We start from the raw sequence: 72,089 nt of genomic DNA on the forward strand, positions 1-72,089 counted from the left end.
GAGAGATTATGGAGAGATTTGGTAGAGACTTCACATTCTTGGAGAGATTTCTCATACAAAGAGCGATTTGGGAGAGATTTCACATTCTTGGAGAGATTTCTCATACAAAGAGAGATTTGGGAGATATTTCATATTCTTGGAGAGATTTCTCATACAAAGAGAGTTTTGGGAGAGATTTCACATTCTTGGAGAGATTTGAGAGAGATTTCATATTCTTGGAGAGATTTCTCATACAAAGAGAGTTTTGGGAGAGATTTCACATACTTAGAGAGATTTGAGAGAGATTTCATATTCTTGGAGAGATTTCTCATACAAAGAGAGTTTTGGGAGAGATTTCACATACTTAGAGAGATTTGGGAGAAATTTGACATACGTGGGGAGGTTTGGGAGAGATTCTCGATAAAGAGAGATAGAGTGAAAATGATTGAGAGAGGGTTCGTGTGTGGCAAATGCGAGTGTCCGGCTTCGCATTGCAAGGTCCGTAAACCCTGTTAAGCCTTGTTTAAGGATCTTACACACTCCTGATGAGTATGCAACATTTTTTTATCGGTTTGGCTCGTCACTTACCACAATTTTTAGGTTAAGGAGATCTAGATGTACGCACTTTTCGATTCACGATCTCTCATTAGAATAGCGAGTTGTTTAGAAATTACATAACGTAAACTCTAGTACTCACGGGCAAATTGAGTCGAATGGTTTGACTTTTTAACTTCAGTTGACTTTGACTTGACCGGATATTAACGGTTGTTACATCATCCCCCCGTAAGAGGGAATTTTGTCCCGAAAGTTGAATTTAGGCAAGGGGTAGGCATGATAAATCAAGCCAAGACGTGGGGATACTTCCTAATCGACTGATTCTCACGCTCCTAAGTGACTCCAGGTCCTTGGTTAGTACCCCAACGGATTTTCACTAATGGGGAGCGGCGTTGCTTCGTCCGTTTGACCTCTCGGTCCATGGTCACTACGGTTCTTCCACGAAGGTGAGGCTCTTGTGGAACTCGATCACGTTGAGGGGGATTACAAGAGTCTCTTCGGATAGATACCTCTGCAAGTCCGAGACGTGTCGGGCAGAATGTACTTTACTAGCTCGTGGGAGTAGATTGAAGCTACGAGTTACAGGGCTGATTCTGACAAGAATCTCGAAGAGCATAATTATCTGGGGTTTTAGCTTTCCATGCTTTCCGATGCGTACTAAGTCTTCCTAGAGGAATTTGGTCTCTTATTCTGGCGTTCTAAAGGTTTCCCCCTCTTGCTTCTCTTCCCGTCAAGGGTTGCTCTCTTCAGGGTCAAGGTCGCAAGGGGGTTCCGTAATTTACGAGAAGTTCCAAAGGAACTAAGACGGTAGGTCAGCGAGACCCAGAATTTTGGCGTATTCCTGTTGACGCCTTTGGTGTTGACTGTTTCTCAACGGTTTTGATTAATTGAAAGGGTCCTTAAGAATTTCCACATTGATAATGATGTGTCTTAGGAAATTGACTCCTCAATTCCAAAACTCATATCTAGAGAACTTCAGGTAAGGTTTCTTTGATCATATTGTTTCCGCGGTTTGTTGCAGCTGTTCTCCTTGGTTTCCTTCTTACAACGAGGGTAGATAAACAAGTCATTTATAATGACAATGACGAGCTGATTTAGTAAGAATGGCATTTCCTATTCATTACATTCATGAATACTGCGAGCGGGCTGGTCCTATCCGAGGGGTATTACTACCGACTTGCAGTGTCCGTATCGAATTTGGAGGATTGTCCTTGGACATCCTTCCCCAATACTCGTGACTGGTGATATTCAGGTCTCGGGTCCAATTCCTGAAGGGTACCTCGTTCCTTGTGGTTGGTCGACCTATTCGTTTATGCGAGGCAGATAGTAAAGGTTTCTAATGGAGATATTGTCGGGGCCTCTAAAGTCGGTGGAACTACGAGCAATTTGCCTTTCTATTTGAAGAATAAGACCAGAGCTTTCCAGGGTGAGAAGCTTGGTTCTTCAATTTCATTGTTGAGTAGTTCGACAGGTTTGACCTGACAGTTCTTGTAGCTCGGTAGGAAGCATGTGGGTTTGGTTTACGCGACTAGGCCTTTTGGGATGGTAGGACATTTACTCGTCCTTCTAGGCAACCTTGGCCCGAAGCTCATGGTAGGACTCGTACCATATCTGTCCCAAGCTTCTGTGCTTGAGCCTTGTCTGCTACATGCATGACATTCCCGAAGGTCTCCTGTAAATACATGTGATAAGGTTTCGGGAAGTATAACACCCCTTTGGTGCGTGTTTCGGAGTTCCACGGTGAGAGATGATCCGGAGATCCGTGTTGGACGCGTTTATGGGAGACAAAGATTCCGATATTCGGTGGGTTAGGTGAAGGGTTCTTTTGTAGTTGTTAAATCAGGAAGATGAGGACTATATTATCAAAATTGGATGATGACAACAATATCTTTTTAGATAGCATGTGTTAAGCTGTATTCATAAGAAGAGATCACTAGAGTGATAGAGTATCTAGTGTTTCTTTTCAAGGTGCTTCGATTCGTTTGACGTTATTATTTACTGTAGATGATTCATACCACAATGTCTAGCACTGGTAGTGGGTGTGTTTTGATAGTCAGTAATGATACTTGATATCATGATCCCTGATAGGTTTCCCTACGATCGAGCGGTATATGAACGTCGTATGTAAGTTGATCTTGGTACAATCGTCGAGTGGGTGACCCCACTCAATTCGTACTACTAGACACGAAATAGGAGCCGGGATGGAATTATTTGTTTCAAGACTTCAGTATTTTGATTATAATTAACCCCGATGTATGAAAAAGTCATCACATCTTACATGTAATGATCCTAAGGTCATATATGAATGTCTTTGGTTTTATTTGAACAAGAGAGTATTTTAACTACTTTTTAGAAAGACGGCGACTTTAGCAAGCATACCCAATTCATTACAAACATATGGTACTTAAATGTTTTTGTCGTTGGTCACATTACAAATGTCCTAATATGGTTCCCTGCTGCTCCTGTTGGTGTGTTCATCATACTCCCCCTGATCCCCCGTCATTCTTCTCGGTTGGACACTCTCTCTTGAAGTGTCCCGTTTCACCGCATAAGTAGCATACTGGGTCTACCTTGGTGCTGGTGATTGAAGGGAGATGCTGGGTCGGGGCCTTACAGAAACGGACGGTGTGCCCTTTCATGTTGCAGTTTTTACAATGCATCTCCCGGCAAGCCCCATTGTGATGGAAGCCACATTGGTTACACTTTGGGAGTGATCCATTATATGGTCTGGTCGGCATTTGGATGGCAGACCTCGTGGCTAGTGTCGAGGCATGTGTCGTGACTACTGTTGTAATGGTAGGGGTGGCCATGGGTTATTGTCTTTAATGGATCTTTGAGATTGGTGGCGCTCTTTCATGTTCCAAAACTTTCTCTTCTTGTTCGTAGGTTTGTGGCCTGAGGTATTTTCGCTGGCAGATACCCGTTGGTGTTCTTGATTGTTACCACAATCTGTATTGTCAGTACCACTTCCATTTTTGTTGGCGTTGTTACCATTGAACTGTGCCATGACAGCTACCACGGCTGCCGTGACTGCAGCCTGAAAAGTAGCAGGATCTCTCTGCAGGGTTGGTGCCTTGCTAGTTGGTTGATTTCCCCTTGGTGAAGACATAGCTCTGTTCCACGATGAAAAATGACTTCGTTAGTGGGGATAATTATCTCAAGTGCATTCTTACAATTTATATTCATATATATAAATTTAGGCACATTGATGTACTATTCTTAGTGTTTCTGCTAATGTTCCCGAGACGGGGTTATGGCAGTGGGTAGGAGTAGGTTTCATACGGGCGTTATGCTTTACTCATCTTAGAATCATGCTTTTCCGAACACACTTGGCTGAGGAGTTTTGATGGGACTCGGTGTATTAGTTCCTGAACGATCGCACCCCATGGGTCTATGAAGAAAGCATCCCCTCAATCATAAGGGTTAAAGGGAGAGACGGTAACGAGTCTTTAGAATGGCTATACGTTGTGAGTTTTCTAACTAAGTTTATCGATCTCAGTTTAATTTATAACGTATTTCGGTTGTTAGGGTCGTTCTGAAAACTGTTCATAACGGGAGTCTTTATATGGTAAACCCATGAATTTTTAGTAGTTCAGTATCCAAGTGAAACCTTGTAACTTGACCCAAGCTAGGTCCTTATTATGACCAATTGATGTATGCTTAGTTATATAATTAAGGCTAAATAGACCTTCGAGTATGTTAGGTATGTCCTAAGCCCATCTTGTTAATATGACTATAGTAATTCTGGTTTTGGTGAAATTTTTTGACCTAGATGTAGGTTTACCTCACATCTGTGCATGGAAAAGTTTTGATAGCAACTAGATCTCTTGTTTAGTATGACCGCTTAAATCACAGTGCCGTGCTTACGACTAGAATAGAGTAGCACCAACGCATACTCACGAACCTAATTTACAAGGTCTTGTGAGCGGTATGAACTCTACTTACGATGATCCGTCCCTTGCGATGCTTGAGGCAAAGTCGATGCACCTTGCAGTTCTGTCAATCGATGCTTGGCTGCAATCCTCCTCTCTTTGAATGTCGTGTGTTTACCCCGTTACTCTCTTGCCTCTGTCCGAGTGGCGATAAGGTCCTAAACAGAGAGTTGGTCTCCGAAATATTAGTCTCTTTCTGAGTCTCAGGTACGTGAGACAGTAGGGCTTGTAGTAGCGCGCAGTTTCCAGACTCGGGTTGTAGTCTACCTGCTTTAGTCCCCGATGTTCGCGATCTGCCGGGTCTTCGCCGGGAGGGCTCTGTCAGTCGGTCCCCCGTGGTTGAGGTCATAGAACCCTCGTTGGTCTCCACATGGTGGTTGTTGTCATTGCTATCGACATTCAACCCTCGATCAAGATTGCCCAACGGGGCACAGGTTCGATGTAGTCGAAACGGTTCGCGGAAACCCTTTCTATGCATGGAGGATTGATTACCTCCGATTCCGCTTCTAATTCTCCTCATAACCATTCACCATTTATCGGGTTCGGATTGTGAAAGTAGGGGTCGTTCGGTAAGTAGGATCTTGCTATGTTGTACTTGCGAGAATAAGAGTGGAAGAGATAATTACTAGGCGTCTAACTCTATAATTAATTACTTATAGGGGGTGGTCCTTATTAGTTACTTCTATAATGACATAGTGCATACTAATTACATATAACAAGATATGATAGACCATCGAATAAGGGATCCTACCCTAGGTCCACATCCAAACAAGGAAAAGGAAGTGAGGCAATGACCACAAATTCTAAGTCTATGATTTCTAAGTTATATATAACCTTAGAGTATCCACTAAGGGACTATAGACCTATTATTAAGGATCTATTTAGTTTTCATATAAGATATGATATTACAAAATACTCCTATAGTATTTTAAACTCATGTTCTGTTCTAATGTTCTCATTGTGGTAGTGTCGGTAAGTTTTTAGACTTGTCGCCATATCACAAACATTCTTGGGCATGTGCTAATCACTCTTCGGACCAACATAGTTGATCAGGCTATGCCACTCCCAAGACTGATCATACATCCCCGAGCTTACCTGTGATATTCAACAATCATTACTTTTGTTTTGTCCTGGAATGATGCTGACCTTAGTATGTATGCATGCATGTATACTTTTAACAAGAAACTATTTATTTCTAAAAGTATAGTTGTTTTAAAAACTTTAAATCAGAGACCTTAGTCCCAATGCATTTATAGTTTGTATATCTTATGTGGTTCGATATACTTAGTTCACTATAAACAATGCTCTGATACCAATCAGTCACACCCCCAAACCAAGGATGGCGAAAACGTCTGGGGGTGGAGGACTTCATGTAGAGTATCACAACAACGAGTATAATAGTGCTCAAAGTAAATACAACCATCATAAATATAATTGAAAAAGTTACACCAAAGTATATGTTTACATGATTCGAATCAATTACATTATGATACAAAATGAACTGTTTGACGACTTATCATCCCATCCTCAAAACGTTGTTGATTTCCTGTTTCACTGAATTTCTGAGAATACAAGTAGTTTTGAAAAGTGTCAACACAAAGGTTGGTGAGTTCATAAGCTTTTGACAGTAAGAGTTTGAAAATCGATCTTTGTAAAGAGATGTATGTTACCAAGAAAAATCCAATATTTGCCTTATAAAAGTTATGTGGTCCTAAATGCCAGGTCCGAAAATGAACAAGTATTTGTCATACTTAAGGATATAAATGTGGTTTTAAATTGGCGTAAAACCCTTTCTGATTTGAGAAAAATCCTGCAATGAATGATGTGTGGTCTTAAATACCAAAACTGAAAATATACGACAATATCTGTAATTATTGATATAAAAAGTGATTTTAAATCGACATAAAACCCCCTTTTGATTCATGAAAATCCCTGTAAACTTTATGTTGTTAATCCCTATGTGAGCCGCTATAATCATACTAATGACTGAATAAACCTGCCACGACGTTTCTCAGGCGTCGCGAAACTAAAATGACACTTGTCACCTTAGACCTGCCGGTCTAGCTGTTGCAAGCAGCTCTGGTGTGGGTTGTCTAACCCAATATAGATCTATACACAATTATCACGTTCTCCCTTCAGGAGACTCTGATTATAACTATCAGGAATTTAGATTCCGCACTCGAACGTACGGAAGAGATTGTCTCACAATTTAGGTTAACAAGTTTACGTGTGGTGTGCATGAGTGTAAAACCTTTTTCTGTGGGAATAAAACCTTCCGAAATGTGTTTGTTGTGTTAATGGAAACATAAACCATACCTATTATAGTTTATCCCAAAACGTTTGTAATGTATAAGAACTCTTTTATGAAAACGCATTTGTGTTATGAATCCATAAACTATGCTTGTTATAGCTTAATATACGTGTTCTAAATGAATGAATAATCTTATTATGAATGACTAAGTTTCAATTTATGATGATAAACTATCAAGGAAACACATTCAATATTTAGAACTTATTGTTATACACTTTTCTCAACATAATACAAAGTGTTATGAAATTTATATGCTGTTAACTAAATTTAACCTTCCTGCGCTGTTTTAGAAAAGTCATAGAAAAATCATACGAAGTCGAAAACTAAATCCGTAAATTCTGAGAGTTCCCAAAATGTGTCTATTTTACTCATAATTTTTATCATGATTTTTAATAACCTCCAACTTGGGTGAAATAGTCCATAATCACATACTGGTCCGGATTGGTGTTTGAAATGATAGGAAGTTTTGTAAAAATCACCATAAATTGTAGAAAACTCGTATGGAGATGTGCAAGTAGTCATTTTAAAGATAATAACTGGAACTACTTACACCTAAAACAGTTTTTCAAACAAAAATGTTTAAGTTGTCCAAAACAGTCCGTGAATGGAGTCAAACTTTTCTGATAAAGGCTGTTAGAAAAATTTAGTTATGTTCTTGGTGTTTTAACTTGTATTCCCCCCCTAAAAACTTGAGAAAACATGAAAATGTAGGGGTATGAACTCACCTTGAGTAGTTTCAGTAGATGAGTGTTGAAGAAGAGAAGTTTCCAACTCAAGAACACTTGAAGAATCACTTGAAGATTCGAAGATCTAACAAATGTGATGATGTTTGTGTAAGAAACCTATGATTTTGAGTAGGAGGATGTGTAATAATCATAAGAAAGAGGATGATACTTACTAAATGAAGGAGAAAACTTTGGAGTATGCCTTGAAGTTCTCGAAATTAAGAGAGAAAGATGAGAGAGTTTGGAGTGTGATTATTGGTGGAAAAATGAGAGAATGAATGAAATGTGAGGAGAGAGGGGACTTTTCTAGCCTTTGACCAATTGTGAGGTTGGAAAAAAGGTGGGAAAAGTACAATGAAGTGACTAGGTAAGGGCTGGTGGGGAATAGTGACATGAGTGGGTATGGGTGGTTGCTTGTGTCATAGAATAAAGGAAAGTCAATACTCCACTTTTGTACTTCACCCACTCTTCTTGGATAAGTTTTTATCCTTAAAAACGTGATTAATCATTAATTAAAGGGTCTTATATGTTAAAATAAAGTTTTGGGTGAAAATCCCGTGTTAAAACAATTAAAAACGGGCCTAAAACGCAAAACTAGACGAAAACCGGGAGAAAAAGAACTTCCAGCGAGACCTCTCGGTCCTAGGCCGAGGTTCGGTCCGTAGGCCGAGGTTCGGTCCCTACTGATGCCGAGCCGGAAGCGAAATGGGGCGACCCAGAAGTGAGAGGCAAAGGCGAAGGCTCGATCCGAAGTCTTAGAAGCGAAGGTGGTCAAACCCGAAATGAACCGAATGAACAGTAGTCTCGGGTTCGGGTGGGTGTATGCGAGGTTCGGCCCTGAGAGGACCTTCGGGTTCGGTTCTTCCTAGAGCCTTCGGGTTCGGGTCTTCTTGGTCTCGGTCCCTAAGAGGACTTTCGGGTCCTAAGAGGGTTTCGGGTCCTTAAGCCTATTTTATTCGTTTTTACCCCGATTCAAGCCGTTTTTGATCCGGTTAAGGGTCGGAATGACCCGAATGACTTCAAAAAGTTACGGGAGTTTTTGAGAAAGATTTGGGAGAGACTTCACATTCTTGGAGAGATTTCTCATACAAAGAGAGATTTGGGAGAGATTTCACATTTTTGGAGAGATTTCTCATACAAAGAGAGATTTGGGAGAGATTTCATATTCTTGGAGAGATTTCTCATACAAAGAGAGTTTTGGGAGAGATTTCACATTCTTGGAGAGATTTGAGAGAGATTTCATATTCTTGGAGAGATTTCTTATACAAAGAGAGTTTTGGGAGAGATTTCACATACTTAGAGAGATTTGAGAGAGATTTCATATTCTTGGAGAGATTTCTCATACAAAGAGCGTTTTGGGAGAGATTTCACATACTTAGAGAGATTTGGGAGAAATTTGACATACGTGGGGAGGTTTGGGAGAGATTCTCGATAAAGAGAGATAGAGTGAAAACGATTGAGAGAGGGTTCGTGTGTGGCAAATGCGAGTGTCCGGGTTCGCATTGCAAGGCCCGTAAACCCTGTTAAGCCTTGTTTAAGGATCTTACACACTCCTGATGAGTATGCAACATTGTTTTATCAGTTTGGCTCGTCACTTACCATAGTTTTTAGGTTAAGGAGCTCTAGATGTATGCACTTTTCGATTCATGATCTCTCATTAGAATAGCGAGTTGTTTATAAATTACATAACGTAAACTCTAGTACTCACGGGCAAATTGAGTCGAATGGTTTGACTTGTTGACTTCAGTTGACTTTGACTTGACCGGAAATTGACGGTTGTCACAGAATGTTACCGGGACTTGGTTGAATAGAGGAAATATGCTTTACACCAATAAAGAATTGTTTACGGCCGTATATGGGGTTTACGGGTGAGAACTAGGTTTACGGCCGTGAACTGAGTTTGCGGCTTTTGAAGTTCGAAGGGTTTATGGCCGTAAACTCAAGAACAACGGTGCTTGTTTTCAACGAAAGAGTGCTCCAGATGCTCCCAAACGACCCCAGATGACGATTTCCGACGTTTTTCGGGTGAAAGGAGGGCTTTTTGACGTTTACGGTCAAGAGGGTTAGAGAGAGAAGGAGGGTGTTTCCGGCTAAGAAGTTTCAAATGAGGGTGGGGGTCCGGTATTTATAGGCCAATGGGGGTGTGGTCAGTGGTGGGGTCCACCTGGCACCGACCATAAATAGGGTTTACGGCCGTAAACTCGTCTTGGCCGTGAACATGTCGTTTTTCAAGAAAGTGAAGGTTTTTCACGCGATTTTTGGTTTTCCGACCCATATAGAATTATAACTATAACCTTAGTTAATTTGCTTAACCCAAGAAGTTGACAGAAAATTTAATTTTATTAACGGAGATGCATCAAAAGTAACGGAATAAATTTCGGGTTGTCACACGTTTCTCTGTGATACGACCCAACTTTTTTCGCTAAACCCTATGGATTGAGATGAATCCATTAAATTCATGATCGAGTTTATGGCACACCACCCCATCTCCATCCCTCTCACCTAAGTCCCTGAACCACCTCTCCCACTTCATCTCCTTCACACAGCCTTCACTAGAATCAAAATTGATAATGATGTTCTAGAAACTAAAATCACGGGTGATAGGATCGTGCCAATCCACAAATCGACTTTTCTAAAGGATATTGGAGTGAAAGAGAACCCCAAGGGTTTTAAGGTACAAGAACCCACTGCAGAAGAGTTTCAACTGTTCTTGAACCATATTGGGTACAACCAAGATTACAAAGCGAAGGACTTCAAGAAATCAGCCGTCTTTGGACTCTGGACCGTGTTGATGCACTTCATAATTCGAGGGCTATCTGGAAAGCACGGTGGTACGGATACTCTCAGCAAGGATTGGTTGTATGTGGTATACAAGATTTATTCCGGACACGACAATGTCGTTGACCTTCCGGAGGTGCTATGGCAGGACTTCTGAAAGTTTGCTATCAAAAGGAAGACCAACGAGATCTCATGCCATAGGTTCTAGGCTTTGATAATTCAGCAAATCTACAAGGAATATTCCGAACCTATTCCTGTTTCCACGATTCCTCTGGAGGTATACGTTTCTTTCAAAGCTGTTAAATCTTATAGAATTCTAGACCAATCTTCTTTTGGTCCTGTCTGAAGGTTGCCTCAATACATGTTGGACCTTATCCCTTCCGAATCACTCCATTTGCAAAAACATTTGGAGACTTCGACTGTGTACATCCCAACACATTCTTCCCAAGTCCCCATTGAGCCCACTCCGGAAGTGGCCAAGCCAACATCATCCGGACCTAAGAAAACCAAAAAGTATGCCTAAAGGAAGACTTCCCCTTCGAAGTCAATGCCTAAAAAGAAATCCAAAGTCAGTTCCTACTCTCTACGGGAAGAAACTCATGACATTCATGCTAGTTAGCCAACCTTCCGAACACCCCTCCCATCCACTCATCCAAGGTACTCCTCGATGTTTCAAAAACACATGCACACACACGGGGAGTCCGCACATAATCCACCCTCACCTTCTCAAAAGGTGATGCCGGTGTTGAACAAAGTTCCTTGCCCCCTGGAACATACCCACGTGTTAAATTTGATATCCCACTTATTTCTACACGTACACACTCCGAAACCCCTGTTCCGGACCCCAAGCATTCTGAGGCCAGAGTTGTCCCTCCAACCTCAGATGTCGCAACTGGTCTGATACCCGGTATGTAACACCCAGATTTCCAAAAATAAAATTTTCATTTAAATAATCAATTTCATATTAAAACACTTGCTTAAAATCTTATTTACATTCGAATTCCCAAAACATAGTTTCTTTTTCATTATAATAGAAGACCAGGATCCTCCAAATCATAACTCTTTCTTCGGTGTGTACAATCGAACCGTTGCCATCCCGCGTTACTGTAAGAACCTGAAACCACATAACATAAACAACGTAAGCACGAAGCTTAGTGAGTTCCCCAATATACCTTACGCACATACGCCTTCCGGCCCGACCTTCCGGTCCATGTGTCTCAGGGGACTTCCGTCCCTGCTGGGTAAACCTTCCGGCCTTACCCACGCCGACCTTCCGGTCCATCACACATCCTCCGGTCCATGTGTCTCAGGGGACTTCCGTCCCTGCTGGGTAAACCTTCCGGCCTTACCCACGCCGACCTTCCGGTCCATCACACATCATATCGCCTTCCGGCCCATAATACATAGCACATATAACATATAACATACCACATATAGCTTACATATCACATATCATATCCGACCTTCCGGTCACACAGTCAAACCCTTCCGGGTACAGTATAGTGAGAAGACTCACCTCGCGAACACTGGAAAATAGCAACTCCTAAAATCCCTTGCACTTGATCCTCCGAGCTACAAGCTCCCTGTAACATCATATATCCCTTATTTAATACTTCTATCTTCCACGTTAACTGCCCCTAAGAAATCACACCAGTCAACTCTGGTCAACAGTCCAATGTCAGCTCGACTGGACTCGGCGAGTTCCCTGGTGACTCGGCGAGTCTGGTCGTCCTTCAGTCCTCTGAGATTTCCCCTTCTACTCGTCGAGTATCCTCTTTGACTCGACGAGTCACTCCTGGAAGAATCGCGGGGCCACCCCGACTCCACTCGCCGAGTCTGAAGAACAACTCGGCGAGTCCCAGTGAATCTTCAAGCTACTCGCCGAGTCTGATCATCCGACTCGGCGAGTCCACGCCATGCAGTCGATCCAACTGCTTCCTGAGATACGTTTATTCCCAAAAAACACACCAATGGGACTTCTGGACCTCTAATCATCCTATTACTAGGGTATAAACTTTTGTATAACAACATAATAATCCATCAAATCACCAAATGGGTTTCATAAACCCTAATTCCATAACACATCAACATAGCAGAGGATAATTCGAAATATTACCTGAATAACACCCTCTCTGTGTCTCCAAACCTCAGAACTCGATCCCCATGCTCTTCCTTTGGCCAAAATCCTTCCTCTTCTTGCACCACAATTCCTTCAAAGTCAATAATGGCCTTCAAGTTTTGCTCCAAATGGCACAGTCGTCTAGGGTTCTCCACAATCGGCCAAAAGACGTGAAATGACGACATACAACCCTTAAATACGACCCAATACGAAACGGCTAGGGTTTCTGCTGAACAGCGTCGACTCGCCGAGTCCATACCTGGACTCGTCGAGTCCAGTCGCGAACCCACGATCAAATCTGCGACCCTACTCGGCGAGTCTGGCTCCAACTCGCCGAGTCCCTCCTTTAAAACACCCTAAAATGCAATTTAACGATACTTGAGATTTTGGGCTGTTACAATTCTCCCCCACTAGAATTAGACTTCGCCCTCGAAGTCTCGCTCTGAAAATAATTCTGGATGCTGCTCCCGCATCACACGTTTCGGCTTCCCTAGACACTTTCGATCTCTTCCAAGGTTGCCACTGAATCAATACTAGAGGTATCTCCTTGTTCCTCAGAATCTTGATCTTCCGATCTCCGACGGCCACTGGCCTCTCGACGTAACACAGGCTCACATCCACCTAATTGTTCTCTAGTAGAACCTCTGCTGACTCATCCGCTATACACCTCTTCAACTGCGACACCTACCAGTGTCATGGATCCGTCCCAATTCCGTTGACAGCTCCAAACGATAGGCCACCCTTCTTACCTTCGCACCTTCACGAGAAGACCCAACATACCGGGGCCCCCCATTTACCCTTCTTCCTAAATCGAAGCACCCGTCAGAAATACGAAGTCGCTGACCTGAATCACATACTCGTAACGGCGTCTGCCTGCATAACTTTCCTGTTAACTCTAAACGATCACTAACTCTCCGTAACCTGCTGAGTCTGCTCTGTCGACTGAAGCCCAAACTCTGTACTGTCCATCTCTCTCTGTAACCGAGAACCACCCAAGATGCAACTCTGCTCTTAAACCCCAACAATCACTCGAACAATAAGGGTTAGGAAGCCCTGAACCACCGGATCCCCGATCCAAAGCCCACTTTGTCCATCCCAGACCAATTGAGAGATCCATTCTCATTCCCAGAGTAACTCTCACAAATTCTCCTCTTGCCGTCATATACACATGCTGAACTAGCCCCAACACTCGTAGGTTGGAAGACCCGATACACTGATGATATCCTCGAACATCTCCCAAGATGAACCACTACATCCACCCTACACTCTGATCAGATTCACACTGAAAATTTAAAATTTTCTCTCTCCATGCATCCCTTCTGAGCCTCAACAGACATCCCAACCGGATGGGTTCCTATTCCACTGCCGCGAACACGATGCTCAAAACCATACTCGAAATATTCTAACCATAACTCTGCTCTGCAGCTTTCACTTTCGTGAACTTGCACCCCCTTCGGAGTTACATACCCTCCTCTTTTCCTTTTCCACGGAACTCTCTTGAACATAATGCCACTCCAACCAGTTCCACGGTGCTCGCCCCAAGCGACACCACCCTTTTTGCGTAACTGCTATTCACATACTCTGGTTCTCATTGCAGGGACTCTCAATCCTATGCACTCTCTCCACTCATCAAAATCACTGCCTCCGCTAAACAAGATCAACAACCCAGGGCCAGACCTTCCAATGCAATCACACTGCAACATACGTGATCCGCAAATCTCAAACTAATCCAGCAATACCAACAGAGTCTCCAGTATGACTGGACCGACTCTCATAACACATACTAGCCACTCGAGGCTATATCTCTGTGGGTCCGTACACCCAACTCTGCGAACCCTCAGGTTCTAACTCTGGGAACCTTCCGGTTCCAGCTCTAGAAACATGCACAACATAATCCCGTGGGATTGATGCAGTACAACCATCACGTACCCTAAACGTACCAATACTCTGATCGCAAACTTCCGTTTACTTACTCAAGCTCGATCCCGACCTCCTCTCAGGCCTCCACCATCAAATGCCCTAGGTCTGTATCTCGCCCTGCATATCCAACACTCGCTCTCGTCGGCCTATACTTTGTGCTGACAAACACTGCTGAATCCCGGCAGCTAAGCGCCCTCACATACTTATCGATCTCCCGGAGAATTTTCTAATTCTCCCCCACTAAAGCACTGACTAACTGCCACCGATCGTCATTAACGACCTCTCAGAACAATCCTGCACAAAGAGAACATTTACCCACTGACTGCTTCCCACAAGCGTAAGCAACCCTCAGCAAAACACATCTCCTCCCTGATCAATCCGCTCAAAAGAATCCGATCTTTCAATTATCCACTCCACAACTGCAGATACTACCCGTCATTCAACCCAGTGCCGCACCTCCACTATCAACCCTCACAACGATGACCAATGGAATTCCCAAGCAATAACCCATAACCAAACCCACAACCTGCCAAAGGTTGAATACCACATCGAAAACCGCACAAAGCTATCGACACTAAAACACCCGACTATAACCTTACCCAACCATCAGGGAACAACGAATGCCGAAGCAAAACCTGAAGCACTAATCCATAATCATGCCAACCCCGCGAAACAACGAATACCGCATCGAAATCCACACTACCAGCACAAACATTACGCCACAAACAACGCAAGCTAATCAAGACATCAAGACAGCATCATACCCGCAGCTGCCCCCCGGCACTGCTCCGTCTCCCTCTGCCGCAAGCTGATAAGCACAACCCTGAGCCCTTGGGCTCTACTCCATCATGTCCTCCTCCTGAACTCCTCAAGGTGGCCGGTGCTAGAGCCTGCACCGATCCTGCAAAAGCTGTGGACATTTGACCCTCAAATGTCCAACCTGCCGACACTGATAACAAATCCTGGGATCCCGAATTGGCACTGACTGCCGACAATCCCGTGCACCATGCCCCTCCTTTCCGCACTCGCGGCATGCACCATTGGCCAACAAGCTCCGGTGCCATCTCTCTCACACTTCCCACAAGTGTGACCGCTCCGATCCCCCATTTCAACGTCTACGGTTCTGAACCGTTTCGGCGCCGACTGCGACTGCATCGGGGCCTGTCCCAGCTCACGCAACTGCAACTTAACCTCTAACTCACGCCACATGGCGGCCTTCTGCAACTCCAACAGGGTCTCGCACCTCCGCGCAGACACGAACTGTCTGATACCCCCTTGAGCTTACTCGAATATCGGGCATCTGAGCCTGCTCCGAAGCGAACTCAGGGCAAAACATCGCCCTCTCAACAAACATCCCGGTGCTCTCCGTCACCGACTCCAAATCCTGCCTCAGCTTAACGAACTTCCGAGCCAATTTCTCCTGTTCATCCCGCGGAACATAGCGAGTACTGAACATCCCTCTGAATTGATCCCATGAAACCGCAGCCCTCTGCGCATCAGAAAATGACCTCGTGGTCAATCTCCACTAATCCTTCGCCCCGAGCCTCAACAGGTTCAGAGCACACCCCACCCTCTGATCAGTAGGGCATAAACTCGTGGAGAAACACCCCTCCATGTCTGATAACCATCTCATAGCAACAATCGAGTCCTGAACTCCATCGAATGTGGGAGGCTTCGCATAATAGAAGTCCCGATACTAAAAACCCCGACTAGTCCCTTTCTTTGCCGTTGCTACAGCCGCTGCAACCGCCGCGACAGCCGTCTCTGCGAAAGCCGCATATCGCTCATCAAACTACTTCAATCATAGTGGTCTTGATCGACCCAAACAATTCTGGCGACTCAGCCCGCAACAATGCAGCAACCTCATCACGCCGGATCTCGCGAATCCTCGCATCCCGCTCGCTCGTGCTCGTCCGATCGATAACCGGATAACAAGATAGCCACAAGCATCACCCACTACGAACCATGGTACTCATCCCATGACATCCCTCCTCAACATGCTTCGGTGTATGGTACCTGAACCATAGCACCACTCCTCAATCTGCTCCAATGTGTAGCACTCGAGCCACAACATCTACCTCAAACTGTTCCGGTGTATGGTGCCCTGACCATAACATCACTCTGTATCCGATCCGATGCATGGTATCCGAACCATAACATCACCCCTCAATCTGTTCCTTAGGACCTTCAGAATGCCCCCTGTATCAAGTATGGGTCCTCTGCTTTCAGTAGTACGGGCCCATACTACCTGCCACATCTACCCATACTTTCCACACGGACCATTCCAGAGTTCCTAAGTAGCTGATAAACCTGCTCTTTCACCAATCTCATCGCGCGTGCTCGCTTTCCAGTGAAATCCTCTACTCTACCAGCGCACTCATTTGGCTAGGTTCATTCCCTAGTCCCTTCCGCCGTCCTCCCACTTCTTTGCTATCAGCTGCTGAAAAGTTCCTAATGATGCCAGCCCTCTACCTCCTGAGTATCGTCATACTCACTTAGTAGCTGACTCCCATCATCGACAACTCCACAAAGCACAAAGCAAGCAGCATTCGAGCATTGAAGCATACATAGGACTCCCCATCTGTGGTAGCTCCACCTTCTCGACTCACCCTCGGAAGTACCTCAGTACTCCGTAGCTTTACCCCTTGTGCGTTCTAACTAGATACTCTCACTCATCACATACACACAAAAGCATAACGCACATATAACAGCAACCCTAGACTAAGGCATCACAAATCAGGCCACTCTAGTCCTAAGATGTGAAGTACCTAGCCTGTCTCTAGCATGCAATAATGTCTCATAAAGTGCATAATAGATATTTCATAAAACAAAAGTAAAGGTATTTTGGGAAATCACCGTTTGGCTCTGGCTGATTGTACACACTGCTCATTCTTGCTTTCTCTTTGAACTCTTATTCACTTTTAGAAAACCATTTATTTGGAAAACTTTTTCTTACTTCCTCAGTTTGAGTCCAGATTTACCCGTAGGCGCGTCCGAATCCCTCAAACCAAGGCTCTGATACCAATTTGTAACACCCAGATTTCCAAAAATAAAATTTTCATTTAAATAATCAATTTCATATTAAAACACTTGCTTAAAATCTTATTTACATTCGAATTCCCAAAACATAGTTTCTTTTTCATTATAATAGAAGACCAGGATCCTCCAAATCATAACTCTTTCTTCGGTGTGTACAATCGAACCGTTGCCATCCCGCGTTACTGTAAGAACCTGAAACCACATAACATAAACAACGTAAGCACGAAGCTTAGTGAGTTCCCCAATATACCTTACGCACATACGCCTTCCGGCCCGACCTTCCGGTCCATGTGTCTCAGGGGACTTCCGTCCCTGCTGGGTAAACCTTCCGGCCTTACCCACGCCGACCTTCCGGTCCATCACACATCCTCCGGTCCATGTGTCTCAGGGGACTTCCGTCCCTGCTGGGTAAACCTTCCGGCCTTACCCACGCCGACCTTCCGGTCCATCACACATCATATCGCCTTCCGGCCCATAATACATAGCACATATAACATATAACATACCACATATAGCTTACATATCACATATCATATCCGACCTTCCGGTCACACAGTCAAACCCTTCCGGGTACAGTATAGTGAGAAGACTCACCTCGCGAACACTGGAAAATAGCAACTCCTAAAATCCCTTGCACTTGATCCTCCGAGCTACAAGCTCCCTGTAACATCATATATCCCTTATTTAATACTTCTATCTTCCACGTTAACTGCCCCTAAGAAATCACACCAGTCAACTCTGGTCAACAGTCCAATGTCAGCTCGACTGGACTCGGCGAGTTCCCTGGTGACTCGGCGAGTCTGGTCGTCCTTCAGTCCTCTGAGATTTCCCCTTCTACTCGTCGAGTATCCTCTTTGACTCGACGAGTCACTCCTGGAAGAATCGCGGGGCCACCCCGACTCCACTCGCCGAGTCTGAAGAACAACTCGGCGAGTCCCAGTGAATCTTCAAGCTACTCGCCGAGTCTGATCATCCGACTCGGCGAGTCCACGCCATGCAGTCGATCCAACTGCTTCCTGAGATACGTTTATTCCCGAAAAACACACCAATGGGACTTCTGGACCTCTAATCATCCTATTACTAGGGTATAAACTTTTGTATAACAACATAATAATCCATCAAATCACCAAATGGGTTTCATAAACCCTAATTCCATAACACATCAACATAGCAGAGGATAATTCGAAATATTACCTGAATAACACCCTCTCTGTGTCTCCAAACCTCAGAACTCGATCCCCATGCTCTTCCTTTGGCCAAAATCCTTCCTCTTCTTGCACCACAATTCCTTCAAAGTCAATAATGGCCTTCAAGTTTTGCTCCAAATGGCACAGTCGTCTAGGGTTCTCCACAATCGGCCAAAAGACGTGAAATGACGACATACAACCCTTAAATACGACCCAATACGAAACGGCTAGGGTTTCTGCTGAACAGCGTCGACTCGCCGAGTCCATACCTGGACTCGTCGAGTCCAGTCGCGAACCCACGATCAAATCTGCGACCCTACTCGGCGAGTTTGGCTCCAACTCGCCGAGTCCCTCCTTTAAAACACCCTAAAATGCAATTTAACGATACTTGAGATTTTGGGCTGTTACACGGTAAGGATACAGGAAGACCAAGAACTAATGATCCTATATGGGAAGACTTTGTAAAGAGGACACACACGAGGCATCCAGAAGTTACAAGATCCCAGGTGGAAGCCACTCTCATCTCCATGCAGAATCGAGCCATTCAAAGCAACCTTCCATATGTTGTTCCTACGGATGAGCTTGTAGATCTAGAATTAACATCTGGAGAAACTCCAAATTCTCCTCCTCATGCTTCGAATCCTTCAGCTTCGGATGATGAAATTTCCGAAGAAGTAATGCTTACAACTGATGTTGCACACGTTGCTGATGCCAACATATGTTCCTCAGTTCAAGTTCATCTTAATCCATCTTCTTCCAAGCCCGCTTTTGATTTCGGATCCTCATCCTCCACAAAGGATAACTCAGAATCTACACAAAAGCTTCATGATGATGCCACTAACAAACCCGGTCCTTCCATCACTCTAATAAATCCGAAATCTCTGAAACCCAATCCTCAACCTTCAAGCTCAGACAATGGATCCTCAGCAGGAAACCATATAGATCCGTTTGCTCTCCTGGATATTCAATCCAATGTTTCATACACAATGAAGTAGGTTACCACTCTTGAGACCTTATTGGTTGAGCTCAACTCCAAAATCGATGAAAAGGTGTCCGGACTGGACTCCATGTTAGATACCATTCTCCAGTCTTTATCCCATCAGTCTGGACCCTCCGTGGCTAAAAGAGAAGCTTAATTAGATCAACTGGTCTCCATCCGACTCAAGCACTCCATTGAAGAATTTGAAGCTAAGTATGATGCTTCATTTGAGCATTATCTTGACACCATTACCACAATGCTCAAGGTCCATGATGATTTGGTAGCTGCTACAAATGATCTCAACAAGCAGACTCACGTTCGCCATGAAAAACAAATTCAGAGGTTGGAGAAAGAAATCAGGAAAAAGGATGAAATGAACCTGATCATCCAGCAAGTCCTCATTAAGCTGCTTTGCTCTACTTGGAACATTATTGATGTTCCGAATCACAAGTTTGATGAGATGATTGCTATCCTTGGACATTTGTTCGATCACCTCTCCTCCCAAGCACCCACTTTGGAAGCTTATGATGCGCTTACTCGTCAGCTTAACACCGTTCTTCAAAAGGTGTTTGACAAATTTGTTGATCTGAAGGACTCTTTGGCGCTTGCACCGGTTCTTAAGGCCACCGATGCAAGAGGGGAGAAGGTCCGAGTCAACCGTGGAAACCTGCCTCGGTTTTTCAAATTCACGATGAAGATCTCAATTCCGATGATGAAGTCCAAGTTCTTTCCAGACTTCTAGGAAACTCTGATGATGATGAAGACAGGGATGAAGAAGAATATGTTCCTATTGGAGTACTTGGTCTCAAAGCTCCAAACAAGCCTTTTCCGAAGGTGTTAACTGAAGAAGAAAAGAAGATCTGGTCCGCAGCCTCTTGGCCATCTACTTTGCCTAATGCTCTTCTTAGGGCAATTCAAATGGCCAAGGAAAAAACACTTCTCACCGCTCAAGCCTTCCGGGCCACTCCTTCCATGTTTCCACCTATTCCGGCGCCAAAAATCACTCCAATTGATGAAGGTTCTCCTCTTCGGACCCCAGACGATATTCCGGAAGAACCTCTTCCATCCTCCCCTCCCAAGGTCACTGTGGATGAGAACATGTTGCATGTGATCTCAGTCCTTAACAAAAGCAAGGACAAATGCAACAAGCCTATCACGAAATCTGGACCTCTACCAAAGCAAAAACTTAGATGGTCTCAAGAAAAAATAAACAAGGCTTTAGAGGACAGCATCCGGATCCAAGCACTCAAAGACAATCCTGATCCGATGCGTGACATTTCTCCTCTCTTTCATGAAGGTATTCTTAAGGATGTCGATTTAGTACCCTTCATGTACTACGACATTCCTTTTGATGATTTCGAGCAACTTGATCTTCCTCTCTCTCCCTTCAGCAAATTTTACATAAAATTTGCCCCTCTCCATCCGGACAGAGCGTGAAAGGTTAAAACCTTCTATGCCAAGAATGCACTTCCCCTAAGAAGATTACCAAGATTTCTGGGTACGGAAGAAAGGTCCTCACCAAGTTTGAACTCAACTGTCTACTCTTCCGATACCATGTTATCAGGAACAAACCATTCTATCAAACCATCACCGATGCTGACTTTCCGACGATAAATCCAAAAGACATTCTGACTTTAGCTGCTCACCTTCAAGGAATTCAGAATGATGATATCAGCATGGGTGTGTACCATGCAACCCTGAGCTTCCTCAAAGACTATGTCGCGGAATTTAGTCGACGTGACTATGAGCTTGCCCATCTTTTCAGAACCGAAGACTTTGTTGCCAAGATAGAATACATGCTTCTGGAAGCTGATATGCTAGCTGAAGGCCCTATTGATGATCAGGTTCTAGGGTTTGTATACAAGACCAAGAAGACAAACAAGAAGGACTTTTTTCGAGTCCTTGACAAACACCTGGTTCCTATAAAAGCTCTCAAGAAGTTCATCAGCCATGCAACTAAGTCCGAAGCTCCGGAGCATGTCAAAGCAAAGTTTGTGAGTCACCTGTCATGGTACATTGAAGTCCGAGAATGGTTGTTCAGAGCTTACACTTTCATCAAGGAAGAAGCTATCTAAGCTGACTTGATTGCTAAGTTCACTTAAGGGGAGATTGTTGGAACTTGAAAGTGAACCTCTAGCAATCCGAAATCCATTTTTCATCTCCGAAGTCAAGCTAGTTCCGAAGTGAAGTGTGCTCCGAAATTCCTTTGTGTCCGGACCTGAAGTCAAAATGGTGAAGTGAAGATAGAGTGAAGGCATTCCGGAATGAACCTTGTGTCCGGAATGATTGCTTTTCCGAAATCAATATTTTGTCTTTATGCATTTAATGTAATTTGTCTTTTATTTGATTTGACTTGTCATAGGACTTAGTTTTATTTGTCAAACACGGATATTCAGAGTGTCAGATGTAACTCTTTTGTCTAGTCCTTTGATTGTAATTGGTTAGTACTATGTTTCATGTACTCCTATTTATAGGAGAATTCAATGTTGAATCAATAGACAGATTATTCAAACCTTTTAGCATATCTAAGTTACATCATCTTTCTGAATATTCTTTCAAACATTCTTCTTGTTCTTCGTTTATTCTCTTTACCGTGATCTTTATTCACATTCATCATTTGGCTTGAACATTTGTTGAATACTTTATCTCAGACTTGACTGGTCTATCCAGACTTGATTGGAACATTTATTGGCAAGAAGACATTGATCTTAAGAATTACTCAAGGTTTGAGTTTTCAAACCTTGTCCCTGTGCATCAGATAGTTCTTTTTCTCACAGAGTTAACACATTTAAGTTAAATGAGTTGAAAATTCCAACCCAACTCACTAATTTTAGGTTGGGTTCGGATTGAATTAACGAGTTGAATCGATTTTTACAGACTCTAGTTGTATCATTCCACTTTCTCACACATGATAGTTTTGTGTTTATTCTAATTGATTCGAAACTTTATTGATTATTATTTTTTTAGCAATTGTGGTACCGAATTTTTTAGTTTTAGTTATTCTACATGTTCATATAAAATATCCTAGCTATCTAGATAGCTGGAGCAAACCTATTACAACTAAAGTTAATAGCAAACACCTCAAACTTCTTGTATGTAACTAATCCATTAAAAATATATTTAGTTGAATTTAGAACTTGCATCTACATATTGAGTTTCGTCATTTCCATCATTAAAGAAAAATTATAAATTTATGTTACATTATTCCAATAATGTTCTCAATAATCATTTTAATCTGCACATAAAGGTATTTAACTTTTACAAGCAAAACATATGGTGTTTTTAAATTATGTCAAGTATCAATCAAACGATTTTTAGGATATTGATGAGAAGATATAACATATTGCTAGTAAGGAATACTAAAAGATTCTGGAGTATTTTCTACAATTATCTTATCATAACTATATGATTTATATTTATATAAATAGTGAAAAGATTACTAAATATACATTCCACAAAAATGTACCAGTTCTAGCACTGTACGTCTCTTTCGTCTGGCTGTGGCAAAATAACTATAATAATTAAAATTTTCCTTTTTAAGAAACTGTTTGATTATTTTTTTTTTCCGATTTCAATCTCTTTTAATCATTATATATTTTTTGGTTATTCAGTGAATTTTTTTTTAAAAAACAACTACTATGGTCATTCATTTTTTCTAAGCTAATACTTATATTTAAAAATAAATTAATAAGTTATGAATACTGACCACAGAATTTTAGAAACAATTAAGTAATTTTCGCTCATCTGCGAAAATGATGACTATTTTAATAAATTTTTTTTTTTTTTTTTTTTTTGACTATTTTGTGAAAAACTATTAGCATTTTCTTCTAAGCTAATACTTATATGTAAAAATAAATTAATAAATTAATAAATAAGTTATAAATGTAAACCAAAGATTTTTTAAAACGATTCAGTTATTTTCGGATTTTTTAATTACTCTAACATATATTACAATATAAATATAATATCGAGTAAATCAAGTAAAAGATAAAGAGACACTAAATTTACGCAATTTAATATGTAAAGTTTGGAGCTTTACACCTTAATTTACTATATAAATTCATAAGAAATCAGGAAAATAAATCAATGCAAAAAAACCAACAATAATGGTCTCCTTCATCCATTGGCTTCCATTCCTGCTGATTCTCGCCGATGCCCGGAGACCTCACTTTCTGAAAACCTTCAATGTCTTGTCATATGGTGCACGTCCCGATCGAATCACCGATAACAGCATGGTATATACATTATTAATTCTGATATCTCACTTCATTTCATATAATTCATATCAAGTTCTTCAAATTTCCACTTGTTTTACACCTCTGAAATTCTCCGATCTGTTTACGTTAGCCATTTCTTCGCGCATGGAAGGATGCTTGTGAACACGACGGCGGAGGTAGGGTTTGGATCCCGAGAGGGGAGTTCAAGCTTGATTCCATCGTGTTCGTCGGACCTTGTAAGGGACCTGTAGATTTTGTTATCAGGGGATTGCTTGAAGCTTCAACTGATCCATCTAAGTTTTTCGTTGATCACTGGATTGCTTTCAAGTATGTCGATCAGTTGGTGGTCCGAGGCGGCGGTTATTTGCTTGGTAACGGCCGTTCAGCATGGCAGTTTAATGACTGCGCCACTAATTCCCGCTGCAAACCTCTTCCTGTCGTAAGTCCATCCATTTTTTTCCATTAAAATTTTAATCGTTTCTTAAATCCAGAATCTGAAATGAGTAGAGACGTTAATTTCTAAGCTCGATGTATTTGACAATTTTTTTTTTCGTAACGGATGTTAAAGCTAAGATTGAAGAAAGTTGAACGTCATACAGTTCTAACTAAAGTCACGTTCATATCAATTTAATTCTGATATGTTTTTTTTTTCATTAACTTGTAACAGACGATGCGATTTGATTTTGTGTCTAACTCAAAAGTAAACCACATCCACTCAATCGACAGCAAAAACGCTCATTTCAATTTATTCGCATGCCACAACATGAACATGAGCCATATTCGGATCCTTGCTCCAGCCACCAGCCCAAACACCGATGGAATCCACATCGGAAGCTCAACCAAAATCAAGATCACAAACAGTCTCATAAGCACCGGTGATGATTGCATATCAATGATTGCAGGTAGCAAAGACATCATGGTTTCAGAGGTTCATTGTGGGCCCGGACATGGGTTTAGCATCGGTAGCCTAGGTGGGTCCCAAAATGAAGAACACGTAAATGGTATATATATACAAAATTCCACTTTAAGAGGTACTCAAAATGGGTTAAGAATCAAAACATGGGCACCCTCTCCACCTAGCTTGGCTTCTGATTTTACTTTTGAAGATATCATCATGGAAAATGTCAATAATCCCATTTTCATCGACCAACAATATTGTCCCATGCCTCCTTGCAACGGCCAGGTAAATCCTTAATACGCTGTTATTTTTACTGTTACTGTTGTTACTTTGTTACTGATACAATATTATTGAACTATTATGAAAGCTACCTGATTGTGCTGTTTTTTTTTAGGCGCAATCGAATGTTCAAATAAGGAATGTGACATTTAGAAAAGTGCATGGGACATCGAGTTCGAAGATTGCAGTTAAAATACAATGTAGCAAACACGTGCCATGTGAAGGTGTCAACCTCGTGAATATTAACTTGGAATATCGTGGGCCTGAGGGACCTGCGGCTTCATCTTGTATGAATGTTAAAGGGAAATCATATGGTAGCCAACTTCCAGCGGGGTGTTTATAGCTAATTAAAGTTTATCATTTTCTTTTTTCTTTTTTTTTAATTAAAAAAGCCTGAAAAAGTTTTAAATTTAGGACTGGTTGTTTGTATAAAAATGAAACTTTGGAGGATTTTGTAATGGGGTTTCCTTGTTTTTTTCTTTTTCAATCTTGTTTGGCTTTTCTTTTTGTTTTTTCAAAAACGCAATTGAACATTCTTAGTTCATTATGGACCCATGTAGATCATTACGGGAACCATGAGGTGTTTGGATAAGGATGCATTTTTATAAGGTTTGTTAGTCTAGTTATCATTGTTATCTTAGTTTTTTTTTTAAACGCCGAACAAACGAATTAAGTGAAAGCCTACTCACAGTATTTCAAAGAGTATTTGGGGTTCGAACTTATTTACAGGCAAACCAGAGATTTTTAAATAAAAAATAATGAGATCACAAGAGGTAGTTTAAGGGATTCCAGTCACACGTTCCACATAGATATAAAAACCGGTGCATCAACCCACCTAAGTTGGACATCAGTTGCCATGTAATCTTAGTATCTCACTTGAAGCTTGAAGATTATACCGATTAGCTTAATGAAATTGATAGTAACCTCTATTGATCATCTTAGATTCGATGGATTGCTGTTAATCTTGAAAGTTTTAGATACATTATTGTATTAGTATTATTTATATATTTATTTATCATTTTTACGTTGAATTCAGATTATATGAAATATTAGATTATGGAATTATAATATTTTGGTTTTATGAATAGTTTTTAAAAAATTAGACTTTATAGGAATTTGATTATACAAAATTGAGTTTTGAAAATATTATGCAAAATACATATTTCTATAAAATTTAGACTTAGTAAAATATTTTTTAAATTTCAAACTTTATCACAATGATACAAACAAAAAAAAATCTTGAATATTGGTCTGTGTTTAGTCAAGAAAATTAGAGATTTAGGTGTTGTTTGTTTTTTAACAAAACTTTCTAAAACTATTTTCTGTTGCGCGACGCAGCGCCCGCGTAACACTTTTCTTAACGCATCAGTTTGTTTTTTGGAAGACTTCAGACTATAAAACCTCTGAACGTGCGCTGCGTGACACAACACTTGACTTGTCTCTTCAAACTTCTTCAACTTTCATTTTTTCCAAGTGTTTTCTTTTAGAATTTTAGTATAACTTATTTTTTTTAACTTTTATTTTCTTAAACTTTTATTTTACGGATTTGATGCAATTTTTTTTTATAGTTTCCACTAATTTTTTTAACTTGATTTTAAACAAAAAACTTCATTTTTTTAGTTTTTTTTTTTTTTACTATTTCTGTTAATAATATTTTCAGTTTCAGTTGTTATCTTTTTTAATGTGTGTAATTTTTTACGAACTTTGTAGACATCGTTTACAATACTTTCTTAATTTTTTTTTTATTATTTTTTTTTTTATGTTTTTTAAAATTAGTTTTTCTTTCTAGAATAAAACTGTTAGCTTCTTGTATATTTTTTTAAGTTTTTTTTTTTAAAAGTTTTATATTTTTGTTTTTTTACATGTTCTTTTTAGCATTTTTTTTCAAAGTTTTAAGACTAAAATTATTAAAATTTCGGTGTTGAGAACTATTTTCAGTTTATAAAATTAGTTTATTTAAATTTCAGTTTACAGCAGTAGTCTGCAGATGTTAAAAAACAAACATGTTTTTTATTATAAACTGCAGCTATTTGTTCCACCTCTTCTGCTACAGAGGATTGCAGAGCTGGTCCGTAGATTTCATGAATTTTCGCTTCGAAAAAACAAACAACACCTTAGTCTATTGGGAAAAATGTCAATATTGGACGTCCTAGACACTTCCATCCTATTGAAAAAAGATGGTGATGGACGTCCTAATGATGTGTTTAATTGCATATTTAAATAAAATTACAAAAATGTTTCTTATGGTTGTCTAAATTATATGGTTTTTGTTAATAAATGTTTGGTGGTATATCAATGGTTCAATTTTAAATATTTGTTGTGGTTTTGATCTCTATAGGCTTTTTTTTTTTTTTTTTTTTTTTTTTTTTTTTTTTTTTATAGTTTTGGTCCATACTAAACTTGAAATGATGAAATTGTCTTTCAATAATTCTGTTTTTTTTTTTTTAATTTGTTTTAAGCATTTTCTATATATTTAATTAAAAAGCCAAAAAAGAAAGAACATGCCCACCCACCTTGCTTCTTCTAACCTACCACCCATATTTACTATCTCTCTCTCTCTTTCCCTCTTTCTCTCTCTCTCTCTCTGTGTGTGTATGGGGGGGATCACCATCACCATAGGATTACCATCGCGCCTACTGGACACCAAGAGCTGTCATGGTAGAAAATGATGGGTTTTGGCCAAAAGACATCCTATATGCTCATGCAAACCCTAAAGCTTGGATCTAGGTTTCTCTATTGTACATGCTTTTAGAGTCACAAATGTCACTCCTCTAATGACTCACAAACACCAAGAGCAAGAGGATGAAGAAGAGAAGAGAAGGAGGCTGCCCAAAACGTGTGGAAACCCTAACCAATTAGTTCACCACGTTTTTGGGGCTTAAGGGTTCCTTAAATAGGGAGACTATTAGGGTTATCTAACAAGGAAACCCTAATTTGGATGCTTAGGCCCTAAGCAACCCATGGGCTCCTTCCTTAAAGGCCTATGGACGATTTCTAATGGGTTTCCCCATAGAATTCATCCACCCCTTTAATATGGAGTCCATTAGCTCAATATTCAACTATTATACAATTAACAGTTCAAGTCCCTTAAGTTTAATTAATCTCTTTTAGTCACAAACTTAATCCTTATTAATTCTTGACTAATATTAATCAAACAATATGATTTCTCCTTTAATATATTATTCTCATAATATATTAATAAATCATATTTAATCCTTTCTCTCCATAATTCATCCTATCAAGTTGCTTTGGTGAAGGCATCCCAAAAGGACCATGCACCATCGGGTCAAGCACATACCAAAATGGTTATGGACTTAGACACTAATCGAACAGTCTCCCACTTGGATAAGTCTAATAACTATTCTGCGTATAACTTCAGATCCTGATCTGCAATCGTAGCTTTCCAAAGCTGTTGTCAACTCTAATCTTATCAAATACGCGTGTCCTTAGATAAGGGATCATATATTCCTCCATTCTAGATATCGTATAGAATGAGACATGGATATAAATCATTCTCTCTGTCTATGTGCTGTTTCCCGAATTCAGATTTATGACGACTGACAACAGACTACAATTGAACACATTAATTTAGTCTCGGCTTGGCCAAGCACTTAGGTGTCATCACTAAATCATCGAGGGGCCCACATATATTGCTTTTATCCTACTTTGGATAAAAGGAACGGATAAACTTTGACTCAATGCTCGCTTGCACTCACTCACCAAATCACACACAACAATATGTTTTATAACACCAAGTTACTGGTGCGTTTACATATTATCAATGTGTAACCGACTCGCAAGATACAACTCACACATCTCGGTTTCAAGAATATAAGATGTTATCGTCTCACTAATCACTTATGATAACAATCCATGAAGTGATCCAAGTGAGCGTGGGTTTAATCCAATGCTCAAATCATATTCATAAGCACTCATGAACGTTGCAGCAAACATTTGCTTATGTCTAATGCTCTTTAGACAATCCACACACCAATTCATGACAGTCTTCATTCATATCTACTTCCATCATATGAACGACTGTGGCCCGTTTGAATAATTTGACTGTTCTCAACCAATTAAATTATTCAGGAAGTCAAAACATGCAAAGTGAAACACAAGAATAATACTAATCACATATGGCCTCAATCCTTTGAGTATAAATAAAACACCTTTTATTTATCACCATATCGATTACTCATTATTTGTCGTTTCGGGTAATCAACTTCTTACTTGAATTATTACCACACTTGTCCCATGCTCTTAGCATGCACACAATGTTTACCTATGGTTCTTACTTTGTGAAATAGATTAAATGAACATATTTCCAATCATACTCATTTCACAGCTCCTAATCCATTTTCATAAGTTTAAGAATATCAAATTCTTGCCACTTATGCTAGATTCTAACATTTTATGCAATGATCCTTTTGTAATGTCACTGCACTAAGGTCATAATGACTATTGCCAATGAATTACAAAGTCCTCTATCTGAGATTGTTACAATACAATTCCATAGACGTGATGTCTCTCACTCAAAGTACATTCCTTTGAACATCCTTCCTACATAAAAGTTTCTAATCTAAATATAGATTCTTAATATCCAACTCCCAATATGGAAACTTTTCCATACTTACCATATGACAACTCATTCTTAATAGAATCTTATCTATTCATAATTATGTCGATATGCTCCATCTAATACTATACTTCCAATTACTCACAAGCGACTAATCCTCAGCGAACTTCGGATTTTCCTTTGATAGTTGTTTAAGTATCTTAGTCAAAACCGATTCTTGTCCTTTTCCCTCTAAATGCACTAGACATTTGGAAAATTTTAGAATGGTCAAATATTATAGCATTTGCAATCAATCCTATACCCGAAGCGTATGGGACATGATGCATAATGTCTTACATAAAGATTTGATACTTTATCAATCTTCTGCCATGATATTTTTATGTGCTACATTCTCACAATTCGAAATACGAAGAGGAATGCCGTAATCATAATCGAAATTTAAGAACCTGCTATGTATCCTTGACTAAATTTATTAACATTCCACAACCTAAGCTTTTAGATTTGAAATGAAGCATAAATTTCTCTCCCTTAATTATAGCAAAACAACTTTACATCCTTACTACTTTGCAAAGTATGACTCTTGTTTTCTATAATTAATATTGCTATCTTGCAAAACTTGTCTTAATAATCATGCAATCATAACTTTTATGTTCCCACTATCACGATGATTATTATAAACATAACACTTATGCTCCCACTAGCTTTGACATGTATTCAGAAACAACTTAACTTTCAGAAAACAATGCCTATTGAATTTCTTTAAGTTCATATTTCTAATACATAATGCTTTGATAATCTTTTATCAAGGCTTCTTAAACTCATACACATTTATCCAAGATAGCTCATATGTGTGTCTTAAACAATTCAGACTAATTGCCAAATCTTACAATTCGAATTATGGAAAGGGATACCGTAACCATAATCGAATTCAAGAATACAATTTTCACAATCAATATCTTCTTAAAATCTCTCTTAGTGAAAGCATTTCCTCACAATCATTTTCATGAAGGAGGAAATCTTATGACACTTAGATTTTAATGGTGTATGTGTTCCAATCCACGCGAATTTTTCAAAACCAAAGTTTGCGACAAACCCAAACTTATATGGACCAAACCTTCTCAATCTTGATTTCTCGCCTTATGGTAACACGGCTGCCCACCATGTCTTCCAAGTAGTTAAGCAGCTCACCCTTTCTCATCAATGTACTTTTCATTGATTAAGGTCCTTTCCTTTTATGCACTCAAATGAGAACTCATAGAACTCATATGCATAATTAACTCGACTGGAACGGCACAGAAACAAGATAATGTCAGCACAATAGGTTGTAAACCTCTACTCGTGTGCTAGTGATGATCGATAAGGTTTATTCTTGATTTGTTCTTGAAACCTTTCAAGACCATTAAGGCTCCCACTGACTCCTTGACATATAAGATTCTTTTGTCAATGAACATTTCTTGACAAACGAATATTTAAGAGTTAGTGTAGCTTTTATCAAGACAAAACACTTTATAAATTGGTCCTAGTTGGTCTTTGTCTTATCCAAGGCATCACAACTTTCCAATTTCAAATGTGCGAGAATTCGAATGTTATAAACCTTCTTAAGACTCGTCACTTAATGTCACAATCTTAACTTTAAGACTTGTTTTGGAACGAATTTTGATTGGCTTCCTGATTTAACCATTTCTTCAATTCTCGATTCCTCTTCTTAGACATACAATTGCACTAAGAATCACTTAGAGGATCAATTGAGATATGGTTCTTAACCATTAAGACCTATCATAAAACATAATAAAAGGTACTCTCCCTTCTTCTTAGAATAGAGAAACTTTTATCTTTCTGCCTACTTGATTCTTCTTATTCATTCTGCTATTGATTTAAACTCTTTTCAATCAACTAAGAATCACACTTAATCTCATAAGTGTAATCATTTTTACTTAACCTTAGTAAATCATGACGAATATCTTTGTTACTCTTGTGGTGGACTTGATCAACACACAACCTTGTGTACTTGATCTCCTAGTCCTTCACTTGACACTTTGTCAACGACTTAATCTAATTTCCAAATGTGAAATTTCTCATTCATCGTGCAACACTTGTTGTATGATTCCAAGTTTCTGTCCAATTGAAACTTGGGCGATGAGAAACTCTCCTTATTTGGTAAATTCTCGACATTTCCACACTTAAAATAATTAAGAATCACATCCATTCGTTGCAGAAATATGCAAACATCAATTTTCATAACGATTTCATTGCTAGGAAATAAATAAATAAATAAATACATCAAACAAAATTTATTTTATTCATAAAAGCAGCGGAAAACATTTTGTCCTTACAATGCAAAATCAATTGAAACTATGTAATAAATATTCCTAACAACTCTAGCATAACTTTTTAAGCTCAAAATCTAATCTTCGAATCCATGCGATCGAGATCCATTTCTTCGTGATTAGACTCATCTTGCTCTTTCATCAAGCTTCCTCTTCTTTTCATTGATCCTGCAAAACATTCAAATGCAATCTTATCACATCATGTATTAAGAATCAACGAATAGGAACTTGATGGAATTAGATAGTGGATTTTACCTGAAGTACAGCCATACTCTTTGACTCTCCCATCTTCTGGACTCTTCAGGCTCTTAGGGCAGACTTGTATCCAACGCCCTTTCTCTTGGCAGCAAACGCAGGTCGGTTCTCCTAGAACGTCCTCGGAAGCATGGTTGGTTGACTTTCCCAACAAATGTGCTCCATTGCTTTTCTAAATCATTTCTGATTCAGCAGCAATAAGCATGTAAGTTAGGTCAATGAGGTTTGCATCATGATCCATCATATAATACTTTCTTTTGAACTCATTATATGATTCAGGGAGTGACTGTAGAACCCAGCCTATAGCCAACTCATCAAGGAATGACGCACCCAACATTATCAACCTATCGATGTGTGATTTCATTCCTAGAACGTGGGCACACACGGGTTTACCATCTTCATGTTTCATTTCCAATAGGGCTTTAGTGACATTGAACCTTTCAATTCTTCGATCTTGTGGTTTAGGGAGAACAACGAGAGGAGGAGGAGGAAGCGAAGCATGATTTCTTGTTCCTTGATCGAATCGTGGAATATCATCTTCATGTGGAATGCTTGTTCCACGGGATTTGGGAAGACCATAGTTGTCGTACTTTGACATCTACAAAACGGGAGAAAACGAATTCAAGTTAGTTGATTTATTAAGTCCTTAGTAAATCACCCAAATGATATACTAAGGCTAGGACCCAACACAATATTCTACAACTCGGGAGAGGGATGTCGTAACCCTAATTGCAGAACATTTGAAGGTAAGTGAATGACGATTCACTAATTTTCCACCATTAAAAACTAAAAAGAAATTTAAGTTTTAAATCTATGAAAACTCCTAGATCCTTTTAGATTCATTGAACCTTTTCAATGGCATGTTTAAATCTCGATATGCCCCTCTAGTTTGTGACTGGGATGCCGAGGATCACAAAGTGGGTGTGAATAACCATGCAAACTTACATGGTGCCCTCACATGTTACGGTCACCTATTTGATGTGCCGATAAACCACACACGCTCCACCGAACTATGACAAACATTGAGTCACCCTTTGCTACCTTCGCTTAGAACCATTTAGTGTGCCGGTTAACCACACACGCTCCACTAACGTCTTCGCAAGGGCACAAAGTGTAATTTCATGGAATTGCATCAATTCAATTTTGCTTAAAGTAACTAAGATTGGGAATTTTATGAAAGCATTTAGTTACTTTTATACTTCATTATACTTATAATGGAAGGTTTCTGTCCTATCCTACCCGTTCGGCTAACGACCCTCCACTAGTCAAGAGTGCGGTGGGTAAGAGTGGATACCCATTCAATCGCCATTTTATAGGCAATTTCCTTAAACACCCCTTATAGACCAGCTTCGTGAATGAGGCCTACTAACGGTAAGAATGACTTTTACTCATACATATATATAATGCTAGACTTTTAATGTTATATATATAATATAGGGTGTATTTTATACTTTTAAAATACTAGGTGGTCTAATTTAATAATTATACTTTGAATTTAATTAAATTGTACACCAAGACTTTATGGATTTACTAAATCTCTTTTAATTATACACTTTAATTAATTAATAAAACCATAAGGATGTGATTTGAACTTTTCAAAACAATACTAGGGTTTTAGAATTTAACATTCCTAAATTAAACTTTTAATCAACTTTTAAATTCCAAAACTTGAGGGCAAGTTTTGAAACATTTCAAAACATTAGGGTTTAGAATTTAAATATTTCAAAATCAAACTTTTTAATCAAAAATTTAAATTCCAAAACTTGAGAGCAAGTTTTGAAACTATTCAAAACATTAGGGTTTTAACTATTTAAATTTGAAAACAAAACTATTAAGTTCAAATTTAAACTATAAAACCTAAAGGGTAAAATTGAAACTTTTCACAAGATAATTCAAATCTAAATTACAAATAATCAAATTTTATCTAATAAAACAAGTGATTATCTAAATTTTGACAATTATCTTCTATTTAGGTAAGGATATTCACTAAATATTGATAAAATTCGGATTTTATAACAAAAACATATTTAAGGTAATTATCCAAACCCAAAACAGGAAGAAAATCGCGAAAATTAGCTGTCAGACGTTTCGAATCGTCGAGTCTGGACTTGGACTCGTCGAGTACACCTGACTCGGCGAGTCAAACACTCAAAATCCAAAAAATTCGATTTTCAATGCTGATTTCGATCAAATATGCATCAATACAATAGAAACCAATCTAGGCTCTGATACCACTGATGGGTTTTGGCCAAAAGACATCCTATGTGCTCATGCAAACCCTAAAGCTTGGATCTAGGTTTCTCTATTGTACATGCTTTTAATCCAAGACTTAAAACCCTAGATCTAATCAATATAACACATGAATTAGGGTTTAGATCATACCTTGATTGTTATATAGCAATAACAATCTCAATTCCTCCTTGTATTGACTTTAGAAAGCTTAGAGTCACAAATGTCACTCCTCTAATGGCTCACAAACACCAAGAGCAAGAGGATGAAGAAGAGAAGAGAAGGAGGCTGCCCAAAACGTGTGGAAACCCTAACCAATTAGTTCACCACGTTTTTGGGGCTTAAGGGTTCCTTAAATAGTGAGGCTATTAGGGTTATCTAACTAGGAAACCCTAATTTGGATGCTTAGGCCCTAAGCAACCCATGGGCTCCTTCCTTAAAGGCCTATGGACGATTTCTAATGGGTTTCCCCATAGAATTCGTCCACCCCTTTAATATGGAGTCCATTAGCTCAATATTCAACTATTATACAATTAACAGTTCAGGTCCCTTAAGTTTAATTAATCTCTTTTAGTCACAAACTTAATCCTTATTAATTCTTGACTAATATTAATCAAACAATATGATTTCTCCTTTAATATATTATTCTCATAATATATTAATAAATCATATTTAATCCTTTCTCTCCATAATTCATCCTATCAAGTTGCTTTGGTGAATGCATCCCAAAAGGACCATGCACCATCGGGTCAAGTACATACCAAATTGGTTATGGACTTAGACACTAATCCAACAGAAAACCCTAGTGTCGTCGTCAGAAAAACGAGATTTTCCAAGGAAAGTCGGAAAAACAGGATTTCCCTTCGTCTCCAGAAACCGCCACGAGTGCCATCCTTCTTCCTTCGTCAGTTGTTCTAATCTACAAAAATTGACAAAAATTTTAGAAACCACCACCACTGTCTTCATTCGTCTCCAGAATCCACCATCGGCAGAATCCTTCTTCCTTCGTTTGTGGCTCCAGTCTACATTTATGAGGACTAGAGTTTACAATGTTTGAGGTTTAGGGTTTTCTGGTGGTGATGGATGGTAGTGACGAACGGTAATGGTAGACGAAAACAATGTTGGTGGCCAAATCCATTCTGCAAACTCGATCCCATATGACAGCTTCGACAGAGGACAAAAATGGCGAGTGGTGGACGAATCCGCCTATTAGGATTTTTTGGCAAAAATCTGATAATGGTGAGGGTAGAGGGATGGAGGCGGCAAAAATCCCATGCATGGCCTTTTGGAGCTTTAAAAGGCTTAAATGAAAACTTATAGCTTTCATGGGGCTTCCATGGCCATAAAGTTTGCACCTTTATGCCATGCGAGCCCCTCAAGGTCATAAATCTGAAAGTATATTCACTTGGAATGTCCATGTCCTAAAGATCATGTTTCTTGAACCAAAAACCCCATAAAATGATAACAAGGATATCTAACAAGATATTAAGCAAGTCTGAGACTTGCTTACCAGAAAATGAAGAGCATGAGATGTTTTTTATGGATCTGCTACCTTTATTCTGAATCCCCAAGCTCCTCCTTCGTCAACAAGCTTCAAAACACACAATATTCACTCAAAAACAACTCACAAGGTCATACAAGGCACTAGGGTTTTATGGATTAGGGTTTAGGACTCGGAGGCTGGAAATAAGGCCAGTAAGTGGGGATTAGGATGCTTAAATAGGGTGCAAAACCCCAAAATTAGGGTTTCTTCCTGGCAGCCCTAATCGTCGAGTCGAGGCTCTCAACTCGTCGAGTAAGCGACTTAAAATCCTGCGGCCATTCTGGTTTCTACTCGACGAGTTTGGGGCTCCCAAATCGTCAAGTAGCTCTACAAAAGTGAATAAATTATGATTAAATGCGTACCAGGAACCAAGCGTTACATGCCCCATCGTACGCACAACGCACTCCCAGGAGTACGCCCAACGTAGTCCGAGGCTAGCCACTATAAATAAGATGTGAGGCCCTCCCATATTCTTCACACCTTAGCCTTTCTTTTCTCCCTCAAACATCTCTGTAAACCCCTCCCGATCCCTAGTACTTCCCAAGTGCTAAGAGACGAGTCCCGGTGCGCCAGAAGGCTCCAAGAAGAAGAGCTTTCAGCTCAGAAGTTTTGCCCCCGTAGAGCCCGGTTCATAGCCAACCCTCCTAGTAAGTGAGTTACGCTTACCATACTTTAGTATAGCTTGTGTTTGTGTTCAATATTGTTATTATGAACTTATAAATATATATATATATATATATATATATATATATATATATATATATATATATATATATATAGTGTTATTATAATATCTTTTAACTACTCTCAGTACAGGGAATCTGGTTTGAAGGGCCGCATATGATTGTTGGATTTCAGAAGTGCTATAATGCCAAAATGGTCTTGCCCTCCAGTGTTTCATGTCTGGCCCCTTTCTTTAAATAGTGGTTGAAAAGTATTGTTTAACACTTATAAAACAATATCTCTCGTAAATAGTCGCAATAAATGTTAGACTAAAATCTATTGATAATGATACTAGGTTTTGCCGAAGGAAAATAGAATTGTTCGAAGCAAAACGTTGCTCGAGTTTGGAATCATCACTTTAACAAGTGAGTGCATAGTTACTTTCAACTTATACATAGATATGAAATATTTAATATAAATTACATGTCGTGTGTGCATATTAAATGTGTTCTTGATATCAATGTTGGATGAACAAAATATACATGTTTTAATCGATTTAAACTGTATACGTATTTTATACCTATAATTATGATGGGTAAAGATGGATAGATTAAAGATGAAATGAGATGAGAGATGAAAGATGATATAGATGATGAGAGGTGAAAGATGATGAGAAGCGATCACCCAAGCGATGACCCAGTTATCTAGCAGAGTATAGATGACACCCACATACTATTCTAGACAGTCCAGTGAAACGCTAGCAGACTCGAAACTTGTAGGTGTTGTGGATGATGTGTTCACCAGATGTACTCTAAAAACCCATTGACATGTATTGTGGGTGGACACCACAAAATAATATTGTCAATAATAGAGATAAACCCTGGCAGCTATGGATTTAGTGCCCTATAGATGAACATCGACAACTATGAACTTAGTGTCTGTTAAATAACCCTGGCAGCAATGGACTTCTTGCCTATTCCTTATAATAATCCTTAGGAATGAATGAGTGAATGATAGATGATTCTTAGGGTATATCCTTAAGATATAAAGAAGATAATGGGGATGGGTAACTGGGTTAATTGTTTGATGATGAAACATAATAACTTAATTATTGTGGGTTGAAAACCCAATATACTCACCAGGTTTCCCAACTTGACCCACTCAGTTTATTTGTATCACAGATATCGATACAAAGCTACATTACATTGAGAGACTAAAGGAGATGTAAATCACTAGTGTAAATGAATGTAAGGTCTGTTTATGCTTATGTTTCTGTATTGACGATGACATCCCAAAGTTTTAATATAAACAAAAATACATTTCTTCAGAAATGCTTTGATAATATATTTATCATGTTTTCTGGGAACAAATTCCGCAATATTATTCTTTAAAATGAATACTCTGGTTTTCAAATAAGCATTAATATAATTTTTAAAATGACCATGAATTTGGGGATGTCACATTTTCTGACATATGCCCAAGCCATCTATGTCATAACCGAGTGGTTTCATATGGGTCACCACCACTACCATTTGTTCTAACTACTGCACCATATGTCACTGTCTGTCACCGTATATGTCATAACCAAGTGCTTTGTTGACGAATTCCTTGACTAAGTAATACTCCAAGCTCTAAAATGGTCCAAGTCCATAAGATATTCAAGGCCAAAAATCCTATAGCCCAAAACTCACCCATAATCAAAGAAGGCCCACAGCTTGTTGTACGCCCCGCGTACCCAACACATACGGCCTGCCTACGCATGTTGACCCGAAAGCGGGTCGCTGACCCTATGCACGTAACATACTAAGGAGTACGACCGACATACTAGCTAGAGTCCTAAAAGGTAACCTAGGGTCTTAATCCCTTAAGACATTAATGTCCAAACCTCAAACCTACTACCAAATAAGGTCTTAAACCATAAAGTTGACAACTTTACAAACTTGCATGGCTAAAAAGGACCCAATACCAAACCCTAGGTCCATAACTACATAAAAAGGCCAAAAACTCAAGCATGAGAGAATCTTAACCCAAAAGATCCGTTTTTTATGACTTCATACACTCTTAAATTGTGACATCCCCATTTTCACGGCTAGAAAAGACCGATATTGTTTATGCTTTGTTTGAAAATCAGAGTAACATTTTAAATAAAAGTGTTGCAGATTTGTTCCCAAAATAAAATATGATAAAGATTTATCAAAGCATTTCTGAAGAAATGTATTTCAAATCACGGCATGTCATGTTCGATACAGATCAAAAGCATAAACAGTACAATATAAGTGTTACAACATTTATTTATAACTATTGTGACAACCCAAAATTTTTTATCTTGTAAAGTCCAGCCAATCAATCGAGAGTCAGACTTGTTTCTGCTATCTTTTAGCATTGTTAAGGATCATTTTATGGGTTCTAAGTCTAGTACACTTAAGGATTGGGTGTAGGGCTATGTTAACTTAGGATCATCGTGTTACAATCGAGCCGAGAAATCCTTCAAAAGGAGTGTATAGCCGCACACAAGAGTGTACGGCCGCACACTCAAGATAGCCGTGAACTCGCCCCCATAAGTGTCATATCCCTTCATTTTCGTCATTTCTTACACTTTCACCTTAAGAACTTCCATTCTCTCTCAATTATCATCAAGAACATTCCTTCTAATCTTCAAAAGTGCTAAGTGATTCTTCCATCTTTCTTGATATCCTCCTTAGTTTTGTAACATCTCATGATTCATCCATGAAAACATCTCTTTATGATAGATCTTCAAACCTTCATCCATTTCACCAAGAAAACCAAGAACACACACTTGTTCTTGGTGGCCGTGAACTCCCAAGGATCCCAAAATAGTAAGTGTTTCTTCATGTACCTTGTTATACTTGAAAGACCACTAGATCCAAGCCTTGATTCTTCATGTTTCAGCATCCCTTCATGATCTTGAAGGGAGTACCGTCGTGAACCCTTCATAGGTTCATTGGCTGTACATACCTCAAGACCCTCCAAAATGAGAGCTTTGTTCATCATCTTGTTGTACATTAGACACACTAGCTTCCCCATGGATCAAACACCTCTTTGGCATGTTTTTCCATGAGTGTAAAGTCGTACACTCAGTGACCGTACACCCCTTGGCCATACACTCTCTTGTGTGGACGTAAACCCCTTTTAGTCAATCACATGTGATTGTAACACTTAGTTCAAGTAGTTCCTAGTCCATAAGGGTGTTTCCTTGCATGGTAGTTGTTTAAAACACTAATTACATGCCTATATATGCCATTATATTTCATTTAGGACTCGTTTGTGTCTAGGGAATTCATTCGTGGAACTTCTCATCCTTACACGAATATGCAATTAAATCACCCACATAAGGTGAGTTCATACCTCTATAATCAATCTTTTAAATGTTTTAAATGCTTTTAAGGGGGGGGGGGGGATACAGTTTGAACGCAATGATAATTGTGTAAATGTTATTTGTGATAACCATCACGTTAAAGGATTTCTTATACTTTTATAAGTGATCAAAACCGCTTTAAAAACTCTTTTAAGTTATGTTACTTTATTGTTTATAAAATACCATTTTTAAAGTATAATCTTAACTCAGTAGATAAATGAGTCTTTTATTCAAGTCAGTAACAGTTCAAGTAAACATACTAGTAAACTATTATAGGTATAATTTAGGGGTTCAGTACATATTATAACTAGGACAGAGAGGGACATACTATAAAGAGAAACAGGGAGGAGCATACTATAAAGAGAAACAGGGAGGAACATACAATATACTATAACAGAAGAACAAATCATGATTAGCACACTTATACTAATTATTCCTAGTAACCTAGGAAGGGATGTATCTTTAACTCGTTGTTCTAAACAAAAGATGATAATTAACGTGGTACCAGATTTATTTATAAAGGGGTACATCTACAAAGTACCGGACAATAATAAATAAAACACATTAATATATACAAATTAAAACTCACTACAGTATCGACTAAGGTGTTAAGAGTACAATATTTCATTACTTCTAGTGATCGTCCAAACAATAGAACAACGCCACATAACTTCCTAGTAACATGAACATTCAACAGAAAGGGGCCTATAATGTTAACTTTATGATTCCTAAGTGCATACATCAGAGATATATATTAATCGGGTCCAATGGAGAGTAGAGTGTGTGCTTTCTGCTTCATTTCCTGTTCCTTGTTTGGTTATGGGCTTAGAGCAGATGCACCCAGTCTACTATCTATCCGATTTTAGTTATATATATATATATATATATATATATATATATATATATATATATATATATATATATATATATATATTCTGTAGACACCAAGTAATCATAAGGATTACCAGGTATGGGTCAAGTCATAGTATACAAATTCAATTCACTATTTTCTAGTACAAAAACATACTTTTCAGTGAGAACATTTAGTAGGCTAAACTAGAAACTTATCAGAAAAAGGGTTTAATCCATTTTATTAAACCAGTATAACTTAAAGGACCTTTGGTGGTTAATTCTAGGATACCTTAGTTTATACATCAGAGTTATATATAATTAATATCCAATAGGCGGTTGGATGTGTGTTCTCCGCCTTACTTCCTGTTCCTTGTTTGGTTATGGGCTTAGGGTAGATTCACACAATTAACTATCCGTTCGATATTAGATTATATATAAATTGTATAAACTAAGTGATTATAGAAAGAACTATTGTGGTTACCATTTTTACTAAAGGATATAAGGGTTTTTCTTAAAGAATGTTTTCATCAAATATAAAGAACTATTATAGTTAACTCCATAAGTACCAAATGAATACGCCAGGGTTATATATAGTGAAGATTTAACAAACAATAGGATGTATGACTTCCGCCTCATTCCCTGTTCCTTGTTTGGTAGTGGGCTTAGGGCAGATTCACATAATTGATTGTCTATTTACTCTAAATTGTATATAACTTGTATCCAGTTAGTACTCATAGAAGGAATTGTAGATTTATTTTTACTTTCATTCCACATATCAGGAAATATAGGATTTTCTAGAGGAACATGCGAACATTTCTAAAAGAACTTACAACATACTTTACATCACTAAAATACTTATGAACTCACTAGCTTAAATGTTGATCTAATCTTTCAAAATAACTTGTATTCTCAGGGAACTAGTTGATAGGTACGCGCGCTGGGATTCAGAAGATGAAGTATAGTAGCTTTATGTCTTGTTTTGTTATTTACTTTTGGATTCAATCTTTTGTAAATCGCTACTTTGTAAACACTTTAATATTAATACAATGGTCTTTTGTTACTATGTTTACTATGATACATGTTTTGTGATACTACATATAACGTCCTCCGCCCTTGAACGTTTCCGTCATTCCGATTTCAGGGTGTGACAGATTGGTATCAGAGCATTGTTTATAGTGAACTAAGTATATCAACCTATAAAAGATATACAACTATAAATACAATAGGGCCTTAGTGCTCTGAATAATAATATATTTTAAGAATATAACAATACTTTATAAAAGTATACATACGTGCTTATACATATATACATGCAAGAACAAGTATCACAAGAAGAACAGAACAAAAGCATTTAAAGGTTGAACACTGCGGTCAAACCTGGACAGTTATGTAATCATATCTGGGATCAATATAGCCTGGTCAACTATATTCATTGAGATATGAACGACATGTGTTTGGGAGTGATGTGGTGTTGCAACAGTCTTAAAACTTACCTAACTCTATTCAAGGGATTTCTAGGTCGGAACAAAAAGTTAGAATACTATGGGAGTACTTTATGATACTACAAGACATCAACAAGTTTAAAACATACCAAGTTCATTACATTAAAATACAATAGAAGTATTTTAGGCACTATAAATAACTTATGTGAGAACTTAAAAGACACTTCTGGTAGGTCTATGATTCCAGAGTGTATACTTCCAAGGTTTTATATAATTGAGATTTTATAGACTTAGAATTTGTGATCTATGCTTCACTACTTGGATTGAACTTGACGTACTGCACGAGTGGTACTTCGGGGGTTTCTTCCGAAAGAAAATAACTAAGTGGTACTCCTGGCATGAGTACTACGGTGTTCTGATATGACGGCTTCGCTGGAAAAACGATCTAGAGGAAAGAGATGTATGTATGAAGCTGTTTTCGTGAGGATCAAATTTAATCGAGTCGTATGATAATGTCAGAATCATACTGAAATTTAAAGACATTAGATTTGAACATAAGACGTTCACAGACAAAACACAACCGTGCAACCATGAACAGAGTTTCAGTACTTCAGATTTACCACAAGACTATTGTTGCGAATAAGATATACTACAAAATACAAGTATACGCAGCACGAGAACTCCTATACAAACAGGATCTCGCAAAAGGTAAGACTCTAGTTGCACTAGTTCTAGATAGTTTATAAGCCTGTTACAACGAAACGCCTTAAATACATTAACGTGGTTCCTGAGCAGGCTCCCCTGCAGCTGTGATCCTGAGAATCTTCCCGTCTGCGCCAGAGTTCTGCGTTATCGGGCAATTCTTCTTGAAGTGCCCTATCTCACTGCATTGGTGGCATGACTGGCTAGTACCCACATCAGTGGAGGAAGTGAAGTGTCGGGTAGGAGTTATGGGAACACGGGTGCTTTCCTTGTTTTCCTTCTTTGGGCAATCTCTTTTATAGTGCCCAAACTCACCACAGTTATAGCAATTTAGGCTGGCCCTAGTGGTGGAGGTAGCTCTACAGAAACGGGCGATGTGCCCTTTCTTGTTGCAGTTCACGCACTGCAAGACTCGGCACATTCCCTCGTGGTGGAAATTGCACCAGTCGTACTTCGGGAGTGTTCCCTTATATGGTCTGCTCGGTACTGGGATGGCAGAGGTTTGTGGCTGCTGTCTGGCAATTTTCTGAAACTGTTTGCGTTCCACTTTGGGTTGACGTTTTCTTTTCTTGTTCTCTGCTTTCTGGCTTTGCGAGCTTGTGGCTGTTACTGTTGGACGACTTCCCGGATGGATATCGCGATTGGAAACTTTATTCCCATTAGCAGCATTGACTGTGCTGATAGTGCTACGGTGCGCCATGACCGCGGTTACGGCAGCCACTACGGCAGCTGTAACTGCCGTTTGAAAGGTGGCGGCGTCCATCGGAAAAGTAGAGGTCTCGTTGCTTGGCTGGTTGTTCCCGGATGACGCCATGATTCTGTAACATGAAAGAGTAAAGATTTGTAAGCGATTCTGGTTAACCCTGATGTACTTAGATTGTTCATGAAAAGAATAAGAGTATGATCTCTAAAGTTTGACCTACATCCCTATGATGCAGTCCTGGTACGGAATGGAAGTATGTTCGTAGAATGGTCTCAAGACGTTTGTCGTTCGAACTGAGGTATCGTGGGTTGGTGAATAACAAGATCCAACCACTGAAAGAGACTTGGAAGTGTCTCCGGAGATAAATTACTATAGTCCAATGACTTGACTAAAGTATGATTTAAATAGACTCTAATGAAAGTAAGATAAAAGTACTTGAAATGAAGAATGACGCAACAGTTAGCCGGCTGTCAATATCTTTGATATTCACGATGTAAGGGTTTTGGAAAACGGCCTTTTAAAGGTCTCACATCATATCCCCAGAAGGTAGTTCCTGACAGCATAAAGACCTAACTAAAGTTCGTACTGAACAAGATAATTTCATAGAAAATGCCACATCGGGCATAGACAGAAAACGATTCCTTTTTATAAGGGAAATAAGTAAAGCGTCTACTACGGGCGACGGTCATCCCTCTGGTGCACTCTTAGTTCAACCAATTGACGTTCCATTGTCAAGTAGGTGTCTTTCGCACACCATCTGGCGTACTCGGAGTCCTATGACTTCGGCTTGCGATTCAGCTAGTGCTTGCAGCAGGGTTTCGTGGTTTCTCTCTGATCTCTCGTGAGCATCCTCTAGAAGAAGGGTGTGGAGGGTATGCATTCTAGCATAGGCGACTTCTTCTGAATTTTGATGTAGGCTGTCCTGCCTTGAATCTCAATTCTGGCCTCTCTGCGGACCAAGATTGGCAAGACTATATCTGCTAAGCCCTTATTGCTCACGTCGTAAAAGTTTTGGTTGCCAATAAATGGCATGGGCTGATCTTGTTCTTGGCTCCATGTTTCCAAGCATTCCACTCACTCAGGGTCAGGCCATGAAAAGCCGGAAGAGGGTTAGGAATTTGAAACGGGAGCTACTCGGGGTAGGTTCTCAACCTCTGGTTCGGAGTTAGCATCATAAGAAAAGTCTTCATCACAGTGATCATCCAAGGGGATAGGATGATCGTTCTCTGGTTCTTCTCCAAACCAACCAGCTATGACTTCATTCGGAAGATACTGGTTGTCACGGGGATGGAGTCCAGATATGATTTTTATGCGAGAATTTAGGGTAAGAGGATAATTATTAGACGAACTATCTAGATAATTATTTAGAAAACCTTCATTAGTTACATCGCTATTTGTGAAGTGCATACCAACTATGTGTAATCTAAACAGGATAGACCTTCGAATAAGTGACCTTAGTTCCAAATTCACACAGAATATGGGTAAGGCAAAATTTTTACAAATTCTAAGTCTATAACATCCTAATTACATATAGCCTCAGTGTATCCACTTAGCAACTATCAACTTAATAATGAAGATCCCGTTTTAATTCTCAAGTATAAAGTACTTATAGTAACACCAAAATACACCTATAGTATTTTAAATTTATTGTTATGTTGTATTGTTCTCATTGTGGTAGGGTTGGTAAGATTTTAGCATTGTTGCAACCACACACTTAAACTTAGGCACATGCTAGTCAACCCTCGGATAATATAGGCGATCAGGCTATATCTTCCCAGTTTTGACCATATGTCTCTAAGCCCACTTGTGTTGCCCAACAATCGTAATTCTTTTGTACTGTCCTAGTGACACTGATTTTAGTATGAATGCAGCACGTATACTTACTTAAATATTTTACTATTTAAAGTATAAACTCTTGGTCAGAGTATTTTTAATCCCTTATGTATTTATAGTTAGTATATCTTTTATGGGTTGATATACTTAATTCACTATAAACAATGCTCTGATACCAATCTGTCACACCCCAAAACCGAGAACGGCGGAAACGTTCTGGGGCGGAGGACGTCATGTATAATATCAACAACAATGTAAAGTAGTAAACAAGCAACAACATCATCCATTGCATTAATAAAATAATTATTATACAATTGTATTCTGACAAATTTTGATAAACACTAAAGCATAAATCAAAATGAAAGATAAGTCTTGAATAAGCTCCATCTTCCGTTTTCCTTGCATCGGTACCTGTCTAAGATGACCTGAGGATACAAATAATTTTGAAAGCGAGTATCAGCTTTAAAGCTGGTGAGATCATAAGTATTAATGTGTCTTAATTTGTGAAAATTTATAATTTCTAAGACTTGACATTGCTTTGAAAGAAAACGAGTATAAGTATGAAAATATTTGTAGCTCAACTGTATATGTTTGAAAATCCCTAGAAATCCCTATGATTTCTATTAGTAACAAAAGGAGTCTTCTACCAAGACTTAACTGTTCTATGTGTGTGTGTCTCTTGTAAGAGTATGTATTTTTCCAAAGTATAACTATCATTACTCAAAATATAGATTGTATATTTATGTTTAAGTGAGGTTATCACTGAAATATGTACTGGAAAAATTAACGTAGTACTAAATCGTAGCTCTAAAAGGGCTACTATTTATCAACAGATAGCATCTACATTACCGCGCTTCCTATGAAAAATTCACGAAGTGAATGTAATGGGAAAGAAATGGTACTATGGTGTAGTGTCGAACTACAACCGTACCTATTACCTTAAATCTAGGGTAATACTACCAAGTACCACAGTATTTGGATATATATAAATATATATATCAATACACCGATACTCAACTTGCCTTATTTGATGGATAAGGTATAATGTGATGTCTAGATCCCAGACTGTTTCGTTCCCCTATCAAAGGAATTTTAGGACTTACACACGACCCCTGCATGAATGCAAGCCGTGAGCATCACATTACCGCGATCATGTATACTCGATATAACAATCACAATCGTAGTGTGTTTTATCAGTATAGTCAGATCCTAAACTTGTTCTGAGCTATAGCCTTAGTGACGTCTATCCTATGTATATGAAAGCGTACTCATGTAAGTGTGATCATGTAATTGTACTTATGGTGTACTGAAATGTTCTACGTGTGCTAGCTGTAATGTGTGTTCTCTCTATCTAACAAGTATTGTCATGTAAGCGTTCTAGTATAATTGTATATGTTCTCGTCCTAGTATAGATGTATATGTATTGTACAACAATGTTCTAGAAAGTATTGACTCATGAATGAACTGACTCGTTGTATGATATCGCGTTCTAGTAATGGTTCTAGTATCTTCTTGAACTACCCATATGGTAGCTTACTAGTGATCTAAGTGGTACGTATGGACGTGGATGTATACCCTTGCTACCCAAGGGCATAGGATGAACTGGAAGGACCTTCTATGACTTTATATGTACACATGATATATAACTAATATTTAAACGACCTTCGGATGAGTATCCGATATCCCACCAGACCACATTCAAATCGAGAAAAAGGAAATAGGGTGAATAGCCTTCCTAAGTCTTTTAAACATTTCTTATATAACTATACATATAGAGGCATGCAATTTATAATATAAAAGCATAAATAAGTTTGGTAAAACATTTGAAACATAAATATTAGTTTAAGGAAAGATCGACTTGATGTCAATCTATAAAACAATTTGAAGGCATAAGTTTGATAAAACAATATAAGTATAAGGAACATTTGTTTGAAACACAGTTGTAAATAAGTTTGAAATATGATAAACAGAGTAAGAGGTACAGTGTAATAAGGAGTTTAAAACATATAAAATGTTTATAAAAATCATTTGAAGGAAACTGTTTGGTAAAACGGCTAATGAGTAGCCAAATCTTTTGAATGTTGTATATTAATCACATGTGATTGATGTAATAAGTAATATGATTCTACTTGTATCCCCCCCCCCCATAAAGCATTTGAAAGTAGTTTAAAACATTTTTTAAGGGGTATGAACTCACTTGATTGAAGTGGTTGATTTGAAATAGTCGAGAGAAGAATCGAGCAGAACTTCGACAGGGAGAGTTGAAAACGCGGGAAAATATCGGGATTCTCGGGAATCTCGGGAATACGAAACCTTCCTTCGGGACTTGAAGGTGAAAAACGGGGCTTTGGGAGGGTCTCGGGGGCTTAAACGCAGAGGTTCGGCGCGAGAAAGAAAGGAACTGAGCAATGGAGCTTGGAACCCTTGAAATCTAGTTATAGGGGCATTTTTGGGGTGTGCCACGTCGTGGCAAGTGATGGCCACGTCGTGGGGAGTCAAACCTATCCTCTTCCATTGATTGGACGCCCTCAGTCACCTGCCGGGTCGCGGCAAGCTTGTGCCACGTCGTGGCAAGCCTGACAGCATCGAATTTTGGACCCCGAACTTGTAAAATCCATAACTTTCGCATACGAGCTCCGTTTTCGACGTTCTTTATATGCACGCGTAGCTAAAAATATGATCTACAACTCTCGTTTAGACTTCATCGGCAAATTCTGACTTTATTTTTAATTATATATTTTTAACGGGCCGGGACGCGATAATTCAGTTAAAAATCCATAACTTCTTCATCCGGTGTCCGTTTTCGTCAGACTTTTCGCTGTTGCGCTACTAATGTTGAGACCTTAGATTCTCATTTAGGTTGTTTTGGTCCAAAGTATCTCGAGCTCTATTTCGAGTTTTTAGCTGTCTACTGCTATACCTGAATCTTGGAAAAATCATAACTTCCTCATACGAAGTCAGATTTGGACGTTCTTTTTATGTATGCTCACGGTTTGAGGTTATCTATAACTTTCATTTAGATACTTAAGGCTAAAAACTATTGTATTGAAACTTCACGTTTTTCGTTTAATCGGTGTTGCCGGTTTTGCCGAGAATCTTCGGTTGGTCATAACTTCTTCGTTATAACTCGGATTTTAGGGTTCTTTATATGTACGAAAACCTTGATACGATTCCTACTACTTTATTTAACCCAAATAAGATTTTTGGAAAGTTATATTTTGACCTAAATTTGATTTGTTTTACATTACATTGTCTCGAAATATCGGGTTGTCACATAACTTATATACAACTTGTATACATTGCGCAATTATAGGAGGACCCAGTAAGGATCACCCCATAATGTTACACTTAATCTCATAGATTCATTAGACACTTCCATTCTCATACGACAAACCATAGTAGATGTAACCACTCCATCATAGCAGTCAGGAGGGGAGTCAAGGAGAGACAAAAAGAAATTTCCAAGAAGTGATCAGCCGGAGAAACTAAAACGTTTTATGCGTGACACTAATAAATTTTAAACTTAATTGACTTCGTGAGCTAGTGGATACACTACCCACACTATGTGTTAGAATTATTTCTTTTCATGCAGCCGTATCTGTTATTCAATTCACAGAGATTCATTCGAGGATAGCCACTTCTGATTCATAAAGTTTATTTTATATAGACTCTTTTATGAATTGTTTCCAGAACCCTATGAAAGTCAGAACTAGATACACTCAGAACTTGGAAAACATTGTCATTCAGCTTTCGGCTTATAACCATTATGATAGACTTATTTCCATCTCATCTTTGTATTCTTTTTAGCAAATATGCCTCCTCATAGATCGAACAGGCACACTACATAGATAACTCCAACTCAAACTCCACTACCTTCTCCACAGTTTGATCCTGCTGCTCTGCAAGCAGCAATAGCAGCCACAGTAACAACTACTCTAAACCACCTCAGTGAAAGTGGTACCAACGGATCCGATAGCGGTACCCACTTAACAAACCCCGGAGTTACCCACGGACACCCACAAGAGTGTTCGTACAAGGACTTCATGAACTGCAAACCCAAATCCTTTAATGGAAATGGTGGAGTCATTGCTCTGATGTGATGGTTCGAGAGAACAGATTCAGTCTTCGCAATCTGTCTGTGCCTAGAAGGGAGAAATGTGAAGTTTGTTGTCTGAACCTTCTCCGACAGAGCCCTGACATGGTGGAATAGCCATGCTAAGTCACTGACCCTATAAGTGGCTAACTCAATAGGTTGGGGGAACCTAAAAGAGTTGATGTTGGAAGAATACTGCCCAAGGGGTGAAGTTCAAAAGATGGAACAAGAACTATGGAAGCACACCATGGTCGGCTCAGACATAGTGACCTATAATGAAAGGTTTAGCGACCTAGAAATTAAGAAGCTAGAAAGGTACATCTGGGGATTATCTCCCCATGTTCAAGGGGATGTACTGTCTTCTAACCCAACTACATTCGATAGCGCCAAACGCTTGGCCCAGAGACTCATTGACCATGGAGTCCACCATGGCGTGGTGGTCCCCGTTCTTGAGCCATCAAAGGGAGGGGACTATAAACGAAATTTGATGAAAAAGAGGAAAGAGTGAACAACCCAGGAAACCCCGCAGGAGCAGCAAATGGGTACTATATACGCCGCCACAACACCTGCTACTCTAGCACCTGCCAATCGATATGTTGGAACTCTCCCGAAGTGTGATGGGTGTAACCACAACCACACTGGAGTATGTCAGGAAATGCAATGCTTGAATTGCCACAGGAAGGGGCACACTACCCGGTTCTTCAGGACACCGGCACAACCGATCTCCCAAGTCCCCAGAATAAAAGTAAACCAGGCCTGCTATGGCTATGGCGAGACAGGGCATTACAAGAAGGACTACCCTATAACGAAGAACTCAGGCGCGAATGGAAGAATTCTTATGATCACCGCAGGAGAAACCACCTCGGAGTCCCCAACGACCAGCGATACGTCTTCAAAATAGGAATTGCTTTAAAATTTTAATTATATTTATATAAGATTAAAACTTGGGAAAACATTTAAAAGTAATTATAATAACTCACTCATCTGAAACAAGTCGCAGCATTCACGAGAGAACTAAAGATTTGTTCAGGGAAGCTATGATGGCTTAGTATGTACATCAAGGTTGTGCATAGCTTAGATTTTGCAAACTTAGAGTGAGTGATTCCACCTTAATTCCTGTTCCTTGTTTGGTTGTGGATTTAGGGCAGAGTCACTCAGTCGACCGTCTTATTCATCTTAATTATACAAAACTTGTATATGCCAGGCGATCATAGAGGTACCGTGGAGGATCATAATATAGAGTATCAACACTAGTTATCAAAACACTTGCACTGTTTGTACTCGCTCATCGCGGTGCAAGTGTGACAGTGGTAACATCAATGAGAAAACAGAAAGCACTAGAACATTTACACAGAGTACATTGTCGAACACACGCGGTGCAAGTGTGACAGTGGTAACATCAATGAGAAAACATAAAAATGTTTCTTTCAAATCGGCCTAACTTTTGTTCCTGTAAACAGTCCGTTGTTATCATTCTTCATGAATTTGCATGGTCCTCACCGTACAAAGTTCATATATTTCGAAGTATCCATCGCCTTGACCATCAAATTCATGAAACCCTTGTCATTCGTAACGACAACCCAACCTAGACCTCCGAATCGTCTACCTTGTATTCTAAACCCCAAAGTACTCATGCGAGGAGTACCTTGCCCTCCGAAACCTTACCACCGTATATTCAACAGACCTTCCCGAACTACCACTCTTCTAGCAGATCAAGTTCAAGCACAGATGCTAAGGAAGAATATAGCCCAACTATCACTAATAAGTGTATATGCTAGAGTGGTATACAATTATGATTAGGCAGATTTAGTATCTATGTTTCCGCCCTATCTCCTGTTCCTTGTTTGGTTGTGGACCTGGGGCAGAATTGCACATCCAACCGTCTTAATAATCTTAAGTATATACGACTTGTATACACAAAGTAATGATAGATGGACCAGGTATGAATCTTATCATGGACATTAGGGCAAAGTTGCTAGGTCTACGAGTGGGTATTTTTCCAATCAAAGGAGCACAACCCCAAGAGTGCTGCTAAGAAAGCTAATTTTGGTATGAAATTCCATCTAACGGGGGGATGATGTGACAACCCAAAAAAATTTATCTTGTAAAGTCCAGCCAATCAATCGAGAGTCAGACTTGTTTCTGCTATCTTTTAGCATTGTTAAGGATCATTTTACGGGTTCTAAGCCTAGTAAACTTAAGGATTGGGTGTAGGGCTATGTTAACTTAGGATCAACGTGTTACAATCGACCTAAGAACTCCTTTAAGAGTAGTGTACGGCCGCAAAAATGAGTGTATAGCCATACACTCAAGATGGCCGTGAACTCACCCCCATAAGTATCATATCCCTTCATTTTCTTCATTTCTTACACTTTCACCTCAAGAACTTCCATTCTCTTTCAACTATCATCAAGAACACTCCGTCTAATCTTGGAAAGTGTTAAGTGATTCTTCCATCTTTCTTGATATCCTCCTTAGTTTTGTAACATCTCATGATTCATCCATGAAAACATCTCTTTATGATAGATCTTCAAACCTTCATCCATTTCACCAAGAACACCAAGAACACATACTTGTTCTTGGTAGCCGTGAACTCCCAAGGATCCCAAAATAGTAAGTGTTTCTTTATGTACCTTGTTATACTTAAAAGACCACTAGATACAAGCCTTGATTCTTCATGTTTCAGCATCCCTTCATGATCTTGAAGGGAGTACCGTCGTGAACCCTTCATAGGTTCATTGGCTGTACATACCTCAAGACCCTCCAAAATGAGAGCTTTGTTCATCATCTTGTTGTACATTAGACACACTAGCTTCCCCGTGGATCAAACACCTCTTTTGCATGTTTTTCCATGAGTGTAAGTCTGTACACTCAGTGACCGTACACCCCTTGGTCGTACACTCTCTTATGTGTTCGTAAACCTCTTTTAGTCAATCACATGTGTAACGCCCGTAGATCCGGGCTAGTCAATTTAAAGATAATAGGGGTCGAAAACGACTTTTCGGCAAAAGATTATTTAGAATAAATAATCATAACCAAGTTGTAGTATATGTTACAAGGTTTCCGTAGATATAAAGAACGCCGAAATTCGAGTTATAACGAAGAAGTTATGACCCGTCGAAGTTTCGCGACAGAACCGGCACAATACCGGGAAGCGAAATAGTGAATTTAGGGTAGAGCGAGTTTTAGCCTTACCGATCTAAGCAAAAATCGTAGAGTATGTTAAAATAAGAACATCGATAAATAGAACGCCCAAATCTGACTTCGTATGAAGAAGTTATGATTTTTTGGAGTTTCGGATTAACAGTGTACAACTCGAAATTCGAATATTAGCTCGAGTGATTTTTAGCCGACACGAGCTAAACGAGAATCGACAATCTCGTTAAGAGTAGCGTAACGAGAAAAAGATTGGCGAAAACGGACGTTGGATGAAGAAGTTATGAGGATTTAACGGACCAATCCTGTCCTGGTTGGTTAATAATATAAAATTTAAAATAGAGTCAAAATTCGCCGAAGGAGTCTAAAATAAAGTTGTAGAGTACGTTTCCACCTACGCGTGGATATAAATAACGTAAAAAACGGAGCTCGTATGTGGAGGATACGAATTTTTGAAGTTGGGACTCGAAAATGTGAAACCTGGTGCGAGATTGATGACGTGGCGCGATCCCAGCCGTACCTTGCTCCCCACGGTCCTCGCTTCGGATCTTGACACTTGTCCTCGCATACGCCCAGCGTTCGCATCGGACGCCCAGCGTACAAGTACGCCTCGCGTACGAGGCTTGGAATGCACAACGGTCTTGTTTCTCCCTCGGTCCACCTTATGCCACGATGACCCAGCCCTTTCGCGACACGTGTTGTACGAACGAAGCACTACACCCAGTGTAGGTCTGAGGTACGCCCAGCGTACCGAGGCCTCGCAGGCTATAAAAGGGGGCCGAGGCAGCTTCGTTTTTTCACACAAAAATCATTCTCTCTCTAGTTTCTTTCTCTCTCTAAGTGTCCTTAACACTCCTAAACCCTAGGGAACCTCCCTAGCACCTGTAGGACGCCCCGAGGCTCCCGGAGTCCCGAGAAAAATGGTCTTTCGGTTTCGGAAATTCTGCTCCGAGCAAAGCCCAGTTTTCTTTAAAATCCGCTGTAAGTGAGCTACGCTTATGCAATTTTTAATATAGCTTCCAAATGATTATAGTAATGTTATTAGGACCTTATAAGGAGTATTTGGGCTATTATTATGGGTTATATAAGTATTGTTTAACGCTTATATAATAATAATAATAGCTAGAATATTAAATTAGTCTCGTCAAACGTTAGACTAAACTCTAGTGGTAATGATACTAGGTTTCGTTAAGGGATAATTGTTTTAAGAGTAACAAAGTGCTGTCCGAGTGCCGAGTCACCACCTTCCCAGGTGAGTGCATAATTACTTTCATCTTACACATAGATATGAAGTATTTTATATAAATTACGTGCTATGTGTGCATATTACCTGAGTACTTGTTGTGTATGCTGGATGAACGTTTTTGTACACGTTTTGAATGATTTAAAACTGTATATGTATTTTATATCTAAGAAAATGTTGGGGTAAGACATGGGTAGATGTAATAGATGAAATATGAGTTGGATGATGAGTTGAGATGTGAAATAGACCGTGAGGTGAGGGTGAGAGGTGGACGATGTGAGAAGCCTTTTTCCCAAATGATGGCCCCGTCATTCAACAGAGTATGGATGACAACCACAGACTATTCTAGACAGTCCAGTGGAACACTAGCAGGCTCGCAACCTGTAGGTGTTGTGAACGATGTGTTCACTGGTGTACTCTAAAAACCCATTGATATGTATTGCGAGTGGACTCTCGGAAACATTACTGTCAATAAAACCCTGGCAAATGCTCCTAAAGGACTCTACCGGCAGAAGCGCCTAATAGAGAACCTTATAACCCTGGCAGATGCGCCTAAAAGGACTATTCCGGCAGATGCGCCCCATAGAGAATGTCACAATTTTGGTAGCTGCGCCTAAGTGATAGAACTAGCAGTTGTGCTTGACAGATGTGTCATTTACAACAAAGGAATTCGTACCTATTCCTTAGGATACTCCTTAGGAATGAATGAACAAGAAATAGCTGATTCTTAGGGTAGATCCTTAAGAATAAAGAAGATAATGGGGATGGGTAATTGGGTTAACTGTTTGATGATTAAACATAATAATTATATTATTGTGGGTTGAAAATCCTATGCACTCACCAGGTTTCCCAACCTGACCCACTCAGTTTATTTATATCACATGTGTCGATATGAAGTGACATTACACTGAGAGATTAAAGAGATGTAGATCACTAGTGTAAATAAATGTAAGTTCCGTTTATGCTTATGTTCCTGTATTGACAATCACATCCCAAACATTTTAAAATGAATTAAATACGTTTCTTCGAAAATGTTTTGATAACGGATTTATCGTATTGTTCTGGGAACAAATTCCGTAACATTTTTATGAAAAGAAGTACTCTGATTTTTATAAAGCATAAACAAAATCGGTCTTTTTTTGGCCGTGAAAATGGGGATGTCACAGTTGGTATCAAAGCATTAGTTTAAGCGAACTAGGAATATGGATTTATTTCTAGACTTAAACTTAGAATGCTAAGCGATGATCGTGAGGAGTGTGTCCAATATATTTTAAGTAGTACACCTGAATAGACACAAGCACTAGCTAATTTAGGGAAAATTCCTAACATGCTTCTATGTGCTAAATGCTTTGTGCATGATATGTTGTTATTTGTTCGGATCTATGGTCTATTGCCGACCAGATCTGGAAACCTTATGTGTTTAGGATTCTAAGCGTTTAACTACGATATTAGAACTAGCATATAAACGTTTCGAGGTGATAAGGATGATTTAAACGTCAATCCTAAACAAAGATCTAGATTCACCTTATTCGGTGTATAGATCAAGATGGAAAGGACCCGTAGCGGAAACGTGAATGCAAATGGGAACCGAGATCAGTCCCCAGTGATTTAGCAAATACCGGTTGTGGTGGCCGCTGCTGAGCCAATAACGATGGCCGGGGTGCAAGCAATAATCCAGGCGATGTTGGATCGTCAAAGGGAGGAAACCAGACGTTTTCTCCAACAAAATCGAGAGGAAGTGACCATACAGGTCAAACAGCCCGAGTTGAACGAAGGGCAGACTGAGGAGGGAAAGTACAGTGGGACTGTTGGTCAAGCCAACCCACCAATAGTTAGGCAAAACCACCAGGATGGAGGAAATGATGGACGTTGATGCAAATACAAGGATTTCATGGCGTCCAAACCACCAAGTCTATCTGGAAGCCCGACGCCGGTGGAAGGCATGAACTGGATCTATGAGATGGAGACGATGTTTGAGAGTTGCGAGTGTAGCAACAGGCAGAAGACCGCTCTCGCGGTTCCTCTGTTGAAATCTGGAGTACTAAGCTGGTGGAAGCTACTGGCTGCTTCAATGCACAAAGGTGAAGTAAGCAAGATGTCATGGGAGGATTTTCTGGTGCAGTTGAAGATGTAATACTGCTCTGAGCAGGATCTTCTGGAGATCAACAACGAATTCCAGAATTTGAAGAAGGGAAGAATGAGTGTTACTGAATACGCTGCAAGCTTTACTGAGAAAATGAAGCTTGTTCCTCACCTCGTCCCAACTGAACTCTCCAAGGTTAACAAGTTTGCCCTCGGATTACCAGCGGACTTTGGTCCAATGGTTAAGCAAAATACCACTCTGAAAGTCGCCATCTGGGCTGTTAAAAATATGGAGACCCAGATACGAGAGAAGGGTTTGGAGAGAGCGGAGGTAAGAGAGAAAAGGAAATTTGAAGGATCTTCAAAGTCCAACGAGAAGAGAAAATTCTCGAAGAAGTTCGAAAGAGGAGGAGGAAGTGAAGAAAGATGGTGCGAAAAGTGCAAAAAGAAACACACTGGAAAATGCGGTGAGGAGGTGACTTGTTTCAAGTGTGGGAAGCATGGGCACTATGGCAACGAGTGTGCATTCAACAAAAGGGTGTGTTATAGATGTAACAAGGAAGGGCACTTCAAGCAAGACTACCCAAAAAGAGAGGGGGATACAAAGCCAAATGTGCCTCCAAAGCCAAAGGCGAGAGCATTTCACATGATCCTCGACGAAGCAGAAAACAACGCGAGGAATCAAGGATGAGGACTTCATATCCGAAGATCAAGTTATGCAGTAGCCATAGTATCGTATGATGTAGCCTATTAGAGGCATAGTCTAGGGTGAACGTGAACGCCTATGTAATAGTTTCGAGAAATAATAAAGCCCTCGTTTTGTTATCCGATGTGTTAAATTGTTATATGATTTTCTTGCATGGTGACTTGGAAAACTGCGAGACAATACTTGGAACGAGTATGAGTAGGTGTGGATGGTAGTAGAGGCCTATACTACCGGAAGCACAGGACTCACACTTGGATCAGCGAAAGTCACAAGGTTACCAAGAAACTAGGAATTGATTTCTTTTTATTCAAGTATGGTGTTACCATTGTTGACTAAGAAAAAATTGTTGTTATCCCGACCCTAGTGGTCATATCACATTGAGTCCGACTACGATGAGTAGGTTACGTTGTTTAGAGAACCAAGTTTGATGTAGCGTCCGACTTAACCCGAACAATTGAAGCCAAGGCGATTAGTAGAAGTATCGCGATGATTTGGTAGCTAGAAATGCTACATGTTGAAATATGATTGTATCACATTAGAACATGAAGGAAGGTATAGTCTGTTCTGAAATTTGACTCTAAGAGACCTAAGTCTGAGCGTTGCGACACACGATGAGAAGTCATTGGAACATGATCCATCGGTCTATTGTAGAAATCAAACAACCTATCTTAAGTTGTTAAGAAGAAGAAGGAGTCTCCAGTAAGGATCAAGATTATGACTTGAAGGTCATAATTTGGAGTCTAACATGAGGTAGGGAGCAAGTGCAAGATCGAGCACCGCCTACAGTCAGGAAATCTGAGAGTTAGATACTCTTCGGAGAAACATCAAAGTTGTGGTTATTACTTAGGATGAAGAGATAACGTCATCATGTGAGCCCTGTTTCGTTGATGATTCCGGGACGTAATCATCCTAAGGGTGAGATAATTGTAACGCCCCTAGATCCGGGCTAGTCAATTTAGAGATAATAGGGGTCAAAAATGACTTTTTGGCAAAAGATTATTTAGAATAAATAATCATAACCAAGTTATAGTATATGTTACAAGGTTTCCGTACATATAAATAACGCTGAAATCCGAGTTATAACGAAGAAGTTATGACCAGTCGAAGTTTCGCGACAGAACCGGCACAATACCGGGAAGCGTAAATAGTGAATTTATGATAGAGCGAGTTTTATACTTAGCGATCTAAACAAAAATCGTAGAGTATGTTAAAATAAGAACATCGATAACTAGAACGCCCAAATCTGACTTCGTATGAAGAAGTTATGATTTTTCGGAGTTTCGGATTAACAGTATACAACCCGAAATTCGAATATTAGATCGAGTGATTTTTAGCCGACACGACCTAAACAAGAATCGAAGATCTCGTTAAGAGTAGCGTAACAAGAAAAAGATGGGCGAAAACGGACGTCGGATGAAGAAGTTATGAGGATTTAACGGACCGATCCTGTCCCGGCCTGTTAATAATATAAAATTTAAAATAGAGTCAAAATTAGCCGACGGAGTCTAAAATAAAGTTGTAGAGTACGTTCCCACCTACGCGTGGATATAAAGAACGTCAAAAACGGAGCTCGTATGTGGAAGATACGAAATTTTGAAGTTGGGACTCGAAAATGCGAAACCTGGTGCGAGATTGATGACGTGGCGCGATCCCAGCCGTACCTTGCTCCCCACGGTCCTCGCTTCGGATCTTGACAATTGTCCTCGCATACGCCCAGCGTTCGCATCGGACGCCCAACGTACAAGTACGCCTCGCGTACGAGGCTCGGAATGCACAACGGTCTTGTTTCTCCCTCGGTCCACCTTATGCCACGATGACCCAGCCCTTTCGCGACACGTGTTGTACGAACGAAGCACTACACCCAGTGTAGGTCCGAGGTACGCCCAGCGTACCGAGGCCTCACAGGCTATAAAAAGGGCCTATAATGCTAACTTTATGATTCCTTAGTGTATATATCAGAGATATATATTTATCGGGTCCGATAGAGAGTAGAGTGTGTGCTTTCCGCTGCATTTCCTGTTCCTTGTTTGGTTGTGGGCTTAGAGCAGATGCACCCAGTCTACTATCTATCTGATTATATATATATATATATATATATATATATATATATATATATATATATATATATATATATATATATATATATATATAATCATAAGGATTACCAGGTATGGGTCAAGTCATAGTATACAAATTCAATACACCATTTTTCTAGTACAAAAACATACTTTTCAGGTAGAACATTTAGTAGGCTAAACTACAAAACTTATCAGAAAAAGGGTTTAATCCATTTTATTAAACCAGTATAACTTAAAGGACCTTTAGTGGTTAATTCTATAATACCTTAGTTTATACATCAGAGTTATATATAATTAATATCCAATTGGCAGTTGGATTGTGTTTTCGGCCTTACTTCCTATTCCTTGTTCGGTTGTGGCCTTAGGGCAGATTCACACAATTAACTATCCGTTCGATATTAGATTATATACAACATGTATAAACTAAGTGATTATAGAAGGAACTATTATGTTTACCATTTTTACTAAAGGAAATAAGGGTTTTTCTTAAAGAATGTTTTCATCAAATATAAAGAACTATTACAGTTAACTCCATAAGTACCAAATGAATACGCCAGGGTTATATATAGTGAAGATCTAACAAACAATGGGATGTGTGACTTCCGCCTCATTCCCTGTTCCTTGTTTGGTTGTGGGCTTAGGGAAGATTTACACAATCGATTGTCTGTTTACTCAAAATTGTATATAACTTATATCCATTTAGTACTCATAGAAGGAATTGTAGAATTATTGTTACTTTCATCAAACATATTAGAAAATATAGGATTTTTTGGAGGAACAAGCGAACTTTTCTAAAAGAGCTTACAACATACTTTACATCACTAAAATACTTATGAACTCACCAGCTTAAATCCTGATCTACTCTTTCAAAATAACTTGTATTCTTAGGGAACTGGTAGACAGGTACGCGCGTTGGGATTTAGAAGATGAAGTATAGTAACTTCATTACTTGTTTTGTTATTTACTTTTGGATTCAATCTTTTGTGAATCACTATTTTGGAAACACTTTAATATTAATACAATGGTTGTTTGTTACTATGCTTACTATGATACATGTGTTGTGATACTACATATGACGTCCTCCGCCCCCGAACGTTTCTGTTGTTCCGGTTTGTGGGTGTGACAACTACAGGCCTATAATCCGCAATCGCTCATTCAAACAGCTCATTTATGCTTGTGTGCCACTACTTGTAATACAAGAAACTGAGTGGGTCAGGCTTGGGAGCCTGGTGAGCACATAGATTTTTCAACCTACAATAAATAAGTTTATTAATTTCATCAACCAAGAATAACCCGATTACCCGTTCCCGTTATGCTCACTTTACGTCCCTAAAACACTATCATAAGGGACCTAGCCTAAGGATCATCATCGGGCTGGACACTACTGCTAATGGGATTCCTCAACAATAAATGTCCTTAAGGCAACCATGAGGGGGACGGAGCACACCGATGAACACATCGTTCACAAACACCTAGAGTTTGTGAGCTTGCTAGCGTTCCACTAGACTGTGTAGAAGTGTCTTTGGTCGTCATCTATGCTCAGCTAGATGACTGGATCAACATCAACATCGATGCCTCTCATCATTTTATTTCATTACACCCAACTATTACATCTACCCATGTTTTACCCAACACATCTTGTAGATATAAAATACATATACAGTTTAAATTATTTAAAAAATGTATAAAATCTTTCATCTAGTATAGGCAGCAAGTATTTAGACAACATGCACACATAGAACCCAATTTATACAAAATACTTCATATCTGTGTGTAAGATGAAAGTAAATATGCACTCACCTATTAAGGTGGTGATTCCATACTCAGACAACACTTCGCTTCTATTAATTTATTTTCTTCCGACAAAACCTAGTATCATTATCACTAGATTTTAGTCTAATATTCATTGCGACTAATTATTAGTCTAGATTCATCATTAACTCAGAGTCTACTTCATGATCTATCAAGTAAGGAGCGACCAGGTTGTATCATATCAGAAGTAGGGTCCGTTTAGTATACGAAGTATACTGTTTGGAAATCCCACTTTAAACACCTCACTAAATCACAGCCTAGACATCATTCCTGTAAGTAGAGCAATCAGTATAACGACTTTGAATCACTGATAAATCTTACTTATAGGTTTATAATAACGATATTATATTTATATATAAGCTATACTTAAAGTATGGTAGGCGTATCTCACTTATAGCGGGTTTTTATTAAAAATCGGGCTTCACTAGAGCAACGTTTCTGAGCTGAAAAGCTCTTTTCTCGGAGCCTCAGGGCTTCCTTTGGGTGCTAGGGGGCTTTCCTAGGCTTTAGGTAGTTTTGGGGGGGGGGGGGGTTAGAGAGAGAGAGTTTAGAGAGAGAAAATAGAAGTGGAAGGTGTGGGAAATGAGCTTCACCTGACACGTCTATTTATAGGCTGGGAAACAGCCCAACTCATCGAGTAGGAGGACCTACTCGTCGAGTCCATGCCACATGTCACCATCTGGTGGCTAGCCTTGGGGAGAAAGCAACGACCCGGATTTCGCCAAGTCACTTGATTTCGCACTACTCATTCCCGTCTTAGAAAAATCATAACTCTTGCATACGAGCTCCGTTTTTGACGTTATTTATATCCACGCGTAGGCAGGACTGTACTCTACAACTTTCGTTAAGACTCCGTCGGCTAATTTTGAATTTATTTTTAAATTTATATTTTTAATAGTCCGGGACATTAATAGTCCGTTAAAAATTCGTAACTATGTCCGTTTTCGTCTGTCTTTTTATCGTTATTCTACTATTAATGAGATCTTCGATTCTCGTTTAGGTTGTGTCGGGTAAAAACAACTTGATCTATTATTCGAACTCCGGGCTGCATACTGCTAAGCCGAAACTTCGAAAAATTATAACTTCCTCATACGAAGTTAGATTTGAGCGTTCTTTTTGTGTATGCTCTCGGTTTAACGTATTTTAGGACTTTCGATTAGACCGCTAAGGCTAAAAGTAGCTCTATCATAAATTCAATATTTACGTTGTGCAATGTCGTGTCAGTTCTATCACGAAACTTCAACATGCCATAACTTCTTCGTTATAGCTCGGATTTCGACGTTCTTTATATGTATAGAATCTTTGTCACGACCACTACAACTTTCTTCATTGATATCGAGTTTATCTAACACTTTAATTTTAACGCTTATTTTTATCCTTTATTTATTATACCTTTATAAATAAGTATAAAGCACATAAATTCACATAATTCACATAATACTCAAATAATTCATCTTTACTACTTCAAAATAGGTTACAATGGTTGACCTAACTATTACATTACTGTACTAATGCTTAGCCCCAAAACACAGACGTTACATAAATACCTAACAGGAAATCTCAAATGGTCTAGAGTAGTCCATACTCCATAAGACCAAGGTTTTGGGACAAAAAGTGCATAAACATGGACATAATGAGATCTAGAACAAAGAACTCCAAGGTGTGAACTTGATACCTCATAAAGATGCACAAGAAGGTGTAGAATCTGGATCCAAGGACCTAAATGCACCACTCTATCTTCAAGGAACTTCCTTTACCACCACAAACCATCCAAAAGCACCAAAATATCACTATAAGGCTCAAGAGCACTCAAAAGACGGCTAGGATTTCGTGAGATATCTTCTAGGGCATGGAGATTGATGAGGGGAAAGGTATTGGGCCATAATGATGCTTAAATAGGGTCCAAACCCTAATAAAAAGGTTTGCACTCTGGCCACTTATGACCAGCATTCCTAGGGAACGCCCAACATTCGTGCCCACCTCCCAAAAATTTTTAACATGCCATTTGGGTCCAATTTAGCAATTAATTCACATCCAAGGTCTAAAATGAACTAAATTCTCATACGTAGGGTTTAAAATGAAAATAACTCAATATTGAGATGTTACAGATTCGACATGGAGTATCTGTCGAAATTCTCTTGTGTCTTTATCATCAAACAAATGTTTCTCCACTCCTTCCTAAGTCTGCAAACAAAACAAATATTGAATTCCAAAGTTGTACGGATCAATCGATTACACTTGAAGATCAACTTATTTAGCCCGTTATAGTATGCCTCAATGTTTTCATTCTCCTTTTGCTTCAAAACTGCTAGTTCGGACAAACACTTCGTCACAGAGCTCTTCTTCATCCTCTGATTTCCTTGATACTTTTGTTTCAAAGTATCATAGATTTCTTTAGCAGTTTTGCATCCACGAACGTAGTTGTAGACGACAGGAGGAAGAACTCCTCACGGTTCACATAGACACTTTTTATCATTAGCTTTCTTCTTATTCCCTTGTGTAATCATATCCTCGGCTGCTCCGACATCACCAACGACTTGAACCACATCTCCTCGATAAGGTCCAGTCTCGATTGATATCCATAGATCCTCACCGATACCGTTAAGGTAATAATATATTCAATTAATCCATTGATCATAGTACTCTGGGATTAGCATCAAGATCTTGGTTGCAAAACCATGTAGATTTGTGAAGTTCATCATTGTGTTTATGTTGAGATTTTCCATTTAATCCAATGAAAAAAAGAATTTCTTGAAGATAAATGAAACGATTATAAGATTGATTGTCAAAAACAAAAGCATATTCGATTAATTCCACTTGATTAAACGAAGAATTACGCTTTCAATCTTGCGGAAAAATGAATCAGAAAGAACGATGAAAAAAGATGAAAAGTGTGAACAAATTCTTCAATTGAGGAGTGAAACAAAATGTCTTTAAATTAATCAATTAATAAAGTCAAGAAAGTGATGGGTTTTAGACATAAGATCTTTCCTATGTGCACATACAACCCTATAGCTTGGATCTAGGTTTCTCTAATTGAACATGCAATATATCCAAGACTTTCATGGCTAGATATAATGAAAACTAACAATCAAACATATGAAAACAGATCTAGAATAATACCTTGAGTTACTTGCTTGAAAACTTCTTCTTCTTGGAGCTTAGAGTCACAAATGTCACTCCTCTAATTGCTTACAAACACCAACTAGCAAGAAGATGATTTGAGAGAGGTAAGGAAGAGGGAAATCGGCTCTAGGGTTACTCCAATAACGAGGTGGTCGATTTCCACAACCCTAAGGGTCTATTTATACTGTGAGCTCCTAGGGTTTCACCCTAAAAACCTAATTGGATAACTTAGCCTCAAAGCAATCCAATATCCCTTCTAGATAAGGCCTTGGACGATTTCTAGGTGATCCATATCCCTAAAATCGTCCACCCCATATCCATAAGGATTCTTAGCTCAAAATACAACTATCACACATTTGATAGTTAATACCCCTTTCTTCAATTAATCTCTTTAAGTCACCAAATTAATTCCTAATTAATTTATGACTTATATTAATAAAATAATATTATTATTCCTTTAACATATTATTCTTATAATACATTAACAATAATATCTCTTCTTTCTATAAATCACCCTGTCAAGTTGCTATGGTGAAGGCAACCCAAAAGGACCATGCACAATCGGGTCAAGTACTTACCAAATATAGTTACAGCCTTAGACACTAATCCAACAGTCTCCCACTTGGATAAGTCTAGTAACTATAAACGTAAACACAATCCGATTAGCAATCGTAGCTCTCAAAGACGCTGTCAACTCTGATCTTATCAGTAACCTGTCCTTTAGATAAGGGATCGTATAGTCCTCTATTTTGATATCGTGCAGACGATTTCATGAAACATTGTCATACTTATTGTCCAGCAACTATTTTCTCGATCTCAGATTTATTCTACATAGAACTTAATTGAACACATCAATTTAGTCCTGACCGGGCCCGGCACATAAGTCAAATCAAATCATTGAACGGCCGTGATATCGCTTTTACCCTCTTAGGATAAAAGTAACAGATAAACTTCGACTTATATGCATTTACTTATCGACCAATCAACTATACACAACAATGCATTTTATGACATCAATTTACTGATGCGGTTTCGCATTATAAATGTACAACCAATTAGTAAATAATAAACCATATATCTAGGTTTTAAGACCATATTATATTATCGTCTTGTGATCACCCCAAAGTGATTCCAGCAAGCGCGGGTTTATTCCAATGCTCAAAACTTGTTCATAAGCACTCATGAGCGTTGCAGCAAACCTTTGCTATGTCTAATACCATTTAGACAATCTACACACCAATTCATGACAATCTTCATTCATACCTACTTCCAACATATGAACGATTGTGGACTGTTTGAATAATTCGATTATTCTTAACAAACTCAATTATTCTGGATGTCAAAACATGCAAAGTGAAACAATAGCTAAACAATTAACAGAAGACAGTAACTTTACTTATAAACAATACTCTTTTATTTAATCATCAAATGTCAATTACATTTATCTATTTCATGTTTCTAAAACTATCTAATCTAAACTAATATCATCCTTCAGCCCAATACTTCTAGCATGCTGCAAGTGCTTAACCCTGCTCAGTCCCTTCGTAAGCGGATCTGCTGGGTTATCTTATGATGATATCCTCTTAACCACGAGGTGTCCTTCTTCTACTCGATCTCTAATAAAGTAATACTTTTTGTCGATATGCCGAGATCTACCATGATCTCTTGGTTCCTTGGTCAAGGTAACCGCTCCTTCATTATCACAGAAAATTTCCATGGGCTCCTTTATGGCAGGCACAACTCCAAGATCGCCAATGAAGTTCTTCAACCATATTGCCTCCTTTGACGCTTCGCTCGTTGCAATGTACTCTGATTCGCACGTTGAATCAGCTACAGTTTCCTGTTTGGAACTTTTCCAAGTTACCGCTCCTCCATTAAGGGTAGAGAGCCCTCCCGACTGCGAACGCTAGTTGTCCGTGTCGGTCTGGAAACTGGCGTCACTATACCCTCGCACCTTTAAGTCATCACTTCCTCCGAGGACTAGAAACCATTCATTGGTCCTCCAAAGGTACTTATGGATGTTCTTGACTGCAATCCAATGCGCTCTACCAGGATTCTCTTGATATCTACTGACCATGCTCAAAGAAAAAGCCACATCAGGACGAGTACAAGTCATAGCATACATGATCGAGCCAACTGCGGAAGCGTAAGGTACTCGGCTCATCTCAACTATCTCAGCTTCGGTGTGACATCCCCAAAATCACGGCCAGAAAAGACCGATTTTGTTTATGCTTTGTTTAAAAATCAGAGTATCATTTTAAATAAAAGTGTTGCGGAATTTGTCCCAAAACAAAATATGATAAAGATTTATCAAAAGCATTTCCATTGAAATGTATTTCATTAAAAGACTTAGGATGTCATGTTCGCATAGATCAAAAGCATAAATAGTACATTATAAGCCTTACTACATTATTTCATATCTACAGGCCTATATCCGTAATCCCTCGTCCAAACATCATATCTATGCTCAAGCGCCACTACCTGTAATACATAAAACTTAGTGGGTCAGGCTGGAGAGCCTAGTGAGCATATAGGGTTTTCAACCCACAATAAATAAGTTTATTAATTTCATCAATCAACAATAACCCGATTACCCGTTCCCGTTATCCTCACTTTACGTCCCTAAACACCTATCATAAGGGACCTAGCCTAAGGATCATCTGTAACGCCCGCAGATCCGAGCTAGTCAATTTAGAGACAATAAGTGTCGAAAATGACTTTTTGGCAACAGATTATTTATAATAAATAGTCTTAACCAAGTTGTAGAATAGGTCTCAAGGTTTCCGTACACATAAAGAACGCTGAAATCTGAGTTATAACGAAGAAGTTATGGCCCGTCGAAGTTTTACGGCAAAACCGGCACGACACCGGGAAGCGTAAATAGTGAATTTACAATAGAGCGAGATTTAGCCTTAGCAATCTAAACGAAATTCGTAGAATGTGTTAAAATAAGAGCGTCGAAAAAAAATAACACCCAAATCTGACTTCGTATAAGGAAGTTATGATTTTTCTAAGATTCGGCTTAGCAGTGCACGACCCGAAACTTGAATTTTAGTTCGAGCGGTTTTTGGCTTACGTGACCTAAATGAGAGTTGAAGATCTCATTAATAGGAACTCAACGATTAAAATATGGATGAAAACGGATTCCGTATGAAGGAGTTACGAATTCTTCGCGGTCATTTAGCAGTCTAAATGCCTCCTACTGTTAAATTTGAGATCGGTCGAGAATTAGCCAACGGAGTCTAAATCAAAGTTCTAGATCATGATTTTACCTACACGTTGAAAAAAAGAACGTCAAAAACGGAGCTCGTATGCGTGAGTTATGATTTTTCTAAGTTTGAAGGCTGATACGCGATAGGGGGTGACGTGGCACCACCAGAATTGGACACATGGCACTACCATAAGGCTGCCACATGCACCAACTCGGTGAGTAGGTCCTCCTACTCAGCGAGTAGGTCAGTCAGCACCCCTATAAATAGAGGTGCCGGGTTCCCTCATATCCTCACCCCTCAACCCTCTTCTTTATCTCTCTATACTCTCTCTCTCTCTCTAAGCTCCCTAACCCCCCTAAAAGCCTAGGTAAACCCCCTAGCACCAGAAGGAAGCCCCGAGGCTCCCGGAGTCCCGAGAAAAGAGCCTTTCGGCTCGCGAACGCTGCTCCAGCGAAGCCCGGTTTTCGAGAAAACCCACTGTAAGTAAGCTATGCCTACGCTATCTTTAGTATAGCTTATGTTTCAATATAGTAATGTTATTAGGACCTTATAATAAGTATTTGGGCTATTATTATGAGTCATATTGAGTGTTATTTAATGCTTATATAATAATAATAATAGCTAGACTATAAATTTGTGGCGGTTAACGTCAGACTAAACTCTAGTGGTAATGATACTAGATTTTGTCGAGGAAGTTGTTTTAAGACTAACGAAGTGTTGTTCGAGTGCCGAGTCACCACCTTCCCAGGTGAGTGCATAGTCGCTTTCATGAACATGATTTTAATACAAGTATTAATTGAAGTAATAATTATATGTTTATGTGCGAGTTAATTGATGTTGCCTGAAATACATATTAAAGAACATACCTGATTATACATGATGATTTAGGATGAAGAGTAAACCTAAATTAATTATGAGGAATATTGGGTAGTATTTTCTTACGAGTACGAGTGACTTATACCCTGAGAATAGAACTTTAGTATATTTCATTGATCCGAGAGCATGGATTAGACATAGTCATTTTCCCTAGTCCGAGAGTATGGATTAGGCATAATCATTCATCATTAATCCGAGAGTATGGATTAGTCATTTGTCCCTAGTTCGAGAGTATGGATTATGTAAAGTCGTTCATTTCTGATCCGGGAGTATGGATTAGGTAAAACGGCTAACCTTAGGTTCGAGAATATGGATAGTCTCGTTGTGAGGATCGACGGGGTGGGATAAGAGTTGTTTATATATATATATATATATATATATATATATATATATATATATATATATATATATATATATATATATGTATATATATATATATATTTATATATGGTGAAATGGTATATTTTGTGAGTTTTAAACTATATATATATGGTATAACATTGTGGGATTGAAATCCCTATGTACTCACCAGGTTTCCCAACCTGACCCACTCAGTTTATTTATGTCACAGGTGTTGTCATTAAGTCACATTACACTAAGAGAAAAAGAGATGTAGATCACTAGTAAGTTCTGTTTATGCTTATGTTTCTGTATTAACGATGACATCCCAAACGTTTTAAAATAAATAAAATATGATTCTTCGAAAATGTTTTGATAACGTATTTATCATGTTTTTCTAGGAACAAATTCCACAACATTTTTATGAAAAGAAGTACTCTGATTTTTATAAAGCATAAACAAAATCGGTCTTTTCTGGCCGTGAAAATGGGGATGTCACAGTTGGTATCAGAGCATTAGTTTAAGCGAACTAGGAATATGGATTTATTTCTAGACTTAAACTTAGAATGCTAAGCAATGATTGTGAGGTGTGAGCACTAGCTTATTTTAGGAATTATGTCTAAAATGCTTTTATGTGCTAAATGCTTTGTGCCTGACATGCTATTATTTGTTCGGATCTATGGTCTGTTGCCGACCGGATCTAGAAACCTTCTGTGTTTAGGATTCTAAGCGTTTAAATACGATATTAGAACTAGCATATAAACGTTTTGGAGAGATAAGGATGATTTAAACATCAATCCTAAATAAAGATCTAGATTCACCTTATTCGGTGTATAGATCAAGATGGCAAGGACCCGTAGCGGAAATGTGAATGCAAATGGGAACTGAGATCAGCCCCCGGTGATTGAGCAAATACCAGTTGTGGTAGCCGATGCTGAGCCAATAACGATGGCCGGAGTACAAGCATTGATCCAAATGATGTTGGATCGTCAAATGGAGGAAACCAGACGTTTGCTCCAGCAAAATCGAGAGGAAGCGACTATTCAGATCGAACGGCCCGAGTTGAACGAAGGGCAGACTGAGGAGGAGAACTACAGTGGAACCGTTGGTCAAGCTAATCCCTCGGTGATTAGGAGGAACAATCAAGATGAAGGAGTCGAGAGGAATGGATGCAAGTACAAAGATTTTCTAACTTGCAAGCCATCGACTTTCACTGGGAAGGAAGATCCGATCGGGGTCATGGATTGGATCTCAGAGATAGAATTGGCCTTCATGACGTGGTTGCAAAGGCAAGCTACAAACCACGTTTGCAGTACGTCAATTCAGAGGAGGCGCTGTTCGCTGGTGGAATACCCTAGGGAAGACTTTGAGCCCCAATGAGCCCCTGCAACTGACATGGGCAGAGTTTCTGGTGCAATTCAAACGAAAGTACTGCTCAGCTCAAAACTTACTCGAGCTAGAGAACCAGTTCCTAACCTTGAAGAAAGGAAGCATGTCAATCGATGAATACACGAACAACTTCACAGAAAAGATGGAGTTTGCCTTGCGCCTTGTTCTGGATGAGCTGGAGAAAATTGATAAGTACGCAAAGGGACTTCCATGGGAGTACGCGGTGCCAGTGCGTCAGGCACATACTTTGGAGGCAGCTATTTGGGCTGCCAAGTCTGTGGAGGATATGATTAAGGGAAGAGCTGCCAACAAGGTTGAGGTTGGCGAGAAGAGAAAGTTTGAAGGGTCTTCAAGGTCCGACGAGAAGAGAAAATTCTCGAAGTCTGGTTCAAAGAAGTTCGAAGAAGGAACACAATGGTGTGACAAGTGCAGAAAGAAGCACGTTGGGAAATGCTCTAAGGATATGACCTGCTTTAAATGCGCGAAGACTGGTCATTACGCTAGCGAATGCACAACCAAGAGAGAAGTCTGCTTTAAGTGTGGTGAAGAGGGACACTTCAAGAAAGACTGCCCAAGGAAAGAGGGGGCTACAAAGCCAAATGTGCCGCCAAAACCAAAGGCGAGAGCATTTCAAATGATCCTTGACGAAGCAGATGACAATGTGAGGATTCAGGAGTGAAGGCTTGACATCCGAAGGTCGAGTTATGAAGTAACCATAGAATCATATGATGTAGCCTATTAGAGGCATAGTCTAGGGTGAACTTGAACACCTATGTAATAGTTTCAAGGAGTAATAAAACCTTTGTTTTGATATTTGATGTGTTAAGCTATTATGTGATTTTCTTGTGTGGTGACTTGGAAAACTGCGGGACAATACTTGGGACGAGTATGAGTAGGTGTGAATGGTAGTAGAGGCCTATACTACCGGAAGCACAGGACTCACACTTGGATTAGGGAAAGTCACAAGGTTACCAAGAAACTAGTAATTGATTTCGTTCTATTCAAGTATGTTTTTACCCATAGTTTTGGTAATGACTAAGAAGATTGTTAATATTCCGACCCTAGTGGTAATATCACATCGAGTCTGACTACGATGAGTATGTTGCGTGGTTTAGAGAACCAAGTTCGATGTAGCGTCCGACTTAAACCAAACGATTGAAATCAAAGCGATCAATAGAAGTATCGCGGTCATTGTTAAAGAAGTTTGTAGCTAGAAATGCTACATGTTAAAATGTGATTATATCACATTAGACCATGAAGGAAGGCATATTCCATTCCGGAATTTGACTCTAAGAGACCTGAGTCTAAGCGTTGTTACATACGATGATAGGTCATTAGAATATGACACGTCGATCAATTGTAGTAATCAACTTAACTTATCCTAAGTTTTTTTAAGAAGAAGAAGGAGTCTCTGATAAAGAATGAGGTTGTGACACAAAGGTCATGATTGAAAGTCTAACGAGCAGGTGCAAGACCGAGCACTGCCTGCAGTCAAGGAGTCCAAGAGTTAGATACTCATTTGAAGCAACATAGAAGTCATAGTTATTACCTAGGATGAAGATATAACGTATGGAGTCATTATACAATCCTGTTTCGTTGATGATTCCGGGACGTAATCATCCTAAGGGGGAGATAATTCTAATGTCCGCAGATCCGGGCTAGTCAATTTAGAGACAATAAGTGTCGAAAATGACTTTTTGGCAAAAGATTATTTATAATAAATAGTCTTAACCAAGTTGTATAATAGGTCTCAAGGTTTCCTTACATATAAAGAACGCCGAAATCCGAGTTATAACGAAGAAGTTATGGCCTGTCGAAGTTTTACGGCAAAACCGGCACGACACCGGGAAGCGTAAATAGTGAATTTACGATAGAGCGAGATTTAGACTTAGCAATCTAAACAAAAGTCGTAGAATATGTTAAACTAAGAGCGTCGATATAAGGAAGTTATGATTTTTCTAAGATTCGGCTTAACAGTGCACGACCCGAAACTCGAATTTTAGTTCGAGCGGTTTTTGGCTTATGCGACCTAAAAGAGAGTTGAAGATCTCATTAATAGGAACTCAACGATAAAAATATGGACGAAAACGGATTTCGTATGAAGGAGTTACGAATTCTCCGCGGTCATTTAGCAGTCTAAACGCCTCCTACTGTTAAATTTGAGATCGGTCGAGAATTAGCCGACGAAGTCTAAATGAAAGTTGTAGATCTTGATTTTACCTACACGTTGAAAAAAAGAACGTCAAAAACGGAGCTCGTATGCGAGAGTTATGATTTTTCTAAGTTTGAAGGCTGATACGCGATAGGGGTGACGTGGCACCACCAGAATTGGACACGTGGCACCACCTGAAGGCTGCCACATGCACCAACTCGGCGAGTAGGTCAGTCAGCACCCCTATAAATAGAGGTGTCGGGTTCCCTCATTTCCTCACCCCTCAACCCTCTTCTTTCTCTCTCTATACTCTCTCTCTCTCTCTAAGCTCCCTAACCCCCCTAAAAGCCTAGGTAAAGCCCCTAGCACCCGAAGGAAGCCCCGAGGCTCCCGGAGTCCCGAGAAA

The 72,089-nt window shown here is 39.3% G+C and overlaps 1 protein-coding gene across 1 annotated transcript; it reads left to right on the forward strand.

Moving 5' to 3' along the window:
- The first annotated feature begins 23,625 nt into the window (after positions 1–23,625).
- On the forward strand, positions 23,626–25,649 carry LOC145100512 (exopolygalacturonase-like). The gene is made up of 4 exons (XM_079037762.1): positions 23,626–23,759; positions 23,872–24,180; positions 24,409–24,924; positions 25,034–25,649. The coding sequence occupies exons 1-4, from the start codon at positions 23,631–23,633 to the stop codon at positions 25,259–25,261; spliced, it is 1,182 nt and encodes a 393-aa protein (XP_078893888.1). The 5' UTR covers positions 23,626–23,630; the 3' UTR covers positions 25,262–25,649.
- Positions 25,650–72,089: the final 46,440 nt, after the last annotated feature.

This window comes from Lactuca serriola, chromosome 4 (genome assembly GCF_051521515.1).
Source record: "Lactuca serriola cultivar US96UC23 chromosome 4, Lser_US96UC23_V15, whole genome shotgun sequence".
Classification (NCBI taxonomy): domain Eukaryota; kingdom Viridiplantae; phylum Streptophyta; class Magnoliopsida; order Asterales; family Asteraceae; genus Lactuca; species Lactuca serriola.

Excerpts from the sequence above, each read along its gene's own strand:
- LOC145100512 (XM_079037762.1), top strand. The coding sequence starts at position 23,631 with ATGGTCTCCTTCATCCATTGGCTTCCATTCCTGCTGATTCTCGCCGAT. Across the intron at positions 24,181-24,408 it reads GCTGCAAACCTCTTCCTGTC|ACGATGCGATTTGATTTTGT; the intron begins GTAAGTCCATCC and ends AACTTGTAACAG. Across the intron at positions 24,925-25,033 it reads TGCCTCCTTGCAACGGCCAG|GCGCAATCGAATGTTCAAAT; the intron begins GTAAATCCTTAA and ends GTTTTTTTTTAG.